Consider the following 72,089-nt stretch of genomic DNA (forward strand, 5'->3'; position numbering starts at 1 on the left):
TGCAATGACACTTTGTGCTCTGGACGACTGTGACAAGTACACAATGACAGAGGGATATGCTTTGTTCATATTTCATGTCACCCACTTTGGGTTATAAATCTTACCTTCTGTAACACCTTCATGGCGAAAATCTTGCCAGAATTGGAACCAATCACCTTCCTCACCTGAAACACCTGCAAAGAAGGTGACAACATCTTTAGAACAAATAAACGTATGGGTATCCTGCTATGAGCATCTGTCAAAAATAAAAAAGGAATATAACAGTTGAGTCCACAGCATCTTACAGTTGGCAGAAGTCCATACTGCACTTCACAGGTGCAGCAACCAGTGTTCAATAGAACAATAATGACTAGGATAGGAGCAAGAGACAGCTTTTTCCAGCAGATGAGACATGCAAACTGTACCTCCTAACAATTTTTCCACTTGATAGGTTAGTTATAGTTGACATATAAAAAGGCATTTCTCTGATTGGATGAGATAGAGACAATTTGGTGCCTCTTTACCTTGTCCTAATAGAAAATGATTTGAGAAAATGCATAGCGTTCTCTGAATGGCCCTGTGCTATGTGAGCGGCCGCCACTCAGCATAGAACCCAGAAGAAAGTGGCTACAGTAATTCCCCACTTCCACAGGGAATCAGCCAGGTATGGAATATGCGTACTTACATGTGGGAACAATCAGCAGGGTCAGTGTTTCCACTAGGCAAACTAGGCAGCCGCCTAGGGCGCATTGCCACTTAGGGGCGCAGCCACGAGTCGGCACTCTCTCTCCATCATGAATGATTATTGTGAGCTGAGGGGAGGGGGTGGTGGTGGGGGAGGAAGAAGGGACAGAGGAAGATGCCAGGTGTCTTGGGCAGTGGCGGAACTACCAGGTCCTGGCTTTCCACCACTGGTAGAGAGGCCCGAAGAGGCAGGAATGGAGCCCACCAGAGTGCTGCCTGCATGATGATCCTCTTTGGCTGAAGCTGAGCGGCCTTAACCCCAGGCAGGAAGAAACACTCTGCACTAAGTTGGTAGGCAGCCGTTCATTTCCCTGGGTCAGTATTAAGCAGGGAGCAGAGGAAAGCTGAACCTGAGCTTGGCACTGTAGGGTGGAACCTTTACTGGGGCAGAAGCGACAAGGCCCCGGACTGGTCTGAGGAGGATGGTGATGAAGGACATGCGGAGCGCTCTGACTGCTGCTTTTCCCTCCACCAGGAGCCGGTTGGAGCTGTGGTGAGCACTTTGGTCCAGGAGAGGAGCGTCCTAGGAGAAGGAATCAGCAGGATCACAGTGAGGGAGGGCAGAGTGCGGGCCACTCTCTTCATACCGTCCAGTGAGTGTCCCCAGAACAGGGGATCAGGGCCCCTGGGTGTTACATGGAGCATCCCTGGTATGAAAGGGAATCGGGGTCACCAGGTGTGCCATGGGGAATCGGAGTCACCAGGTGTGACAGGGGTTCGGGGGTCACCAGGTGTGCCATGAGGAATTGGGGACACTGGGTGTGCCATGGGGGATTGGGTCCCCAAGTGTGACACGGAGGAAAATCAGGGTCCCCAGGTGTGACATGGAGGAACATCAGGGTTCCCAAGTGTGACATGGAAAAACATCAGGGTCTGACATAGAGAAACATTGGGGTCACTGGGTATGACAGCATGACATTGAGGAACACGGGGGTCCCTCGGTGTGACATGGAGGAACATCAGGGTCAGTGGGTATGACAGCATTACATAGAGGAATATTGAGGTCCCAGGGTGTGACATGGAAAAACATCAAAGTCCCTGGGTGTGACATGGAGGAATAGGAGGGTCACTGGGTATGACAGCATAACATGGAGGAACCATCAGATCAGGGTTACTAGGTATGACAGAGGAGTTTTTAACCCCTTCCCTTTTTTGGGGGGGCGCAAGTAGCTGGTCTTGCCTAGGGCGTAAAATAGTCTAGCACCGGCCCTGACAATCAGGTTACAGTACAACATCCACCTTGCCCTGTCCAGACCTACAGAGGATCATTTCAAACATGCAGAGAAGATGGAGGAGTTTCAGGGGAGGAAAGACAGATTAGCTGTACTGATCCCACAAAGCAACTAGAGCACCCACTGATATATGCTACTGCTGTGGCGTTGTCTGACTGCAACCGGAACAAATGACCCCCCAGACATGACATCCAGCATTGCAGGGACAACCAAATCCCCTGAAGCTCCAGAACAATAATCGAAAGATGAAATTCCTCCAAAGTCCAAGCCTTCTGCACCAAAAGGGTGTCTAGGATTCCTCCCCAGCCTGATAGGCTGCCTGGCATCTGTTGTAAGGATCAAAAGAACATTGGAAGGAAGGACGCCCAACGGCCCATAACTCCAGAACTGGATTTCTGAGCCACCAGGGTAAGGACAACCTGGTCTTTAGGGACAGGTGAATCAGCGTTTCCAACTTGTTCCACAATAACAGGATGTTAGGCTGTTAGGGTTTAGAGTGGAGCTGGAAAATGAGGCTGACTCAAAGGAGGCCACCATCTGTCAGTAAACTTGTGCAGAAGTAAAGGTAGGGCAAGTCCTTGACTGAAAAATCCAAGTCTGGGAATAGAGAGCTTAAAGTTTCTACTAAGAAAAACTGTGGCTTGAACCATCTAAGATTGAACCCAGATACTTCCAAGGAAGAAGGAGTTGGTCTCCGAAGGTTCGGGACCCAAGATCTGGATAGATTAAACCACACTGTCAGAACCTGTGCGGAATACTCCCTCTTAAAAAATAATGAAATATAAAAGACCTCTACTTATGCCACCCCAAGGGGGTGGGACTTTATGGGCAAGTGATCATGTACAAGGTTTATACATAAAATAAAAATACAATTTATTGAAGAAATAAGTTTTAAACATAGATTCAAAAAACACATACAAGTATTGTGTTGGTAGGTGTTGGGTTATAGACAGTGGTGGGATTCAAAAATTTTAGTAACCAGTTCCGACTTTCCCAGCAGAATGACCAGCGTGCCCCCTTTAAATGCACAGAGACCAGCGTGCCCCCCTTTCAATGCAGAGAGACCAGCATGCCCCCTTTCAATGCACATTGCCCCCAATGACTGCAGAGTGCCAGCCACAGCATTGCCCCCAATGACTGCAGAGTGCCAGAACACAGCATTGCCCCCAATGATTGCAGAGTGCCAGAACACAGCATTGCCCCCAATGATTGCAGAGTGCCAGAACACAGCATTGCCCCCAATGATTGCAGAGTGCCAGCCACACATTGCCCCCAATGATTGCAGAGTGCCAGCGACCCCCCCGCACTTACCTCTCTCGCAGCTTCTCTTCAGTCCGCGGCTCCCCGCATCTCCGAGTCTTCAGTCCTCCCGCGGCGCCTCCTCCTCGTCCAATGGCACGGTGTTTGCCTTTCGGCCAATCAGGAAGCGGGAGGACCCGCTCCCCGATTGGCCAGGAGGAGGATCCGTGTGACAATAGCGAATTCTCATTCGCTATTGTCACAGAATGGGCGGGTTGGGGCACACTGCTCCGCTCCTTGGCCGCCACGTCTGCGGCTGCGCGGTCCGAGCGCGGGACATTCAATTGTACTGCGCTCGGACGCACAGAGGGATTCAGCCGGTTCTGCGAACTGGCAGAACGTTAGTAACCGGTTCTATGGAACCGGTGCGAAACGGCTGAATCCCACCACTGGTTATAGACCCAAAAGTTAGTAGGTGAAGAGAAAGTTTTCGAAAAATTCAGTGACAGGTGTGAATATGGTGACTTTATAGGGATGTTATCTTTGTTTTTCCATGCTTGGAGGCTTGGAAAGGTATTCACAGAGATTTCCAATGCGTATCCGAAGTGTTTCGGCTATCTTATAGCCTTTTTCAAGGATTTGTCACCAGGTCTGTAGGAGTAGCAAATAATAAATAAATTATTAGCTGTGGTTACCACGGTCATTTGAACAATATGCCGATGGTATTAAATAGTCATATGTATATACATACATTTGTTTGCCTGTTCATGTGCGATTCCTTTTGTCCCTTAATCGCAACAGGAACCAATGGATCATTGTGAATGCATCATTGTGAGTGCTACATTGCAGCACAAACCTGTGAGTTCTCCAAAAATCATTTACCGTATGTATACTTACAACTGATGAATCAATAATATAATGCATATATACTCTTACAGGCCACATCCATTGGTTTCTCAGACCTGGTGATAAATCCTTGAAAAAGGCTATAAGATAGCCGAAAACGCATTGGATACACATTGGGAATCTGTGAATACCTTTCCAAGCCTCCAAGCATGGAAAAACAGAGATAACATCCCTATAAAGTCACATTTACAACTGTCACGGAATTTTCCGAAACCTTTCTCTTCACCTATTCACTTTTGGGTCTATAACCCAACACCTACCAACACAATACTTACATGTGTTTTTTGAATCTATGTTTAAAACTTATTTCTTCAATAAATTGTATTTTTATTTTATGTATAAACCTTGTACATGATCGCTTGCCCATAAAGTCCCACCCCCTTGGTTTGAGGCACCAAAGCAATCCCGTGTATATAATATGGGACGGAGGCAACCCATATTGCTTTAGCTACCTAGAGATCAACCCCCCCCTCCCCCATCATTCCAAATAGTATTAGAACAAAAAAGGTGCAGAACCCGGTTCTGCCAAAAAGGTGGCCTACACTGGCATTAGTATGAGACCAACACACTTCTAATATAAAAGTATCAAACATTTTATTTTAACATGTAATAAAACAGGATGTTAGCATGACATCCGAAAACACAACAAAGATACAATAAAATCAGTGGGAAAACATTGAAATATAGGATGAGGCCCTAGTACAGCACCACCCTAGCTCACACATCTTTGGTGTCAGTTCCCAAAGTGTTTCATGTACTGGGTCACCCCGCTGGTCAATGCGTTTCGCTACAATGCATAGCTTTCTCAAGACCAATTCAGGAGGAAATCCTAGTCTGATAAACACAATGAATATATGTTACATATGAATACAATTCCATCGGTTCCTTTATATACAAACATAGATTTCATATCAACATCAGTGAGTTGACAATTCCCAAGAACAGAAGACTCACAGCAGGGTCAGCTGGATCCGCAACAGGTCATAATATGCCTGTGTTTTGGGCCGACACAGGGACCACAAAGTATCCCATCTATGGATGCACCATTGCAAACAGGTAACTTACAAGTTCCAAAATCACCATAGCTAGTATAGAAGGGACAGAAAAAAAAAAAAAAAAAAAAAGGAGAAAAGAAAATATTCTGTAAGAGGACCCTTCAGAGGAACCTGCAACTGCTATACATTTACCTTCTTATATTATCTATTATGTTAGGCTCATACCCGTCTCTAAAAATGTGATATCTGCCCTTCAGGTATCAGATAAGAGTGTATACCATGACAACTAATCCTTTCTGGGGATGGTGCAAGGCAACGAAATGTTGATCCAATGCTTAAAGCCTTGTATCCGGGTAATGGGGACACATTCACCCCGTCTTGGTTGAGCCCTCTGGCCCGTGTCCTAGAAAAGGATCCCCCAGCTGGAAACAAAAAGGGTCACAGCATCAGCTCTATCATTCATCTGTAAATCATAGACCCATTCTTAATCCAGGTTGTGACGTCATGACCTCGCCTGTGTTCCCCCCGCCGCGCATGTGTACCTGACTGGCAGAAAGCCCCACCCTAGTAAAAAAAGAGGACAAACCAGGGGAGGGAAGAGAGAAAGGGGAGGAACAAACCACCCAAGGCAGAACAACGGCGTCCACCAGACACAGTCCAAGGACGGCCATGCAGAATGCATATGCCCGCCCAAGAAACAGCAACCAAGCAAGATTCGCCAGAAATCCATCCCAGGGGTTACAGCACAAGTCAACTACACCTCCAAACATTTAATAAATCAAAAGTACCATATCTCATACATAGAAGAAAGCATTTCCATTTGGAAGATAAAGGGTTTGATTTTCAAATATCCACGGACAGAATTCACAGGACCCACATTTCCAGGTGCCCCTAATCTGCTGCCCTAAATTCGACTCTAAAGTGTTTACAAAATTATTTTTGGTCACTATATATCTTTTACTGATATAGCTCTCCGATATGTTTTCTCTGGATTGTCCCTGATGTATTTTTTTAAAACAGAATTGGTTAGAAGATACTAATGTTTCTGAAGATCTCTTGGACATGGCCCTGCTGTCTATTAAATGTTGTAATCAGTCTGATCCTCGGGGGTGGACTTTTAACTTTATTGAAGGCCTTTTTGAGGCAACTCCGAGAGTAGCCTAATCGTAGGAGTCTATCCCTCAAAGTCTACTGGCCCTGAAGAATCACGTGACCAGTGACGTAACGCATAGGAGGAGCCAGTGACTTCAGACCTGTTAATACTAAGAGTATCAGTCAGCCCGGGGAGCTGAAGCCACTCACGGCAATAGAAGGGATTAATCTTATTGGATGCCATGCGATCATTAGCCTCTCTAAATGTGAGTGTATGAAGTTGTTTTTTTAACTAATAAATGTGTTTTTATAACATACTGCACTATGAAATCACTTGGTTTCATCCACATACAGGGTGGAGTTTACCACTCTGAATAGAGGAGGATTCAAGGGAAGCTACTGGACTCCCACTGGTGGATTAGAAATTTGTAAACTGCATGATACCATTGTGCTGCAGATGAATGTGCATTGCATTTAAAGGTGGATAGCAGGTTGATGGATTTTGCACATTGAGCACTGAAGAATTTTATTTAAGAACCACTGCATGCATGAGTTTTTCATGGATATATGATCATTGATCGCTGAATAAAACATTTCTTTGTTATTTTTCACATCTTTATATATTTTTAAACGAGAATATTTTTTCACATTGCTGTTATTTTTTTTATTTTTATTATTATTTATTTATTATTTTATTATTATTTTTTGCACAAATCTTTTTTGAACGGAACATTTTCTATGTTTATTATAGATTTCTTTATGGACTTTTCCGTTGGATGTATAATTGTTTATTAGTTTTAACACGATCATGGGTTTTTGATAATTATACACGGTTTTATTTATAGAACGGCGCACCACACCTACACAAATAATAGTCATCACAAAGACTTGTAATGTGGGGAGATAAAGAGTGGGTGTGCCCGACTAGGACAATTAGCAACTGATATAGCTATAACCGAAAAGTGGAGGATATAAAAATACTTTTTCTTTTTAAATATCTGTTTCCGTGACCTCAATCAGAAAGTGACTTTTTTTTTTTTTTAATATGAAAAAAAAAAAAAATTTATTTTTATTATATATATATATATATATATATATATATATATAATTTGGACTGCTTTTAAATTGGCCCAGTAGGTTAAAATACACGGCTCCGTTTTTAAAGTATTTCTTATTGTAATTGCTATATCTGTAGGACATTTGGAGCCTATAGAAAAACCCTTATGGTTAGCATTCCCCATCCTGGCTAGTTGTTAGGGTGTGGCGTATGTTGAGCGCTCGCCCCCCCAGCATCACAAAAGTGCATACTTCATGAGCTGCGCCTGCAGTCAGTGCCATCTTAAGAGCATTAAAGGGCCCCGGGCAATGCAGTGCACTGGGGCCCCGCCTACACAATCACCCACGAGAATAAAAAAGCAAAATTATCGATAAGGCGATATTTATTCAATGACCGCTTCCTAGTTCGGCAGCTGGGTCCGGTGAACACACACACGGAAGGGAGTCAGACTGTCAGACTCGACTGTCCTGTGTGCGCCTATTCCTGTGGAGGCGGACAGGCATTCCTTCAGTTGTGGACTTCCCCTCCACGGCCCAAGTGGCCTGACAGCAGCGCAGGGCCGACAGGTGCTTGCCACCTGCTAAGTTCAGCGGCGGGATGCACACGGGAATCAGGACTGTTTGGCTGGGCTGGGTTGCTGGGCAGTTGGGGCCCCCCCAGGCAAGTGGGGCCCCCGGGCATCTGCCCAGCGTGCCCATTCGGAAAGATGGCCCTGTGCACAGTCTGGTGTCTCTCACTCTGTAGCAGCAGGGACTGAGCTCAACATTGCGCTAATGCGAAGTCTTTAAAAACCCTACTAGGAAATATTGTCCCGAGGAGTCTCAAATTGCTACTTTTAAACCCAAGCCAGGCACCCAGTTTATTCACAAACCTTGGGTTTCTAAATCCCCCAAACCCACCAATAAATCTGCATGAAGGGAAATCCCTACTTTCCAAATCTTTTGCGGACATCTGAAAGTCATATGGTGATGAGAGAACACCAGACTATAATTGGGCTTTGGGTCCAAGTATCATATTAAAAGGTGTATGCTATATTATTATTATTATTATTATTATTATTATATTAAAAGCTATCATGATCAGAAGACTTTTTTTTTTTTTTTTTTATTGCCCATCATCAATGTATAATTGTGCTTTAAAAAAAATCAAAAAATCAATATAAATCAAATTGTGTTGCAAGCGGTAATGTAAATCTGGTAGCTCAAGTTTGCAGCCCTTTGCAGAATAAGCTCATATGTGTTACACACTCACCTTTCCATAGCTGCCACATCCAAGTACTCGCAATATGTGAAAGCACTGGGGAGACAGCGTCTCTTGTCCTGGGCACATTCTGCTATCTGACAGGTCATACTCGGTACATGGAGAACTAGGCCTGGGAAGCAAATAGATTTATTTATGTTAAATTAAGCACATGTAGGTTTTACATTCAGTGTTTTTTCCAGTGTTGTGTGAACTTCTATTCTCTCATCACTTTTATTACACAGCTTGAATCAGGTTTTGTGCTTACAGATAACAAAAGAGAATACTTGTTACAAGTTACTGCTATACAGTCTGTTTTTCAGTGCAATGCAGAGATGAACTGCTAACTCTTTAGGCCCCGTTCACACTGGGGCGATCTGACTTGCCGGGGCGACCTCACAGGTCGCGGCGCGAAGCTCGCACCGCGACCTCAGAGCGGCCGGCACGGACTTCATAACATTGAAGTCAATGCAAGTCGGTCCGAGGTCGCCCCAAAGAAGCTCCGGACCCTTTTTCTAAGTCGGAGCGACTTGGGTAGCTCCTATTAGAATGGGTCCACAGCTTCTCTATGGCAGGCGACCTACGGCGACCAGGTCGCCTGACAGGTCGCCCCAGTGTTAACGGGGTCTAAGTCTCATTTAACCCCAACATCTACGTCAGAGAACACAACTACTGGATGTGTATCTACATTTAATGCCTAAAGCCTCGTACACACACAAACGAATTTCCACTGACCGGTCGTCCGTCTTTTGTCCAGAGTGGTGTCTGTTGGTTGGAATGTGCTCTAGACTGCACACAAATTTTCCCGTATGACAGAATTCTACTTCAGAAGTGATGTCATGTGTTGGATTGCTTTCTATGTGTTCTTTCTTCTCTGGGCATGCCTAGTCTTGCTCATAAGATTTTTCCCCGTCGAAATCTGTACTAATGAGACGAAAATCGGACGTGTGTTGACGGTCGACAAAAATTATATAGCCTGCACACCAGGATTTTTTTTGGCCGAAAAGTCGGAGTCGGTTGTCGGATGCACCATACTAACAAGCGGAAAATCGGAAGATCGGTCGTTGGACGAATTGTCCCGGCCGAATTTCTACTCGTGTGTACGAGGCTTAAGTGTACCTATCCTATAGTGACACACACTTTAAAATCTGGATTGCACAATTTGTGTGCAAACTACTTTAGCTCTACCAACATCTACAGAATGTAGTTGGCAGATCTCAAGATGGAAAATTTACCAACTACATAGTACACAAACTAAACAAACAAACAGTTAAATGTGCTGTACAGTATCTCACAAAAGTGAGTACACCCCTCACATTTTTGTAAATATTTTATTATATCTTTTCATGTAACAACACTGAAGAAATGACACTTTGCTACAGTAAAGTAGTGAGTGTACAGCTTGTATAACCGTGTAAATTTGCTGTCCCCTAAAAATAACTCACACAGCCATTAATGTCTAAACCGTTGGCAACAAAAGTGAGTACACCCCTAAGTAAAATTTTCAAAAAATTGGGTTCAAAGTGTCAATATTTTGTGTGGCCGCCATTATTTTCCAGCAGTGCCTTAATGCTCTTGGGCATGGAGTTCACCAGAGCTTCAAAGGTTACCACTGGATTCTTCTTCCACTCCTCCATGATGACATCACAAAGCTGGTGGATGTTAGAGACCTTGCGCTCCTCCACCTTCCATTTGAAGATGCCCCACAGATGCTCAATAGGGTTTAGGTCTGGAGACATGCTTGGCCAGTCCATAAACTTTACCCTCAGCTTCTTTAGCAAGACAGTGGTCATCTTGGAGGTGCGTTTGGGGTCGTTATGTTGGAATACTGCCCTGCGGCCCAGTCTCCGAAGGGAGGGAATCATGCTCTGCTTCAGTATGTCACAGTACATGTTGGCATTCATGGTTCCCTCAATGAACTGTAGCTCCCCAGTGCTGGCAGCACTCATGCAGCCCCAGACCATGCCACTCTCACCACCATGCTTGACTGTAGGGCTGAAACAACTAATCGACTAAATAGATAATAATCGATAATGACAATCGTTGTCAACGATTGTCATTATCGATTAGTTGCGCTGCGTTCTTGACTTTCCGACTGTCAGCGAGCTCCGTCTACTCTGTGAAGCTGCAGTGTGCACTCACTGTCTCTCACAGCTTGGCACTTCCGTGACCTCCCCCTTACTCCTTTTTCCTCTCCGCCTTCTTTCTGACATCAGTGAGGGAGTGAGTCAGATCGAGGTGAGGGAGAAAAGAGAGGACAGAAGCAGCAAAACGTGAGTGCCGAGCTTAGTATAACAGTGTCCTAGGAGTCCATGCAAGGCAACCCGTCAAAAAAAAAGAATAAAAGCTTATCCAGATAAGAGTTAATATTCCTTATAAAGTGCAATATTATAATAGAAAAATAAGTGATTAAAAACGTCCATATAGCACATATAGGTGGTCTTTCTTTGCTCCCTATTTCATATCTATGGCTGACATGGACGTTTTTATTCACTTATTTTTCTATTATAATATTGCACCTTATAAGGAATATTAACGCTTTTTTATCTAGATAAGCATTTATTATATTATTTACAGTATATAGCAGCTTAATTAAAAAAAAAAAAAAAAAGTTTTGGTATAAGTGCCGGTTCACACTTGTGCGGTTTGTGAGATCGCATGTAATTCGGAGCGCACTGCTCCTAAATTACATGCGATCTCATGTGCGGATGCGAGTTCAGCCATACACTTTGTATGGCTGAATTCGCAGCACATCCGCAGCAAACTCGCACATGAGGCTTTTTTGAGCCGCCTCAGAATCGGATCGCACAGTGGTTCACATTTGTGCGATCCGATTCTGTGCGAACTTGCAGATCGCACTGCAATATGCGATTGCAACTGGGGTGTCGTTAACTTTAAATGACACCCCCTGCGTATCGCATATGGCAGTGTGAACTGCCAGATGTGTGGATGCGATGGCCTTAGGCTCGGTTCACATTTGTGCGATGCGGGAATGCTGCGAATATGCAGCATGTTCCTGCATCGCATCCGCACATCTGTAATGCTAACGAGTCACATGACACCGGGGAGGGAAAATGGCTAATTGGGCCCAATTTGGACATTTTCACATAGGGGTGTAATCACTTTTGTTGCCAGCAGTTTAGACATTAATGGCTGTGTGTTGAGTTATTTTGAGGGGACAGCAAATTTACACTGTTATACAAGCTGTACACTCACTACTTTACATTGTAGCAAAGTGTAATTTCTTCAGTGTTGTCACATGAAAAGATATAATAAAAGGTTTACAAAAATGTGAGGGGTGTACTCACTTATGTGAGATACTGTATATCCAATAAGGCAAGCTCTCAAACTACATAGGTCTTGGCAAATATAAAAAGACTGTACAATTAGACTGCAATGTGTGTTACATGCTTAAATGTCAGTGAGCATTAACAAACTCACAGCTGAAACATGCCTAAGCTTGGATTTCAACACTTCTACACGCCAAAAGCTAGAATGATCTGGCATGCAAGGAAAGTCAAACGAGCCACTAGCAACAACTTATTATACTATATACTGTATCTAAACCAAGGGAAAAAAAAGTAATGTATTGCAGCGTATCAGTCCTTAGACAAGGTGTTTGCATTATTTTCTTTTTTACAATTTTTTTTCTTTACTTCAACCTGGTAATCAGTAACACATTTCCTGTTCTAAGGTGACTACACTTAAGCCTCGTACACACGCGTCGAAATTCGGCCGGGAATTTTCGTCCGACGACCGATCTGCCGATTTTCGGCTTGTTCGTATGATGCTTCCGACAACCGACTCCGACTTTTCGGCCGAAAAAATCCTGGTGTGCAGGCTATAAAATTTTTGTCCTCCGTCAAAACACGTCCGATTTTCCGTCAGTCAGTACAGATTTCGACAGGAAAAAATCTTATGAGCAAGACTGGGCATGTTTAGAGATGAAAGAACACAAAGAAAGCAAACCAACACATGACATCACTTCTGAAGTAGAATTCTGTCGTGCGGGAAAATTCGTGTGCAGTCTAGAGCACATTCCAACCAACAAAAACACCACTCTGGCCAAAAGATGGACGACCGGTCGGCGGAAATTCGTTGCGTGTGTACTAGGCTTTACTCGCTATACTGCATCTATGGAGGACGACCAGTGTAGTCGCCCTAAAGCTAGCCATAGATAGATCTTTTTTATTGTCTAGCCAGCAGATAGATTAAAGAAAAAGAAGCAGATTCTCCCTTCCACACAATTGAGGAGGCTGGGGAAATTCTCCCTGTTGTATTTTGACATCAGGACTCCTCCACTGTCAGAATACACCGATTAAGGCTGCAGTGTTGATTTGAACACAAATTTTCCAACAAGCCTATTCAAAAAGTTGAATCCTCCCTGCAGTTTTATTTTAATTCTGATAGCGGGACTGCTCTGCTGTCAGAATACACTGATCCGCGCTGTAGCTGATTGGCTGCAGACGCTGGGTGAACGAAAATATGCCAACCGCCCCATTCAAGCGGACTTCTCTAACGGGAACGGCCATAGATGGAATGAAATTCAGCCAGGCCCTGCTGGACCAGCTGAATTTTGATCCATCTACAGTGCCTTGCGAAAGTATTCGGCCCCCTTGAACTTTGCGAACTTTTGCCACATTTCAGGCTTCAAACAAAGATATAAAAACTGTAATTTTTTGTGAAGAATCAACAACAAGTGGGACACAATCATGAAGTGGAATGAAATGTATTGGATATTTCAAACTTTGTTAACAAATAAAAAAAACTGAAAAAATGGGCGTGCAAAATTATTCAGCCCCTTTACTTTCAGTGCAGCAAACTCTCTCCAGAAGTTCAGTGAGGATCTCTGAATGATCCAATGTTGACCTAAATGACTAATGATGATAAATAGAATCCACCTGTGTGTAATCAAGTCTCCGTATAAATGCACCTGCACTGTGATAGTCTTAGAGGTCAGTTTAAAGCGCAGAGAGCATCATGAAGAACAAGGAACACACCAGGCAGGTCCGAGATACTGTTGTGGAGAAGTTTAAAGCTGGATTTGGATACAAAAATATTTCCCAAGCTTTAAACATCCCAAGGAGCACTGTGCAAGCGATAATATTGAAATGGAAGGAGTATCAGACCACTGCAAATCTACGAAGACCTGGCCGTCCCGCTAAACTTTCAGCTCATACAAGGAGAAGACTGATATGAGATGCAGCCAAGAGGCCCATGATCACTCTGGATGAACTGCAGAGATCTACAGCTGAGGTGGGAGACTCTGTCCATAGGACAACAATCAGTCGTATACTGCACAAATCTGGCCTTTATGGAAGAGTGGCAAGAAGAAAGCCATTTCCTAAAGATATCCATAAAAAGTGTCATTTAAAGTTTGCCACAACCCACCTGGGAGACACACCAAACATGTGGAAGAAGGTGCTCTGGTCAGATGAATGTTATGTTTGGCGTAAAAGCAACACAGCTCATCACCCTGAACACACCATCCCCACTGTCAAACATGGTGGTGGCAGCATCATGGTTTGGGCCTGCTTTTCTTCAGTAGGGACAGGGAAGATGGTTAAAATTGATGGGAAGATGGATGGAGCCAAATACAGGACCATTCTGGAAGAAAACCTGATGGAGTCTGCAAAAGACCTGAGACTTGGACGGAGATTTGTCTTCCAACAAGACAATGATCCAAAACATAAAGCAAAATCTACAATGGAATGGTTCACAAATAAACATATCCAGGTGTTAGAATGGCCAAGTCAAAGTCCAGACCTGAATCCAATTGAGAATCTGTGGAAAGAACTGAAAACTGCTGTTCACAAACGCTCTCCATCCAACCTCACTGAGCTTGAGCTGTTTTGCAAGGAGTAATGGGCAGAAATTTCAGTCTCTCGATGTGCAAAACTGATAGAGACATACCCCAAGCGACTTACAGCTGTAATCGCAGCAAAAGGTGGCGCTACAAAGTATTAACTTAAGGGGGCCGAATAATTTTGCACACCCAATTTTTCAGTTTTTTATTTGTTAAAGTTTGAAATATCCAATAAATTTCGTTCCACTTCATGATTGTGTCCCACTTGTTGATTCTTCACAAAAAATTACAGTTTTATATCTTTATGTTTGAAGCCTAAAATGTGGCAAAAGGTCGAAAAGTTCAAGGGGGCCGAATACTTTCGCAAGGCACTGTACAGCCTAATTATGGGTTTTAGGGCAAAAAACCCAACTTTCCATCCCTATGGGTACAGTAGTGATGTTAGGTCAGCAGGGGCATTTGGGGCCTTTAGAGGTAAGTTGCTTAGACATCTCAATGGAGGAAAAAGTGCATAGGGAACATGTTCACAGTCCAAGCGGCAGGAAAGCACCACAGAAAGCAGCAAATCTTCATGGGTAAATAGTGACATCACCTTGCACGGGTGTGTGAATCAAGATACAAAGTGCAAACACTTGGGCAGGTAAAACAGCTAAGTGATAAGCCAAGCTTACTTTTAGTGCAAACTCAACTTCAAGCAGTTTTAAGCTGTTTGTTACCTTAACTATTGTAAAACTTTAGTTAATAAACTGTAACACAAGATCATTAGTTATACTTACACATCGCAATACACAATGCCTTCTGTGTCATCATCCTGGAACAAAAGAAAAGATTTAGTGAGTATAATCTATATAACAGTGGTAAGGGAACAGAAGTAACCAGGTGTGTGCCAATAGTCCTGTAGGAGGTCCTTAGGTAGGTGTATTATTTTAGGACCTCTCTAAAGGCCATGCCTCACACTGGTGCGAGATACGCTATGACTTTGGGAGCACGTCACATGACGTGTACAAATCAATGCTTCCCTAGGAGAGCCGTCTTAACTGGTGCAACAAAATTCGGTCCGACTTTGAAAAAGGTTCCTGCACTACTTTGGTCTGACTTCAGCCCATTCAATATCATTAAAGTCAGATCCTCATCCTAACTTTCCGACTTGTGACATCCGACATGGTGATTACAGCAGCAGGAAAAGGAATTTATGTCACACTGGGATTGGTTTGATTGGTGAAAGGACAAGTTGGACCATCTTAAATTTGGAGAAAAATCGTATCTTGATCATTGGAGTTGGATGGAAGTAGGACTGATGTACTGTAGCAGGGCAAAGTCGGATTGACAGTTGTACAACAGTCATGTCGTACCAGTGTAAACCTGGCATAAAGGCTCTCTGCTGCATTAGAGCTGGGGGGGGGGGGGGGAGAAGCATATTCCATCTGCTCTCTGCTGCATTAGAGCTGGGGGGGGGGGAGAAGCATATTCCATCTGCTCTCTGCTGCATTAGAGCTGGGGGGGGGGGAGAAGCATATTCCATCTGCTCTCTGCTGCATTAGAGCTGGGGGGGGGGGGAGAAGCATATTCCATCTGCTCTCTGCTGCATTAGAGCTGGGGGGGGGGAGAAGCATATTCCATCTGCTCTCTGCTGCATTAGAGCTGGGGGGGGGGGAGAAGCATATTCCATCTGCTCTCTGCTGCATTAGAGCTGGGGGGGGGGGGAGAAGCATATTCCATCTGCTCTCTGCTGCATTAGAGCTGGGGGGGGGGAGAAGCATATTCCATCTGCTCTCTGCTGCATTAGAGCTGGGGGGGGAAGCATATTCCATCTGCTCTCTGCTGCATTAGAGCTGGGGGGGGAAGCATATTCCATCTGCTCTCTGCTGCATTAGAGCTGGGGGGAAGCATATTCCATCTGCTCTCTGCTGCATTAGAGCTGGGGGGGGGGAGGAGAAGCATATTCCACCTGCTCTCTGCTGCATTAGAGCTGGGGGGGGGGAGGAGAAGCATATTCCATCTGCTCTCTGCTGCATTAGAGCTGGGGGGGGGGGAGAAGCATATTCCATCTGCTCTCTGCTGCATTAGAGCTGGGGGGGGGGGGAGAAGCATATTCCATCTGCTCTCTGCTGCATTAGAGCTGGGGGGGGGGGGGGAGAAGCATATTCCATCTGCTCTCTGCTGCATTAGAGCTGGGGGGAGGAGAAGCAGCAGCACACTGAGCTTGCCAGCGAATGGCTGTGCAGCGGGGGTATGTCAGGACAAGTCTGATCATAGGAGGAGAGAACATGGAGTTCCCAGCATTGCTAGAGAACGGACCACAGTGTGTTCTCTGCTTAGTGTGGTCAGTTTTTAATAGGAAAGCAGAGCGATGGGAAGGAACACCAAGGATTTCACACAAAGGACGCAATATAAGGAGAACAGGATACTTTCTCATACAAGTATATGGTACAGCTGCCACATATCAGGAATATGAAACGTTGGGTCAACAAACACGTTAAAGAATTCCAGTCAACCTGCAGCTCAGCCGCCTTTTTTTTTTTTACCATCCCCCGACAACAAATGTCAACCAATCGTTAGATGTCATTTATTTTTAGATCGCTGATTCTCAAATATTGTTCGGAGAGTTCAGCTTCCACAATTACATTTCTCATGATGGATAATAATGATAATAACCACCTTTACAAAGCCAGGATCTGCCTGCATTGGCCACACATTCCAAGCCATTGAGTCAGAATAAAGCAGCACCCAGTGCAGTCAGAATAAAGCAGCACCCAGTGCAGTCAGAATAAAGCAGCACCCAGTGCAGCACCCAGTGCAGTCAGAATAAAGCAGCACCCAGTACAGCACCCAGTGCAGTCAGATCTCCATTCCTGGATGAGGATTTCCTGACCCTCAGCCCAGGACATTGTAGGACATTGTGTGCTGATGTGAGGACAGACCAGGAACAGTAAATATGTGATAAGGATTTCCTCTTATACAGAGGATCAGCAGGACAGTCATGAAATGTCATTAGGTAAACAGTTTGACATTAAACCACGCCCACATACACACCAAGCCAACCCACCAGATGCTGAGCCATTCAGCCTTGAGTATGCTCCTTAGCCCCTCCCCACTGTATCCCCGCCTTCTCCCTGTGAGACCCTCCGCGCCCCCCTTCATCCCCAGCAAAGTTCGGCTCCCCCATGGTCCTCACCAACTCATTCTCCTCACTCCTCTCCTCCGTTTCCAGGTCCAGATCAAAGACCCCTGCCATCACGAGGCAGGACCGGAACAAAAAGGACTCCTGGTTTCCGAGATCCGGCAAATATCTCTGTAGCCACGTCAGGTTTAATCAGCTGTTCGTCTTCACTTCCTGTCTTCGGGAACGGAGGTGTTGCATTGCGTATATTCCTATGACACTTGGTCTCCGGTATCATGGCGTCCCGAATAGACTCCGCTCACACGAGTTGGGGACACTTTTAGTTTTCACTCAGCTGGTTTAGATGCTTTTAATGAATGACGTGTGTACTGCTGCCCTCTAGTGGAAATGTGGAGACGTGCAGGAGCTAGCTATGGACACTTGCTAATAGGTAAAACAGAGGTAGTTTGCCTTGTAAAATAAAATCTATGAAAAGCCTTATAATAACTTGAGATTGTAATAAAGTATACACATTAACCTATTTCTGACACTTGCTGTTTATAAGTTAAAATCATTTTTTTTTTTTTTTTGCAAAAAAATTACTTAGAACCCTTAAACATTATATATTTTTTCTTCTAGCAGAGACCCTAGAGAATAAAATGGAGATCCTTGCAATATTTTTTATCACACCGTAATTGCACAGCGGTCTTCAAAAAGCAATTTTTTTTGGAAAAAATTACTTTTTTTAATAAAAAAATAAGAAACCAGTAAAGTTAGTCCAATTTTTTTCTATAGTGTGAACGATAATGTTACGCCGAGTAAATAGATACCCAACATGCCATGCTTCAAAATTGCGCACGCTCATGGAATGGCAACAAACTATATAGACTATATACGGCGGCGGTCAGCCCCTCCCAGGCAAAGTGACGTACCGGTACGTCGCTAGCCTGGGAGCCAATAGGGGGCGAGCGCGCGCCGCCGGAGGCACGCTCCAGCCCCCGCTCGTTCACTAGGCAGCCCACGCGTGTGACCAGCGGATCCGATGTCTGCCGGTCACTCGCGATCGCCGGTTACACCGGGAGAAAGGCAGGCGGCTTATGTAAACAAAGCCGCCTGTCATTCTCCCCTGTGTAACAGCACTGATCATACGGTCCTGCTATGTAGGACCGTTGATCTCTGTTGTTACACACACAGCCACATCCAATCACAGTTAGAAGCACGCCCCTAGGGACACACTTAACGCCTCCCTCTCCAATAAAGTTAACCCCTTCCATCCCAGTGTCATTTTTACAGTAACAGTGCATATGTATAGCACTGATTACTGCAGTAATGTCACTGGTACCCCCAAAAGTGTCAAAAATGTCAGTCAAGGGTCCGATCTGTCCGCCGTAATGTCGCAGTCCCACAAAAAAAACGCAGATCGCCGCCATTACTAGTTAAAAGAAAAACAATAAAAATGACAGAAATCTTTCCCTTTGTTAGTAAACGCGATAACTTTTGCGGAAACCAATCAAAACACGCTTATTGCGATTTTTTTTTAACCAAAAATATGTAGCAGAAAACAAATTGGCCTAAAATGTTAAAAAATTTAGATTTTTACCTTTTTTTTAGGGGGGGAATTTCATATAAAAAAATTTGAAAAATATTGTTATTTTTTCAAAATTGTCGCTGTTTTTTTGTTTATAGCGCAAAAAGTAAAAATCGCACAGGGGATCAAATACCACCAAAATAAAGCTCTGTCTGTGGGAAAAAAAGGACGTAAATTTAATTTGGGTACGGCATCGCACGACTGCGCAATTGTCCGTTAAAATAACGCAGTGCCGAATCACAAAATATGGCCTGGTCAGGAATGGGGTAAAATCTTCCAGTCTTAAAGCGGTTAAAAATACGCTCATTGAGATTTTTTTTGTCAAAGACATGTAGCTAAATACATTTTGGCCTAAATATATGACAAAAATTGAATATATTGGATATTTTTTTAACTGTCAAAGTAGAAAAATATTGTTATTTTTTCAAAATTGTCACATTTTTTTATTAATATTGCAAAAAATGAAAATCGCACAGGTGATCAAATACCACCAAAAGAAAGCTCTGTTTGTGGGAAAAAAAGGATGTAAATTTCGTTTGGGTACGGCGTTGCACGACCGCGCAATTGTCAGTTAAAGTCGCACAGTGCCGAATCGCAAAAAGTGGCCTGGACGTAAGACAGCAAAATCCTCCGGTGGTAAAGTGGTTAAAGAGGAAGTAAACCCTCCTCTGACACTTTTACCTATAGGTAAACCTATGATAAGACTTACCTATAGGTGCTGTAAATATCTCCTAAACATGTACCATTTAGGAGATATTTACCTTAAATTCAACCAGTGACATCACTGGCGCATGCGCTCTCAAGGAACGGCCGCTGGTGCCGTTCCTTCAGAGCCCCGTGCCGTGACCATCGGTTCCCGTGCGTATGAGTGGGAGTGACGTCATCGCGGCTCCGGCCAATCAGATGGCCAGATGCCGCGAACCCGGAAGAAGGGTGACAGAACATGTCACCCATGAAAGAGGTGAGCGGTCGGGGCTTTGTTCTAAGGTAAGTATTTCATAATGAGCTAGTATGTGATGTATACTAGCTCATTATGTGTTTGTCTTTCAGGTGTACTTTAAAAAAAAGAAAAAACCCATAGGCAACAATTTCTACAGGCTACCAGCTTAGAGTAACAGAGGAGGTTTAGGGCTCAAATAATTGCACTCGCTCTAACGATTGCGGCGATATCTCACATGTGTGGTTTGAACACTGTTTACATATGTGGGCGGGACTTGCGTATGCGTTCGCTTCTGCGTGCGAGCTAACGGGGACAGGGCGCTGTCATTTTTTTTTTCCTATTTATTTTTATCTATTGTTTGTATTTATCTATTATTTTTTTCTTTTTACATAGTTTTTTAACCACTTTACCACCGAAAGATTTTCCTGCTTTACGTCTCGGCCACTTTTTGCAACTTGGCACTGCGTGACTTTAACGGACAATTGCGCGGTCATGCAACGCCGTACCCAAATGAAATTTACGTCCTTTTTTTCACACAAACAGAGCTTCCTTTTGGTGGTATTTGATCACCTCTGCGGTTTTTATTTTTTGCGATAATAAAAAAAAAAAAAAAAAAAAAAATTTTGCGAAAAAATTTACATTTTCTACTTTGACAGCTAAAAAATATCCAATATATTCAGTTTTTGTCATATATTTAGGCCAAAATGTATTTTGCTACACGTCTTTGACAAAAAAATCCTCAATGAGTGTATTTTTAACTGCTTTAAGACCGCAAGATTTTACCCCATTCCTTTATTCCATTATTTTGCGATTCGGCACTGCGTTAATTTAATGGACAATTGCGCGGTCGTGCGACACTGTACACAAATTTAATTTATGTCTTTTTTTCCCCCACAAATAGAGCTTTCTTTTGGTGGTATTTGATCACCTCTGCGCTTTTTATTTTTTGCGATATTAATAAAAAAAGCGAATATTACTGTAAAAATGACACTGGCAGGGAAGGGGTTAACTTTATTGGAGAGGGAGGGGTTAATGTATGCCTGGTGCTTACTGACGTGTGTGGGGGGAGGTGACTGAGTGACACAGGGACAGATCGCAGGTTCAGCTATGCTGAACCCTGCAATCTGTCCCTGAATGTCACTTAGTAGATCCGCCCGCTTTGTTTACACACAAGCAGGCGGATCTCCACACTCGATCCCTGACGATCCGGGAAGAGCGGCGGTGATCACTGCCGCACCTCCCCTGGCCCGACTCCCGCTGTGACTGAATACAGTGGGAGCGAGCCTCTGGCGGCACGCGCGTGCTGCCCACAAGGGGAGGAGTCCATCGACGTAGGTCTACGTTGCTGGACGATATCGAGCCACTTTGCCGCAGTAGGGTCAATGTGTATGCCTGGTGCTTACTAACGTGTGTGGGGGGGAGGGGATCGTGTGACACAGGCACAGATCACAGGTTGAGCTATGCTGAACCCTGCAATCTGACCCTGCCTGTCACTTAGGAGATCCGCCCGCTTTGTTTACACAAGTGGGCGGATTTCCACACTCGATCCCCGACGATTGGGGAAGAGCTGCGGTGATCACCGCCGCTCCTTCCCTGGCCCGACTCCCGCTGTGACTGAATACAGTAGGAGCGAGCCTCCGGCTCCGGTACGTCAGTAGACTTTGCAGTGTTATACCGGGTTGATGCCTCTAGCTAGAGGCACCATCCCTGTACCGTGGTTTACAGCCGACGGTCGGCTTTCCATCGGTAAGGACCGATGCGGCACGGGAGCCGCTCGAACGTTACCTGGGTGAGCGGTAGGGGACGTCGTCCCCCCCTCCTGCCGCCTTCCGCGACTTTGCTCGGGGCTCCCGTCCCACCGGGAGCCCCGAGCACCCAGCCGGTGCGTCCGCCGGCTGGATGGAGTCCCGATGAATGCCGGAAACGGCTTCGATCGGCTCTCCGATGACGTAACCCGGAGGTGGCGTCCATGGCGTCACTTCCGGGTTACTGTGCTGCAAAAGGCTGCAAATTTAAAAAACGTCTGCATGCAAAAACGCCGTTTTCGGCGTTTTGCATACATGGAAGTGTAGTGGAGGGGTCTGGGGTCTTTTAGACCCTCGATCCCTCCATAAATAGTACCTGTCACTGCATTTTTAAAAAAAACTGTAATAAAGTTAAAAAAAAATTTAATAAATAGGAAAAAAAAAAAAATTTTAGCTGCCCCCCTCACCGTTAGCTAGCGCACGAAAAAACGTATACGGAAGTCGAGCCGCTAATGAAATCGCTGTTCAAACCACACATGTGAGGAATCGCCGCGATCGCCAGAGCGTGAGCAATAATTTAAAAAAAAGAGCTACACTCTAACTCTAAACTGGTAACCGTTAAAAAAATTTAAAGCGTCGCATATTGAGATCTCTATTGACCGTAGTTTGTCGCCATCCCACGGGTGTGCGCAATTTTAAACCGTAACATGTTGGGTATCTATCTACTCGGCGTGACATCATCTTTCACAATATACAAAAAAAATGGGCTAACTTTATTGTTTATTATTTTTTAAATGCAGTGAAATGTGATTTTTCAAAAATTTTCCCCAAAAATTGAATTTTAAAGACCACTGCACAAATACCGCGTGACAAAAAATATTGCAATGACCGACATTTTATTCTCCAGAGTCTTTGCTAATATATATATATATATATATATATATATATATATATACATATATATATATATATATATAATGTTTGGGAGTTCTAAGTAGTTTTCTAGGAAAAAATACTGATTTTAACTTGTAAACAAAAAGTGGTTAAGCGCAGCAATACCTTCATATATAGCCTCTATTATAACACACTATACACGGCTGCCGAATAAGCAGCAGCCTTACAGTATATAGTATGGGGCGTGGACTTAGCACCTGAGCCACGATTGGCTAAAGGCACCCTGCCTTTGGCCAATCATGGCTCTGACAGGACTGTGACAGGACAGAAATGTGCTGTGATTGGCCAAAGCATACAGGTCAGGTGCATGCTTTGGCCAATCATCAGCAATCAATGCACTGCAACAGCGCAGTGCATTATGTGGTGCTCATCGGTGGGCGAACTTCCCGCTGAGCGCCCCATTTGTTCGTGTGTTCAGCAAACACATAAACAGCTGATGTTCAAGTCGAACTTACTTTTGACTCGAACATAGAGCCCATCCCCAAGACCCACCACCAAACCGGTCATGCTAAATGATCTTACAGGCAGAAGAACGTTCTTCACGGCTTCTCCAGGCCCTTTCATGTCTGTCACATGTGCTCAGGGTGAACCTGCTCTTATCTGTGAAAAGCACAGGGTGCCAGTGGTGGACCTGCCAATTCTGGTGTTTAACCACTTGCCAACCGCTCACATTGGTGCTACTGCGGCACAGTGGCTCTATTCCGTCCAGCGACATAGACCTACGTCGCTGGACTCCTACCCTTGTGGGCGGCACGCGCGCGCCGCCGGAGGCTCGCTCCCGCTGTATTCAGTCACATCGGGAGTCGGGCCAGGGGAGGAGCGGGGGTGATCACTGCCGCTCTTCCCCGATCGTCGGGGAATCGAGTGTGGAGATCCGCCTGCTTGTGTAAACAAAGCGGGTGGATCTCCTAAGTGACAGACAGTGACAGATTGCAGGATTCAGCATAGCTGAACCCTCGATCTGTCCCTGTGTCACTCAATCCCCTCCCCCCACACACGTCAGTAAGCACCAGGCATACATTAACCCCTCCCTCTCCAATAAAAATTAACCCCTTCCCTCCCAGTGTCATTTTTACAGTAACAGTGCATATATATAGCACTGATTACTGTAGTAATGTCACTGGTACCCCCAAAAGTGTCAAAAATGTCAGTCAAGGGTCCGATCTGTCCGCCGCAATGTTGCAGTCCCGCAAAAAAAAAATCGCAGATCGCCGCCATTACTCGTTAAAAAAGAAACACCAAAAATGACAGAAATCTTTCCCTTAGTTAGTAAACGCAATAACTTTTGAGCAAACCAATCAAAATACGCTTATTGTGATTTTTTTTACCAAAAATATGTAGCAGAAAACAAATTGGCCTAAAATGATAAAAAATATAGATTTTTACATTTTTTGGGGGGGGGGAATTTCATATAAAAAAATGTGAAAAATATTGTTATTTTTTCAAAATTGTCGCTCTTTTTTTGTTTATAGTGCAAAAAGTAAAAAGCGCAGAGGTGATCAAATACCACCAAAAGAAAGCTCTGTTTGTGGGAAAAAAAGGACGTAAATTTAGTTTGGGTACAGCGTTGCACAGTGCCGAATCGCAAAAAGTGGCCTGGACGTAAGACAGCAAAATCCTCCGACGGTAAAGTGGTTAATGGCAAATGCCAATCAAGCTCCTCGGTGCCGGGCAGTGAGCACAGGGCCCACTGGAGGACGTCGGGCCCTCAGGTCACCCTCAGCAAGTCTGTTTCTGATTGTTTGGTCAGATGCACAGATACCCGTCCTGGGTTAAGGACCTTATATGACCCTGTCCAGCTCTCCTAGAGTAACTGCCTGTCTCCTTTAGTCTCCATTCACACTACCGCGACTTGACAGGCGACTGGTCAGCCTGACAAGTCGCGGTCCATGCAGTGCTACAGGAGCCGTTCTAATAGGAGCGACACAAGTCGCTCCGACTTAGAAAAAGGGTCCTGTACTACTTCGGGGCGACCTCGGAGCGACTTGCATAGACATTCATTATATGAAGTCCGTGCAAGTCGCGCCGAAGTCGCGGTGTACGGGACTTCACAGGCCGCCGCCGAAGTCGGAGCGACCTAGTGTGAACCGGCACTTAATCTCTCCTCCATGCTCCTGAGACTGTTCTAGGAGACACAGCAAACCTTCTGGCAATGTCACGTATTGATGGGCCATCCTGGAGGAGTTGGACTGCCTGTGCAACCTCTATAGGGTCCAGGTATCCCCCTCATGCTACCAGTAGTGACACTGACCCTAGCCAAATGCAAAACTTGTGAAAAACAGTTGGAAAAGACGAGTAGAGAAAAAAAAAAATGCCAGTGGCCTCCACCTGTAAAACCATTCCTGTTTTGGAGGTTGTCTCAATGTTGCCCATCTAGTGCACCTGTGGCTAATTTCATTAACACCAAAGCAGCTGAAACTGATTAACAACCCCCTCTGCTACTTAACCGATCAGATCAATATCCCAGGAGTTCAATTGAATAAAAACCATTCCTTTAATTTGTTCGGGCATTGTATGTTGATTTGAACCTTTATGTTGCACATGTTGATGGCATTGGTATTAGCGTTGTATTTAGGGTTCATTTAGCTCTAACACTATGAACAATTCCTGCAGCGCTCACACACAAATCCTTTGCGCAAAAATGAACATAAAGTAATAAATGATACATATAACAATAAGACGCTCACTCTATATTGCCAGCTGCATGTTGCTTCTGAGCTGTGTGGCTACAATTTTGCTAAGGCAGTGCAACCAGTTAGTCTGGTTGAAAAAAGACACAAATCCATCAAGTCCAACCAATAAAAGGGAAGAAAAAAGTTTTGTGCAAGAGTGCAAGCATGTGTGTGTGCCTAATGACAGGTACAATAGGAGCAGAGCTAGGAAGAGGAGCATTAATCAACTTACCACACAGAGGGGGGACCCTGGCCACCGACTACCAGCATGTATGCAATAGTAAAAAACTCTGATGGCAGCAATGCCCTGTACTGGTGACGTCACCTTCTGCCTACACCCACATGTTTCCAGTGGAGACAGCAAATCTTTTTCAACATATTGGATTATTTTTATTCATTTTACCGAAGACATATAGCAAAATACAATTTGGTCTAAATTTTTGAACAAATTAGATTTTTTTATAATTTTATCGGATATGTTTTATAACAGAATGTAGAAAATATGTTTCTTTTTCCTATTTTCTACATATTTCCTTTTTTTTCTTTTTCTACTTTCTGTTATAAAACATATCCAATAAAAATATAAAAAAAATCAAATGTGTTTATTTAAAAACTAAAAAAATAATAAACCCAGTGGTGTTCAAATACCCCCAAAAGAAAGCTCTATTTGTGTGAAAAATATATATATAAATTTAATTTGGGTACAGTGTTGCATGATTGAGCAATTGCGAGTTAAAGTAGTGCAGTGCTGACAAGCAAGACATGCCCTGGTCATGAAGGGAGTAAAACCTTCTGGATCTCATGGAGTAATGACTGCATGACCCATGGAATGAAGTACGGGCATTATAGGCTTGTGCACAGGGGCTCAGTATGACATGTTTGTTATTTTTTTTTAATGAGATTTTACAATCAGCTTACCTGAAGCATAGTAAACTATGTTTACTGCAGGCTGCAGAGAAAGGGACTTACCTCCTCTGTTCAGTTGGTTTTGCACAGAGCAGCCCAGAGCCTCTTTGGATTTTACTAATAAATAATTACTGTGCAATGAGTTTCTTTTCTGCTTATCCTTCCATATATCTATCATGAGAGTCTATACATGGTGGTATAGGCCGTTTTATGGAAAATCCTTGCTGCCCTAGCAGTGGAGAGTTGGAGTGAGATAGCCCTAAGCTTTATTGACTACTCTTTCACAAGTAGCCCATCTTTTGGGGTAAGGGTCAGTGTGAACTCTTTCCTCCGGTGGCGGATTCTTCTCAACACTTCTCCTGCATGCATTTTTTGCACATTTATGGACTCTTTTCTGGAATATTGTTTTTCATTTGCATATTGGGCTTTTTAACCGCTTGCCGACCGCGCACAACTATTTACTGCGGCGGTCAGCCCCTCACAGGCAAAGGGACGTAGGACTACGTCGCTAGCCTGTGAGGCTCTAGGGAGCAAGCGCGCGCCACCGGAGGCGCGCTCCCGCGCGGTCACGGACCCCCCGCACGTGTGCCCGGCGGACCCGATGTCCGCCGGGCACTCGCGATCGTCCGTTACACCGGAAGAAAGGCAGGCGGCTAATGTAAACAAAGCCGCCTGTCATTCTTCCCTGTGTAAGAATGGAGATCACACGGTTCTACTATGTAGGACCGTTGATCTCTGCTCTTACACTAGTAGCCACAGCCAATCACAGTTAGAAACACGTCCCTAAGGACACACTTAACCCCTCCCTCTTCCCTCTCCAATAAAGTTAACTCCTTCACTGCCAGTGTCATTTTTACAGTAACAGTGCATATGTATAGCACTGATTACTGCAGTAATGTCACTGGTAACCCCAAAAGTGTCAAAAATGTCAGTCAAGGGTCCGATCTGTCCGCCGCAATGTCGCAGTCCCGCAAAAAAATCGCAGATCGCCGCTATTACTAGTTAAAAAAAAAACAACAAAAATTACAAAAATCTTTCCCTTAGTTAGTAAACGCAATAACTTTTGCGCAAACCAATCAAAATACGCGTTTTGTGATTTTTTTTTACCAAACATAGGTAGCATAAAACAAATTGGCCTAAAATGTTAAAAATTTTTGATTTTTACTTTTTTTGGGGGGGAATTTCATATAAAAAAATTAGAAAAATATTGTTATTTTTGCAGAATTGACGCTCTTTTTTTGTTTATAGCGCATGATCAAAAAATCGCACAGGTGATCAAATACCACCAAAAGAAAGCTCTGTTTGTGGGGGAAAAAGGACATCAAATTCGGTTAGGTACAGCGTCGCACGACCGCGCAATTGTCCGTTAAAGTCACGCAGTGCCGAATCTCAAAATAGGCCCTGGTCAGGAAGGGGGTAAAATCTTCCCGGGCTTAAGTGGTTAAGAGGTCTTAAATGCTGCATTTGTGTGTTAATATTTTGATATACTCTGGATTTTTTTATCTTGATTGGGTAAAGTGGAGGATCGATCCGGATAAGTGCGGTTGATGGATCCAACTGAAAGCTGATAAGTGATTACCTTCTCTGGAAAGTTCTCTAAGGACTATATTTCCTCCAACTACAATAGGATCATCATATCAAAAAGAAGAAAACAGTGTCTGTGACATTTTTATTTTTTATTAGACATTTAGCATTTAGCCAAATGATAATCCACATCAGATTAATTCTTTTTCATGATATTATTTTTAATATTTTGACAAATCCATCCTTGATAATTATTGGCCTTGCACATTTTCACTAGATTCTGGAGATATATGGGTACTCCTGGGAGATCTCTTTTTACTTCTTTCTTCATAATTTCCCATCCATTTTCCTCTTCATCTGCATTTCTCCTGGGAGAAGACACAGTTATTATTAAATAAAGCGACACTGATCATTACATAAAAACTATATTTCGCATATTTGACTGGTAACTAAAATTAGTATTTTTAGGACACATTGACTACTATTCTATGACCACATTAACATGCTAAAGGAATATCACACAGTGGGATGTCACAAAGTTGATCCCCTTATTGAATATCCAGCAGGAGCATTCTGATGTGTTCCATGCTATGGCTCAGAGCTTTCTCATCAGTAAGTGGACACGGCCAGTGCTTTAAGTGGGCCGGTATGCACTCATCAGTACGCCACTTCCAAATATGGCTCTTGAGCATACGACCACCTCTCCGTGCGCCTTAGCTTACCAGTACGCTCATTTTGGACATCTGTGCCCTCAATTGCCCCCCCCCCCCCAAGAATATTTCCCACTCCAGAGCCAGACCAGTCACCACCAGTGAGTCCCCCTGCTCCGGAGTCCCTGCCCAGGCCAGGGGGGGGGGGGGTGCTCTGTGGGGACCCTGATGTGGGGGGGGGGGAGGGGCTCCTCTTGTGGCTCCCCCTGCAGTGCAGCCGGCTCTCCTCCTCTCCTTCTGGCTGCGCTGCAGGGCAATTTATCCTAGTATCTGTGCTGGCTAAGAGGGGGTATCCCTAATGGGTGAAATGTGTGATCTTACACAACTCAGCCCATATACTGTAGATTCCTGCTGGCAGAGCAAGCCTGAGCTCTTTGCTTCTCTCCCACCCGCTTCCTCTTCTTTGCAGTCATTGGTTGCTAGGCATCCTAGCAACCAGTGATACTTTACAACGGGTACAGCACCTCCTCCCAACAATACCCCCCAACTCCAGCTCTTGCTATCCATACACAGTGGCTCCCACTCAGTAGGGTGAGGGGACTCACAGAGCTCAGATGAGGGAGGAGTAGGTTAGGCAGGAGTGGCACCAGTGTTTTCATCAGGAGAGGTGGGAGGCCTTGTCTGTCCTGCTTACCGCCACTGCCAACACAGCACATTGCGGGGTGATTTAATGTAGGACACAGCCGGAAGCTGACCTGGGCAAGATAACAGCACAGCCAGCTTCTCCCCCCTCTCCCTCCCACTGGCTTCACTGCAGGGGATCCAGTATCTGTACCCAGCGCCCACACTGACTTTCTGATTACTGAAACCCCCCCCCCCCCCCTGCTCCGATCCCCTGTGTGCCCTCACAATGTTGCCGACTCCCCTCCTCTCTCTTGCCACAGAGGGGGGTTGGTTCCAGTTGTGCCACTCCCCTTTACCTTCTGACCCACCCTCCCTGCAGGCTGCAGCTCAGATTCCCCATACAGTATGCCTCCCCATACAGTGCTGCCGGCTTCCCTCCTGTGCTCTTCCACTGGCTGGAAAATTATCTGTTAGTAAACAAGTCATATACAAATATTCAATGTGTTTTGGAACACCACCACCTCCCCAATTATCTGGGCTCTAGACAGAATAAACCTTGGATGGACTCAAAGAAAATAGCGACCTCACAGATCTATATTAGAACCAATATTAGACTCCCCTCATGGAGTAACAATGTGCTCAGCAAGAGTCATGCCGAAGTCCATCCAATACTGGGGACCATCCAAGGTTTATCCTTTGTTGAGCCCTAAGGAAGGTGGAGTGGTTTTACCCCAAACCTGTTGGCTGCTTTCTTATATGACCTATTTACCAGCAATTAAAATTCTCTTGGACTTTTTATCCGGTTTTGGTCTTACACTCCTTTTTTGTATTTTTAGGATTAGAAACTCCGCCAGGTTTTTATTGTTGTCCCAGTCAAAGAGACCCCCCCACCCCTTCCTGTCCCAATAATTTAAATGTGTTTTTAACCAATTCCCACCCAAGGCTGTAGTATGACAATGTGGACTTTGAGTGGAGATATCTGAATTATGGGTGCAGCTGCTGGCATCATTCAGATATCATTCTTCTCTGCCGATGATTCCCTGCCCATTAAAAACAATCACAGCGGCTGTTCAGCCACTTGGTTGTATTTACAGGCAGTGTGGGGGGGGGGGGTGACTTTCGCTGGACAGTACATTCTAAACCCTTATTGGCTAAAGCAATGCACCTGACCGCTGGTCAGATGCAAGACTTTGCTCAATCAGGGCACAGTGAATAGTAAAGATGGGCGAGCAGTTTGTACCAAGTATAAGTTCGGCTCAAACATCGCCCTTTCGGCAACACCAAAATTTGCGGGTCGTTCGATGGATGTTTGCCCGCTGAGCGCCCCATAATGCACTGCGCACTACACAGTACATTCTACACCCTCATTGGCTGAAGCAATGCACCTGACCTGCCCAATCAGGTCACAGTGAATAGTAGAGATGGGCCAACAGTTCGGGCCGAGCAGAAGTTAAGCCGGTTCATCACATGTTCGCTCGTTCGGCAAACACCTGAATTTGCAGGTCGCGCGGTGGAATGTTCACCCGCCAAGCGCCCCACAATGCACTGCATGCTGCACAGTGCATTTTAAGCTCTGATTAAGCTTTGTCCAATCAGAAAACAGTGAATAGCTGGTTGTTAAAGAGCGGGCCAGGAAGCCAGCTGTGGCGTCCTTAACAATGGATGAGTCATCAGCTGTCAACGGGCTTCCCTGCTGACAGCTAAATGAAAAAAAAAAAAAAAAACATTGCCGGCAATAGAAAAAAGTGAAAAAACAAACAGCATGGGGGTCCTCCCAATCTATACCAGGCCCTTTGGGGGAATTTTTCATTTTTATTGTTTCACTTTAAGCATCAATAAAATCACCTGTACGTGATTTCTTTCAAGGGCTCTGGGGCGCACTGCCAGAGCCCCTGCTCCCACTGTGATTGGACACAGCGGGAGGCAATCAGGACCCAATGTCCACCAGAAACCTGGCAATCGATCGGGGAGAGGCAGAACGGCAGTCTGCCTATGTACACAAGGCCGATTGCCATTCCTCTAGTAAGAAAGACAGAGATCTTGTGTTTATGCTAAGCAGGGACACAGATCTCTGTCCTCCCCAGTTAAGCCCCCCCCCCCCACACACACACACATACAGTTGGAAAACACTCCCAGGGAGCACAGTTAACCCTTTGATTTCCCCTGATGTTAACCTCTTCCCTGCCATTGTCATTAGTACAGTGAGAGTGCATATTTTTAGCACTGATCACGGTACTGGTGTCACTGGTCCCCAAAAAGTGTCACTTGGTGTCAGATTTGTCCGCCGCAATGTCGATGTCCCGCTTAAATCGCCGCCATTACTAGTAAAAAAATTAAATAAAACGAAAAGTCCTAAGCTAAATCTATCCCATAGTTTGTAGACGCGATAACTTTTGCGCAAACCAATCAATACATGCCTATTGGGATTTTTTTTACAAAAAAAACATGTAGCAGAACACATATTGGTCTAAATTGATGAAGAAATAAGATTTATAATTTTTTTTTTACTGGGTATGTTTTATAGCAGAAAATAAAAAATATTTTTTTTTTTCAAATTTGTGTTTTTTTTTTTTTGTTTATAGAGCAAATAATAAAAACCGCAGAGGTGATCAAATACCACCAAAAGAAAGCTCTATTAATAAGAAACAAAAACCTCAATTATATTTGGGTACAGTGTTTCACAACTGCGAAATTGGGAATTAAAGCAAGGCAGTGCCGTATCGCAAAAAATGGCCTAGTCAGAAATAGGGGTAAATCTTTCCGGAACTGAAGTGGGTAAAAACGATCTTTTAAAAAATATTTGTATTGATATGTATCCCCCAGGGCAGTACCTGGGCCCCATGCCCTCTTTATGGGCAATAACTTGCATATATGCTTTCAAAATGGGGACTTTTGATTTTTCAAATTTGGGTCCCATAGATTTTAATAGGCTCGGGTCCAAAACTTTTTCCATGTTCTGGAGTTCTGGTGCGAACCGAACGCGGGGGGGGATGTTCAGCCCATCACTAGTGAGAAACCTTCAAAAGATCCATGGTGAGCTGGCTCTAATGGCATGATCTCCTCATTGCAGGGGGCTCACCTAGTCACAGAGATTAAGCCGTTGGAGTTAGCTCACCTAAAAGAAAACTTGGATGGCTGCACACCAAACTGAGAGCCAAATGCCTTTATTCGCATAGAACCATGAAGAACATGAAGAGCACAAAGCACAATTCATGTGTGAAACATGTAAGCCGGTCCTCCCTTGCTTCTACATGTAGTGCTCTTCATGTTCTTCATGGTTTTATGCGAATAAAGGTATTTGGATCTCAGTTTGGTGTGCCGCCATCCAAAATTTCCTTTCATTTATCAGGATTCTTGCCAGCATTTAGAATCAAAATAAAACAGAGGAGTCATGTAAACTTTACCTGGAATAACAAGGATTCTTTCCTTATAAATAGGGTTGAGCGAACCCGGACTGTATTGTTCGGGATCGTACCGGGCTTTTGGGTGTTCGGTACCCGGACACTGACCCAAACATTTCACCGTATGTTCGGAATACAGTCCGTTGTTCTGTAATTTTATTTCATGTTTTTGCGCGGTTTTAATGTTTTGCGCTTTTTTTAATGGAGCGGTTTCAGCAGCTGCAGGGGAGCCAATCAACAAGTGTTTAACTAGTGTGCCCTTAGAAGCCATCACAGCCATGCCTACTAATAGCATGGCTGTGATTGGCCAGTGCAGCATGTGACCCAGCCTCTATATAAGCTGGAGTCACGAAGCGCCGCACGTCACTCTGCTCTAACTACTGTAGGGAAAGGTTCCTGCTGCTGCTGAGGGAGAGACAGGAGATTATTGTAGGGTCAGGCTGGAGATTGCTTTCAGGGAAAGAATAGGAAGAATCTTCTTTAACCTCCCTGGGGGTATGATTCTTTTGGATTTTAGGTGCTGAAAGCGGTACCATTATTTTGCATGTAATTCTTGTGAATGAGCAGCCCAAACCAACTGTATACATTTATTATATTTATATATATATATATATATATATATATATATATATATATATTGTGGGGATTCAGCTCGGTGGTAGGCGCGGGTGACCCCTTGGGGGGGTGCGTTTACACAGTAAGATAGCCGACAAAAGGGTTGCAAACAACAGTTTGATTTATTCATGCCATTTTCTTCACAAGACTGCAAGCGTCAAAACCAGCAAAATAAAATAAAAGACAAAATAAATCCTTGCCTCTGTGGGCGGCTACCTTCTCACACTGGAACCTACCTAAGAGTCTGTCTCCAACCTACTGTTGGAGCAAACTTTGCTGATCCCACAGCAGACACTAAATAGTCCATTTTTATCTTCACATAACAAATGTCCATTCAACATGTCCCTTTTCCTTTTCACATTGAACATGTCCCTTTTCCTCTTCACATGGCAAACATTCCTTTTCCTCTTCACATTGAACATGTCCCTTTTATTTCTTCCACATAGAAATAGTTTGTTTTCTCACCTTTGAGAAGTCTTCACACTTTGTACCCTCCTTAGTACTCATCACTTCAGGGGGTCTTCTCCCATGCTCACGCAGCTTGTCGGGAGGCACACATCCGACTGGCCTCCTCTCCCAGCCCACACGGCGACAGGAGGCAGCGGTCCTTCTCCCAGGCTTCCTCAGCGTCGGGAGGCACACATCTGTCTGTCCTCCTCTCCCAGCCCACACGGCGACAGGAGACAGCAATCCATAGACTTCCTCTGGACAAATTATAGAGGCCTTCATTTCCTCATTCCGAACAGCTGAAGGCCTTTCAACTTCTTTACACCTTCCTGCTGCCTTTGGCAGCTGACACCCTATAGTAATTGGTGAACTTTTCAAAGCAGGTGGGAATGTGTCTCCTCTCTGTGACTACATCCCCAGATTTACCTGACTTCCTGTCACAATATATATACATATATTTTATATATATATATATATATATATATATATATATATATATATATATATGTATATATACGTATATATATATATATATATATATATATATATATATATATATATATATATAAAATACATGATACATGTATACAGTTGGTTTGGGCTGCTCATTCACAAGAATTACATATATATATATATATATATACATACACGTATATATATGTATATATATATATATATATATATATATATATATATATATATATATATATATACATATATATACAGTATATATATATATATATATATATATATATATATATATATATACATAAAAAGTACAGTAAAACTGCAGGAAAGGGCACTGGGGGGCAAACTAATATGATTTTCTTTTATTTTGAATAGTATCAGTGTGTTTGGTGTGTTTTTACATTTGAATTTGCCGCCGGTTCCACCCCCCTGCGAACGTCACGTCGCAGGAGACGGAAGCCGAGGCACGGAGACGATTGGGAGGAAGATCCACCGCGAGACACCGCCGGGACACATCGCTGGAATCCCGGTGACAAGGTAAGTAACCCTGCTTACAGGATCCAGCGATGCTTCTGGCGGTTACCGCTTTTGGCTCTGAAATTTAACCCCGAGCCACACTTAATCAAGGTTAATCAAACAGCGATCTACATTGAATGTATTGTGTGGGGGTGCAGTGCACACTCTTTTTGCCCTGACCTGAGCCCAGTGAAGAGGAGAAAGACATTTTTTTTTTTTTATAAGTCTGTTAGGTGGGCAGCGTGCGGCGAGTAGCAGCCATGTAATGCAAGCTCAGTGCATATGTGTCTGCCTAATCTGGATTAAAAAAAAAAAAAGTTTTTCCTTCATATTTTACAGTGACATACAATGTTTAGACACATCTGTTTTAATCTGCTATTCAAAAGCACCAATTCAAGGGGAAAATAATTATTTTTCAGTTTTTAGGGAAAAATCATTATTTTTCAGTTTTTCATTCAAATGTGTTTTTATTCAATAGCGGAATAGAAAATCAACAGTATCGAATCTGTTAGGTGGGCGGCGTGCGTCGTGTAGCGTCCGGCCATGTAATGCAAGCTCAGTGCATATGTGTCTGCCTAATCTGGATTTAAAAAAAAAAAAAACGTTTTTTCCTTCATATTTTTTAGTGACATACAGCATTTAGACACTGCTGTTCTAATCTGCTATTCAAAAATCACCAATTTAAAGGGAATTTTTTTTTAATTTTTTCCTTTATATGTTACTGTGAGATAAAGCCTTTAGACACTGCTGTGTTCTAATCTGCTCTTCAAAAATCACCAATTAAAGAGAAAAATAAAAAAATTTCATTCATACGTTACTGTGAGATACACCCTTTAGATACTGTTGTTCTATTCCGCTATTCAATAAACACCCATTTAGGGGGAAGAAAAAATTGCGGCCTAGTCTGCATATTTTACTGTGAGATACACCCGTTGGATACTCTTGTTCCATTCCGCTATTCAATAAACACCCATTTAAGGAAAAACATTAAATTGCGGCTGTTTTTTTTTTTTTTTTTTTTTTTTAAGCCCGTGGTGTGTGAACACACTCAGACTATCACCCGGTGGGTGCATAAAAAAGTGCACACCAAAAAAGTGAAACACAAAAAGTGCACAGGGTGTACACATGGCCCCTGACCCTGATCCCCCGGGGAGCATGGCTCCTGACAGGGACTGGGGAACTTACACTGGCTAACCTGGCCGAAACCAGGCAGCCCCGTTCTTTAGGAGGTCTGCTGAAACAGACCACCCCAAGTACTAGGTGGGGCTCTCCCGAAGAGAGACCCCATGATAGAGGGCGAACCAAGCCAGAAGGCCATATCCACCCCCTCCCAAGACTTTCTGTCATGGTCTTACCTTCTTGCTGTTCTCCTTCGTTTGACATGTGCTGGCGGCCATCTTGGTTTCTGGGTTTCTTGTAGCCTCCCACCCTGCGGCTCCTCCTTCCCACTGGGAGGAGCTGGATGCCTAGCTCATATATATAGGAGGTCTGTGGCTTCAGTTCCCTGCTTGGTCCTCCTGTGTTCACATGCTACTAAGACTGCTGCTACTTCTGGTTCCTGTTCCTGGCTTCGTCTGACTACCCTGCTGGTTCCTGATCCTGGCTTCGTCTGACTACCCTGCTGGTTCCTGATCCTGGCTTCGTCTGACTACCCTGCTGGTTCCTGACCCCTGGCTTCGCAAAGACTCTGCATCGGTTTCGCCATCCGTTTGGACTTTTGCTTTATAGCTTGTTTTTCAATAAAGCTTTCTTATTTTCACTTATCTGTTGTTGTACGTCTGGTTCATGGTTCCGTGACATTAGGACCAAGCCATGAATTCTGACGGTACAGGGCCATCCTCGCTACCCACGCTGGTTGCCAGACTTGATCAGCAGGATCACCTGTTGGGTCGGTTCGCCGTGGCGTTGCAAACCCTGCTTGAACGCACGGTACCACAGGCCACGAATTCTGACGGTACAGGGCCATCCTCACTACCCACGCTGGTTGCCAGACTTGATCAGCAGGATCACCTGTTGGGTCAGTTCGCCGTGGCGTTGCAAACCCTGCTTGAACGCACGGTTCATTTCGCTCCCGTTGCCGATGGGTCGGTTGTCGCTCCTGGGCCCGCTCCTACTGCCGCTCCGGTTGTTGCGCCAGAGTCTACCCCGACACCTGTTGTTGCGCCTGCGGTGTTTCGGGGTATGTCTGGTTCTGCCCCCCTTCCACAGCGCTTTGGGGGAGAGCCAACTCAGTGCCGAGGTTTCCTTAACCAGGTGGGCATTTATTTCGAGTTGCTGCCACATGCCTTTCCTACTGAGAGATCAAAGGTGGGCTTCTTAATCTCGCTGCTCTCGGACAAGGCCTTGGCCTGGGCCAGCCCTTTATGGGAGAACAACAATCCGGTGGTTGCCGAGTTTTCCGGTTTTGTTGCTTCTCTTCGGAAGGTATTCGATGTGCCGGCTCGTGCTGCCTCTGCTGCGAAGCTCCTTATGTCCATCAGACAGGGTTCACGATCCGTAGCTGAATACGCCATTGAGTTTCGTACCCTGGCAGCAGAGGTGGGCTGGAATAATGAGGCTCTGGTCGCTGCTTTCTCTCATGGTCTCTCGGATGCCTTGAAGGATGAGGTTGCAGCTAAGGACCTACCAGTGGAGCTCGAGTCTCTTATTTCTTTCCTGATTTTGATTGACACCAGACTCAGGGAGAGACCTTCCTTTAAGGAGAGTCTGCGGAGGCCTCCTAACAGATTGGCGCCTACCTTTGTTGTCCCACCCGTGCCTCCCTCTCCTCCCACGCCTCCTGGGGATGACTTGTCTGGGGGTGAACCCATGCAGCTGGGGTTTGCTCGCCTGTCCGAGGGGGAGAGGGTACTCCGGAGACGCGAGGGCCGATGCATGTACTGTGGTCTCGGTGGGCATTTTCGGTTGGCATGTCCGAACCGTCCAGGGGAACGCTCGCACCTGAGATCCTGTCGGGGGCAGATCTTGGGTGGAGTCTCCTCGTCCCCGGTTTCCCGTGTTGACAAACCACTGATCACTGTTGTCCTTTCCTGGGTCGGGGGCTCGGTGACGACCCAGGCGTTGGTGGACTCTGGTGCTGGTGGTTTGTTCATTGATAGTGTGTTCGCTGCCGCCAATTCCATTCCTCTGCAGGCTCGAGGTTCTCCTCTGGCTCTTGAGGCGATAGACGGCAGACCCCTTTTGCCGCCACACGTGACTCATGAGACCCTTCCAGTGGGGTTAGCCATTGGTGCCGTTCACAGAGAGTCGGTCTGCTTCCAGGTTATTTCGTCTCCACACTACTCGGTGGTCTTGGGGTACCCCTGGCTCCAGAAGCATAATCCGATTTTCGATTGGAGATCGGCCGAGATCCTCTCGTGGTCACCGCAGTGTGGGGCTAGTTGCATCCATGGGCCTGTCAAGTTGCTGTGTACTTCCTCTGACTCTCTGTTGCCCCCTGAATACGAGGAGTACCGGGATGTATTCGATAAGGTGCGCGCGGTTGCCCTACCTCCGCACCGCCCATACGATTGTGCCATCGAGTTACAATCTGGTGCCGTTCCTCCTCGTGGCAAAGTCTATCCACTGTCGGTAGCGGAGAATGAGGCCATGGAGGAGTACGTGAGGGAGGCGCTTTCACGTGGACACATTCGCAAATCCTCGTCCCCGGCAGGGGCTGGATTTTTCTTTGTGAAAAAGAAGGGCGGTGAGTTGAGGCCTTGCATCGATTACAGGGGTCTCAATCGCATCACGATCAAGAACGCTTACCCGATACCCTTGATTTCCGAGCTGTTCGATCGCCTTAAAGGGGCCACGGTCTTTACCAAACTCGACCTGAGGGCGGCATATAACCTCGTAAGGATCAAGGCGGGCGATGAGTGGAAGACCGCGTTTAACACCAGGACCGGTCATTATGAATCCTTGGTTATGCCCTTTGGGCTGTGCAATGCGCCCGCAGTCTTTCAGGAATTCATCAACGATGTTTTCCATGACCTGTTGCAGCAGTGTGTGGTGGTCTACCTGGATGACATATTGGTATATTCTGAGTCCATGGAGACCCACATTCTGGATGTCAAACGAGTGTTGCAACGGTTACGAGAGAACAAGCTGTTCGGTAAGCTTGAGAAATGCGAATTTCACCGATCCCAGGTAACCTTCTTAGGTTACATCATTTCCGCTGAGGGGTTCTCCATGGATCCTGAGAAGGTTTCGGCTGTCTTACAGTGGCCCCAGCCCAGTGGTCTTCGCTCCCTGCAGCGCTTTTTGGGCTTCGCCAATTATTATCGGAAGTTCATCAGGGACTTTTCCATGCTAGCCAAGCCTCTCACGGATCTGACCAGGAAGGGCAGTAATTCCCAGGTCTGGCCGCCCGAGGCCATCCGAGCTTTTGAGGCTCTAAAGTCCGCCTTTGTGTCGGCTCCGATTCTGTCGCATCCCAACCCTGGGTTGCCCTTTGTCCTCGAGGTGGACGCGTCTGAGACGGGAGTAGGCGCCCTTCTGTCTCAGCGTAGAACACCAGAAGGTCCTCTGCTTCCTTGTGGGTTTTACTCGCGGAAACTGTCTTCCGCGGAGTGCAACTACCAGATTGGTGACAGGGAGTTATTGGCCATCGTGCAGGCTCTTAAAGAATGGAGGCACTTGCTCGAGGGTTCGGTGGTTCCGGTCCTCATCCTGACGGATCACAAGAATCTGACCTACCTCTCTGAGGCCAAGAGATTGACACCACGTCAGGCCAGATGGGCTCTGTTCTTGTCACGTTTTAATTACGTGGTCTCCTACCTACCCGGTTCCAAGAACATCAGGGCTGATGCCTTATCACGGCAGTACTCCGACCTGTCCAGGGAGGAGTCGATTCCGACTTCGGTCATACCTCCGAATCAGATCCTGGCTGCCATTCGCACCAGCCTGACCTCTCCCCTGGGTGAGCAGATTTTGGCGGCTCAATCTGGTGCTCCCTCTGGGAGACCCAACGGCAGATGTTTTGTGCCTGAGGAGTTGCGCACTCGGTTGTTGCGAACCTACCATAACTCCAAGACCGCGGGGCATCCTGGAAAGAATCAGCTGTCCTGGGCTGTTTCACGTCTGTTCTGGTGGCCTTCCCTACGTTCCGACATCGCCGCATATGTAGCGGCATGCTCCGTTTGTGCCCAGAGTAAGTCCCCTCGGCACCTTCCGTTGGGCCTTCTGCAACCCTTAGCCACCGGGGAGCGCCCATGGTCACACCTGGGGATGGATTTCATTGTGGACCTCCCTGCATCCCGAGGCCATACGGTCATTCTCATGATTGTGGATCGGTTTTCCAAAATGTGTCACTGTGTTCCTCTCAAGAAGTTACCCTCTGCACAGGAGTTGGCCACGATTTTTGCCAGGGAGGTCTTCCGGTTGCACGGTTTGCCCAAGGAGATTGTGTCGGATCGGGGGAGTCAGTTTGTGTCCAGGTTCTGGCGCGCCTTTTGCTCCCAGTTGGGGATTCATCTCTCCTTCTCCTCGGCCTACCACCCTCAGTCCAATGGGGCCGCAGAACGATCCAATCAGGCCTTGGAGCAATTCCTTCGTTGCTATGTCTCCGATCACCAAGACAATTGGGTTGACCTCCTGCCTTGGGCTGAGTTTGCCAGGAACACGGCGGTGAACTCTTCCTCTGGGACGTCTCCCTTCATGGCCAACTATGGGTTCCAACCTGCCGTGTTACCGGAGGTATTCTCTCCCCAGGATATTCCGGCTGTGGAGGATCACCTTTCCGTCCTACGTGCTTCTTGGGTACAGATCCAGAAGTCCCTTGAGGTCTCTGCGCAGCGCCAGAGACTCCAGGCTGATCGCAGACGAGCGCCTGCTCCTTCCTACCAGGCCGGAGACCGTGTATGGTTGTCCACCCGCAACCTCAACCTTCGTGTGCCCACTCCCAAGCTGGCGCCTCGCTTTGTTGGTCCCTTCCGAGTGCTTCGCAGGGTAAACCCGGTAGCCTATGCCCTTGCGCTTCCTCCTGGCATGCGGATCTCCAACGTGTTTCATGTCTCCCTGTTGAAGCCTCTGGTGTGTAATCGTTTCACTTCCTCGGTTCCTCGGCCTCGTCCGGTCCGAGTGGGCAATCGTGAGGAGTATGAGGTGAGCAATATCCTGGACTCACGCCTGGTCCGCGGTCGGGTGCAGTTTTTGGTTCATTGGCGTGGTTATGGTCCAGAGGAGCGTTCCTGGGTTCCCTCCGCAGATGTCCATGCTCCTGCCTTGCTCCGAGCCTTCCACGCACGCTTCCCTCAGAAACCGTTCTTTACTCCGCGGAGGAGGGGCCCTTGAGGGGGAGGTACTGTCATGGTCTTACCTTCTTGCTGTTCTCCTTCGTTTGACATGTGCTGGCGGCCATCTTGGTTTCTGGGTTTCTTGTAGCCTCCCACCCTGCGGCTCCTCCTTCCCACTGGGAGGAGCTGGATGCCTAGCTCATATATATAGGAGGTCTGTGGCTTCAGTTCCCTGCTTGGTCCTCCTGTGTTCACATGCTACTAAGACTGCTGCTACTTCTGGTTCCTGTTCCTGGCTTCGTCTGACTACCCTGCTGGTTCCTGATCCTGGCTTCGTCTGACTACCCTGCTGGTTCCTGATCCTGGCTTCGTCTGACTACCCTGCTGGTTCCTGACCCCTGGCTTCGCAAAGACTCTGCATCGGTTTCGCCATCCGTTTGGACTTTTGCTTTATAGCTTGTTTTTCAATAAAGCTTTCTTATTTTCACTTATCTGTTGTTGTACGTCTGGTTCATGGTTCCGTGACACTTTCAGGGACAGGCCCAAGGACCTACACCCTACTAATCACGCTGTGCAAAATAAAGTGTACCGCCACAATAAAAAACACAAAACATGAGACACACAACACATAAAAGTGGGGAAAGGGATAGTGGAGAAGTGCAAGGTTAGTGCCACATTGCAATACTATGGCAGGCCCTTTTGGCCAGGAATAAAAAATTCCTCTGGTCCTGACTCCTGACCAAAAGGCCCGGCCCTAGAGACAGGTGTGAAAAAAGTGTGTAGGAAGTGCAGTGTCCTTGGTGCCATACTCATAGTGTTGCCATCCAACATGAATTATGGCACCCCTGGACTGCCATTCCAGGGGCACATACACCACAGGCTTTTCAGAATCCCGGTCCCTGGCAAGACCAGTGCAGCCCCGTCCCTACCAGAAGGCCTCAGAACTTAGGCAGCTTTGGGAGAGCCCGGCCCACAACCAGGGACACATACCTTTTCCAAGGCCAGACTCAACCCAGAAGGGGGAAAAAAGCCCCCCCGCCGCCATCACCGTTCCTTACCATACACCATACATCATATACAGTTCCTTACCGTTCCTTACATACTATACAGGTACTGAATGACGGGTCTGCCCCCTTCAACTTCTGGGTCTCCAAATTGGGCACATGGCCTGAGCTTGCCCTTTACGCCTTGGAGGTGCTGGCCTGCCCTGCAGCCAGTGTATTATCTGAACGTGTATTTAGCATGGCTGGGGGCGTTATCACAGACAACCGCATGCCGCCTGTCCAGAGCCAATGTGGACAAGCTAGCATTCATTAAAATGTACCAGGCATGGATCCCACAGGACTTGTCTGTCCATACCTTGTGCAGAATAGACATTGTTGTTTTTTTGATCTTTCTCACTCTTTTGGGGTGTACCCTAATTTAAAAAGAAATAAAATTAAAAACAAAAACCAGTGTTGGCTACCTTGTCCTCCTCCACCGCCGCTTCCACTGTTGTTTGGTTTATTAATGCAATTTTCTTCACCAGACTGCAAGCGTCAAAAACAGCAAAATAAAATAAAACACCAAAATAAATCCTTGCCTCTGTGGGCGGCTACCTTCTCACACTGGAACCTACCTAAGAGTCTGTCTCCAACCTACTGTTGGGCAGACTTTCTTATCCTACAGTGGATACTCAATAGTCCATGTTTTATCTTCCCACAACAACTGTCCATTGAACATGTCCCTGTACTCTTTACACTGAGAATGTCTCTTTGCTTGTCTCTTCACATGGCAAACATTCCTTTTATTTCTTCCACATAGAAATAGTTCGTTTTCTCACCTTGAGAAGTCTTCACAACTGGTTAATTTCCCCTTCACACAGGAAATGTCCATTGGTTTCTTTTCACAGAGAAACGATCCAAGACCTCACACTTGAGTAGTCTTCCCACTTGTTACCCTCCTCAGCTTCACATCGCTTCCGGAGGTCTTCCCCATGCTCACACAGCTTTCAGGGGGCACACGTCTGTCTGTCCTCCTCTCCCAGCCCACACGGCGACAGGAGGCAGCAGTCCTTCTCCCATGCCCACACGGCGTCGGGAGGCACACGTCTGTCTGTCCTCCTCTTCCCAGCTCACACAGCGACAGGAGGCAGCAATCCTTAGACTTCCTTTGGACAAATTATAGAGGCCTTCATTTCCTCATTCTGAACAGCTGAAGTCTGTTCAACGTCCTGCTGGCTAGCTCTGCAGCCGACACCCTATAGTAATTGGTGAACTTTCCAATCCAGGTGGAAATGTATCTCCTGTCTGTGACTACATTCACAGATTTACCTGACTTCCTGTCACAATATATATATATATATATATTTTTTTTTTTATATGTTTTATTTTATATTTGTGTCTCTAATTTTTGATTACCAATATCCAACCATTTTTATATTTATTCACATATCTTTTTGTGTATTTATTTATTTACACCTCCTTCAAGCCACTAGAGTCACTATTATATGTGTTTGCACCTTATGCCACTGGATCACTTTACTGAGAGTTATTTTACCAGGTTATGTCACTAAGCACTTGCTATATTTATTTATATCATATTTATGTCAGGAATTCCTTGGATGTATATATCTTTTCAATTGTAGTATTTTTTTATATATCTTTTTCTATTGCATTATTTATTGGTTTAGTGCACATTTTCTTAAACTAATATATTTGTGGGCATATAGCAGATTATTTCTATATTATTTATATACCATCCTCTGGATATACTAGAGTCCATTTGCTTTACTACCCATTACCTATCTGGCAGTGCCATATTCCCTACCCCTATCTACTTACACTCTTGATATAGTCTTTGGCTATATTCCAGGGAGGCTGCCGCCTTTTTCCCCCTTCCCCTGATTTCCATAGCGCGGGATCTTCCTACACATTTATCCTTACACATATCTATCATGAGAGTCTATACATGGTGGTATAGGCCTTTTTATTGAAGATTCTTGATGCCATAGCAGTGGAGAGTTGGAGTGAGATAGGCCTAAGCTTTATTGACTACTCTTGCACAAGTAGTCCATCTTTTGGGGTAAGGGTCAGTGTGAACTCTTTCCTCCGGTAGCGGATTTTTCTCAACACTTCTCCTGCATGCATTTTTGCACATTTATGGACTCTTTTTCTGGAATATTGTTTTTCTTTTGTATATTGGACTTTTTAAGCGCTGTATTTGTGTGTTAAAATTTTGATATACTCTGTATGCTTTTATCTTGGTTGGGTAAAGTGGAGGATCTAGCCGCATCAGTGGGGGTTGATGGAGCCAACTGAAAGCTGATAAGTGATTACATTCCCTGGAAAGTTCTCTAAGGACTGATTTTTTTCCTCCAACTACAATAGGATCATCATATAGATGTAGCCAAGCTGGGACTACTACATATGCATATATGTCATAAATACCTATATTCAAGTTATCGTTATGATGTAACCAGAGTGTTCCTTTAAGGTTCTTTACAAGAAGGATCGGCTTTCCCCGGAAATGGACGAATTGGATTGTGAGGGATGTATTTTGGAACTCAAGGCAGACTGTTGCGTGGATGGCAGGAGGGACTATACTCACAGGGAGCCACAGGAGAGTGAAGGATCAGGGGGGATATACCTCTCTGCGGGCCAAGCATGCACTCTCTTGCTTCCCGGACTCGTGGAGGACAGATCGGTCAGAGAGGTGCCAGAGGACACTGTTGGTGATGGAGGCCAGAGAGTGCAGCCTAGAGAGAGCGGAGCCTGTCCTCAGCGGTGCGGATGCTGGTAGTCACCGGGCGGTAATAGATCCAATGGAGCGGAGTACAAAGCGGGTGAAGCTGAACTGACTGACCGGAGCAGCGAGAGCCGAACATCCCCTCTGACGCAGGAGCGCCAAGGGGAGATACTTCGCCTGGGTGACCGGATAATCACAAGTGGCCAGTGGCCAGCGGGTTGGATACTTCTCAGAGTCAGGTGAGTGCAGAGGAACTTCCACTAACCAGCAGCCCTCTAGGGGGTCGTGCTACATAAAAAAGAAGAACCATGCCCCAGCAAAATAACTAATGAATACTATATTTTGTGCATTTATCGTCTATGCTACAGACTCTGTTATGTTGTAATGGAGTCCTCGAGTGATGCGGAGAGTGAGGAGGACTTCCCCCTTCCTCCCCCCCATCCCTCTGCCTCCAGCCCCCCCTTTACCCCCCCCAATCTTTATACTATTATACTATTCCAGTTCTCTACTCTTTTGCTTTTCTCTCTAACTTCTCCTCTCTTCTCTCTCTTCTTCTCTTTTTCTTACTCTCTCCTTTCATGATCCCGTTCAACCCGTAGTGGGTTTTGAACGGGATCATGAAAGGAGAGACCCACTACGAAGGCTTTTACAATCTTAACTAAGAGACAGCAAACCACCTTGTCCATTAGAATAAGTGAAATAAGCCCTTATCTACGCCCTCAAAGTTTGGTAAGCTAGAGAAATAAGCTCCCACTATGGAATTGTGAGGTTGTAAATCAGGTAGAATATCACAAACACTGTAGAGAGCTATCTGCTACCCAATTTGGATGGATACTACATCATAAAACGTTCCTTGAAACTGTTAACTGTTATGTTTCCTAATACGCAAAGCTTTATATGATGTCTTACTACACATTCTGTACTGTTAATTTTTGTGAAACCTTTCTATCTGAAGTTGATGTTACCCTTGTAATATTGATTTCTTATAAATAAAAATGTTCTTGTTGGAAAAAAAAGAAAAAAAATGAAGAAAACAGTGTCTGTGACATTTTTATTTTTTTTATCAGACATTTAGTCAAATGATATTCCACATCAGATTATTTCTTTCTCCAGGGACTATTTTTTAAACCTTCACAAAGAATTCCTTGATAATTATTGGCCTTGCAATAATTCTGTAAAGGTTGGAGTATTCCTGTGAGATCTCTTCTTACTTCTTTCTTTATCATTTCCCCTCCAGTTTCCTCTTCATCGGCATCTCTCCTGGGAGAAGACACAGTTATTATTAAATAAAGCGACACTGATTATTACATAAAAACTATATTTCACTGGTAACTAAAATGTGTATTTTTAGGACACATTGACTACTATTCTATGACCACATTAACATGCTCAAAGAATATCACACAGTGGAATGTCACAAAGTTGAACCCCTTACTGAATATCCAGCAGGAGCATTTTGACGTGTTCCATGCCATGGCTCAGAGCTTTCTCATCAGTAAATGTACACGGCTAAAGCTGCCCATACACCACTAGAATTTTGTTTATGTGGAAATTCTGAAAAATCATTCAACAGAACATTGGACCTTGCCATTGTTGAATCAGCTAATTTTCTTCAAAAGCCCTTTAATTTTCTTCTAGACCTGGTAATTGGATAGAATTTTTACAAGAAAATATATTTTTATGAATTTGAATGCACAAAAACACAATATAATACTCATTTGTTTGGTAAAATATAAAAGGTGATGTTACGCTGAGTCAATAGGTATCAAACATGTCACGCATTAAAATTGAACATGCCCGTGCAACGACATAAATTTTATTATCGAAGAAAGAAAGAAAATTCCCCTTGGTGTTGGGACTTTTAAAGCATTGTATATTGGATCATCATGACAAATAAAAAAAAAAATGTAAATAAAACTAATGTTTATTAATCCATAGAAAAAAAATTATTATAAAATGCTTACACGTGCAAGTGAAGATACAAAAAATGCATAAGATACATAACAGTATAGATACAGCCTGATAGATAGCCAGATAGATCCTGGACTTCCAACAGATGACACCGCATTTTTTGGGACTTCCAGGGACAGAGTCCTTTTGGGTCTCAGTGATACCTATTTTCCTAAATTGTGGCTTTTCCACAGCACAGAAAATCCAAGGAACATTATAATATCATAAATTTATACCATTGTCTTCCTTCTTAACGATCCTCTATACAGCCTGTCATATATTGGTTGGACAGGCAGGAATACCAGAACTTGTTTTTATGAAGATACAAACAACATCCACATGTCTTTGTGATTGACTGTAAGTTGTTATTCAAATGTTCAACATGTTATAGAGAATTCTACAATTCACATAGATAAATCTGTTTTGATGAAGGAGAGGTCTTTCTCTGAAACGCGTTGAGTGGAGGAAGTCACAATTTCATCACTGCACCCTCCACAGTCTTGCATTTTCAGTTCATTGCTATTGTGCTGTATCTATACTGTTACTGTATGTATCTTATGCATTTATTGTATCTTCACTTGCATGTGTAACCATTTTATAATCGTTTTTATATTTTTCTATGGATTAATAAACATTAGTATTATTTACATTTTTTTTATCATTTGTCATGATCCAATATACAATGCCTTAAAAGTCCAAACATCAAGGGGAATTTTCTTTCTTCTATAGTATACAAGAGATGTGGCATAGGCAGAGTCTAACCACCAGCATTTCTGATCAATTTTATTATCTATAGGTTTAAAAGAATTTACAGGGTCCTACTTTAGATCTACACAGAAAGTCTGCTGCTAGAATTACTGCCCTTAATCTGACATTCGCAATGATACCTCACATGTGTGAGGCGATCGCTGTTTGCACGCGTTCAAGACCGACACGTGCTTTTGCTTTTGAGCACGAGCATGGGGGGGTAGGATGCTTTGATTTTTTTTTTTTTTTACACTATTTTTACACTGTCACTTTACTTTTATTTATTTTTTTTTTATTTTTTTTTTACTTTTATTGTTATCACAGGGAATATAATATCCCGCTGGAATTGAAATAGGCAGTGGCAGGTACTCTTTTGTTTTTTTTTAGAGGGACCCTAGATCCCTTGTAGCCCTAAAAGCTTCAGATCGTACCAAGATCAGTGTGATCCAATAATTTTTTTCAAACCCATAAGGATTTGTTTACAACTGGGAAACTGAAAGGGATGCAATCCTCCTTCACCTCCTGTTTCCTTTAACACAGATGATTGTTGCTCTTCCAATCTCCACTTTGCTCTATGAATGACGGCTACAGAATGGGCTTACTTTGCCGTGATCGCACTGCTCATGAACCCCCTGCAGGCACGCGGGAGGCACGCTCTGTGATTGCTGAGTCCTTCAGACTCAATTGATCACAGATCGGGGTAAAGGGCCAATCACAGTGGCTCTTTACCACGTGATCAGCTGTGTTTAATCATGTGAATGTAAGTAAAAAACATAAAAATTCCTTTAAATATAGTGCCTGGGAGGTCCCCTTAGTCTGCCTATAAAGTGGGGCATCTGTAGCACGTATAGAACCTGCTGCAGCAAAAATGACATTTCTAAAGAAAAGAAAATAAGTAAAATTATATTTAAATTGATTCAGGGTTGAAATTGGCAGTCCGGCTATTTAAACAAATATAAAGAAAAAAAAAACACTTTGTACAATTCCCCCCCCCCCCCCCCCCGCAGTCCAAATCAAGCCCTTTGGGTCCGGTATGGATTTTAAAGGGGAGCCTTTAATTTAATTTTAATTGCCAAAATTTAAAAATAAAAAATGTGGTGTGGATTTAGAGGGAACCCCATGCCAAAGAAAATAAAAAAAAAGTGGGGTCCCCCCAAAATTTATACCAGACCCTTATCCAAACACGCAGCCTGGCAGGCCAGGAAAGGGGGGGGGAGTGAGCACCCCCCTCCTGAACCATACAAAGGCCACATGCCCTCAACATGGAGGGGTGGGTGCTTTGGGGCAGGGGCCCAAAGCACTTTGTCCTCATGACAAGGGCCTCTTCTCCACAACCCTGGCCATTGGTTGTGGGGGTCTGCAGGCAAGGGGCTTATCAGAATCTGAAAGCCCCCTTTAACAAGAGGGCCCCCAGATCCCAGCCCCATTCCCTATATGAATGAGTATGGGGTACATTGTACCCCAATTCATTAATTTAAAAAACAAATAAAACATGGGTTTTTGACATGTCCTTTATTAGAAAAAAAATAATTATGTCCCCTGATGTGGATCCAAAGTCAGTCAAGACGCCCGGCGCACCGCTGGATCTGAAGAAAAAAACTCTTCGCACTTGTTGATGGCTGACGTCCGAATGCCTCCTCTGCCGGGTGACAGTTTGTAAATAGGAAAGGGGTAGGGCCACCTAGTGATGTCACCTGGTGGCACCGCCTCTTCTTGATGTCACTGACCCAGCATGCACAGGTTGGTGATGTCACAAGAAGTGGCGCCACCGAGTGCCCCCCGCTCCTTACCTATTTAAGCACTGTCTCCCGGCAGAGTTATGATTGACAATGGATCTACTTCGGGGGACATTGTTTTTTATTTTAAGACATTTTTTTTTTAATAAAGGACTTGTCAAAAACCCTTATAGTGTTGTTTTAATTTATTTTTGACAGTTTTTTTGGTGAATGAGTAGAGGTACAATGTAACCTTACTCATTCACATGGGGGCCTCCTTGTTAAAGGGGGCTTTCAGATTCCAGTAAGCCCCCTGCCTGCAGACCACAACAACCACCGGCCAGGGTTGTGGGGAAGAGGCCCTTGTCCCCATCGACATTGGGACAAGGTGCTTTAGCACCCACCCCCCAAATTGAGGGCATATGGCCTGGTATGGTTCAGGAGTGGGGGTCTGTCATGGATGGGGGGGGTGTCCCCATGCCATTTTTTTCTTAAGGCCTGTTTTGCCGTCTCCATTCTAATTAATTCCAAAGGTGTTCTATTGGGTTGAAGTCAGGACTCTGCAGGCCAGTCAAGTTTTTCCACCCCAAACTTGCTCATCATGTCTTTATGGACCTTGCTTTGTGCACTGGTTCAGAGTCATGTTGGAACACGAAGCGGCCATTCCCAAACTGTTCCCACAAAGTTGGGAGCATAAAATTGTCCAAAATGTCTTGGTATGCTGACGCCTTAAGATTTCCCTTCACTGGAACTAAGGGACCAAGCCTAACCCCTGAAAAACAACTCCACACTATAACCCCCCCTCCACTAAATGATTTGGGCCAGTGCACAAAGACCAAGGTCCATAAAGACATGGATGAGCGAGTTTGGGGTGGAGGAACTTGACTGGCCTGACCTCAACTCCTTTAGACCCCACATCTCTCCATAAAGAGGACCTGTCATGCTCCATTCTTTATACAAGGGTTGTTTACATTCCTTGTAATTGGAATTAAAGTGATCAATAAAATAAAAAAAAATTTAAGGTAAAGTGTAAAAATAAAAAAATAACAATAAAATAAACAATAATTAAAAAATTAAAGCGCCCCTGTCCCCTCACACAGAAGCACACGCCTCGCCTACATATGTAAACGGCGTTCAAACCACACATGTGAGTTATCACCATGAATGTTAGAGTGAGAGCAATAATTCTAGCACAAGACCTCCTCTGTAACTCTAAACTGGCAACTTGTAAAAAAATTTTAAGTGTCACCTATGGAGATTTTTAAGTACCGAAGTTTGGCACCATTAGTGTGTGCAATTTTTTCACTAGTGTGTGTAATTTTAAAGCGTGACATTTTAGGTATCTATTTACTCAGCGTAACATCTTCTTATACATTGCACAAAAAATTGGGCTAATCTTAGTGTTTTGTTCTTTTTTTTAATCCATGAAACTGTTTCTTTTTCCAAAAAAAAAAAAAAAAACGCATTTGAAAAGTTGCTGCGCAAATACCGTGTAACATAAAAAGTAGTAAGGACCGCCATTTTATTTCCTGGGGTCTCTGCTAAAAAAAACATTTATAATGTTTGTGGGATTCTGAGTAATTTTCTAGCAAAGAAAATGATGATTTTTACATGTAGGAGAGGAGTGGCAGAAAAGGCTCGCTATGGAAGTGGGTAAAATGAAAGTCATTGATGAGATGGCCACAAGGCCTGTGCTGTGTGGCAAAGCTGTTCAAACTGACATAAAAATGATTTGGTAAATTATTTGGTAGATAAAATAACACTTCTATATGTATTTCACCTTTGTTTAGCTGTTTGCCCAGATTTAAGTTTTAAAAGTCTATACGTTCATTTTAAAAAAGTCTTATACATACTTACTTTTCCACACAGAGAGATAAGGAGATGATCCCAAGAAAGAAAAGGAGTAACAGGGTTTTCTTCATGGTGAACATATTTGGGCTCTGTGGATAATTTGGATTCATGGAAAGAAAAAGAAGGCAAAATTGGAAATATGACTCAAAAATAACATGAGGTCCTCTAATGTTAGGTATACATAAAATGGTTGCTCCGATACAATAAAAGGTCCAATGTTTGTTTGCTCTAAACCATCACAGAAGATAACGTACACCTGGCACCCAATATGGGCAGGTTAAGTATTTTTAATGTCACGAATTTACTTGATGCCTTCCAGACCTTACTGAATCTGATTACCCATGGATAAAACAATGATTAAGGTGTCTTGATCTATCTTGTTCCTCAATCCCACAAAAGGAAGAGTTTAGAAGGTTCTTAGATGGCATTGGAGCTGGTTCACAAAAACTGAAGTTCCAATCTTCATCGTCTATGGCAGGGGTCTTCAAACTATGGCCCTCCAGTTGTTCAGGAACTACAACTCCCATCATGTCTAGTCATGTCTGGGAATGTCAGAGTATAACAATGCCTCATGGGATGTGTAGTTCCGCAACAGCTGGATGGCCGTAGTTTTTTGGATCCCTGGTCTCTTGAGGCATTGTAAAACTCTGACATTCAAAGATATGACTAGGCATGATGGGAATTCCTGAACAACTGGAGGGCCATAGTTTTAAGACCCCTGGTCTATGGTTTCCAGGGCTTTTTATTCTAAATGGAATGCCGTTTGCCTCACCTTGGCTTCCCACTTTGGTCCTCAATCAGAATTAAAGAATGTTTGATTGAAAATCAAATTATAGTTATCTGCTTTACTAACTGAACTAATGGTTTCTAGAGGATTTTTCTTGTATGAATGAGAAGACTCTCCAGATAATGGTCTCTGGGATTTAATAATTTCCCCTTGGGATCAATAAAGTATTCTATATCTGAGTTCTAAATCTATAATTTGTTCCAGGTTTGGAGAGAAGGAGAATGAGAATATTGAGATTATGTGAAAATAATTCATTTTTATAAGGAATATAATTTATGAATGTTAGCTTTTTATTGTACTATTTCCTAATAAGGGCAACATATTCAGGAATTAGAGTATAATAAAATGTTCATCAAAATTGTAAAAAGCAAAAAATTTCCATTCAGGACAGAAAAATGAAACATTATCTGATCCACATGTAATATGCTTACATTTAAGATTGTAAAACATGTACAATAGCTGGTTTAATTCTAGGTTGGCCAATTGTGATATTTTCGCTGCACAGTACATTCTACACTCTGATTGGCTGAAGCAATGCACCTGATCCAATTGGGCCAATTGTGATATTTTCGCTGGTCAGATGCAAGAATTCGCTCAATCAGGGCACAGTGAATAGTAAAGATGGGTGAGCAGTTCGGGCCGAGTATAAATTCGGCCCAAACATCTCCCTTTCGGCAACACCAAAATTTGCGGGTCATTCGACGGATGTTCGCCCGCTAAGCGCCCCATAATGCACTGCGCACTGCACAGTACATTCTACACCCTCATTGGCTGAAGCAATGCACCTGACCAGCACTTTGCCCAATCAATTCACAGTGAATAGTAGAGATGGGCCAACAGTTCGGGCCGAGCAGAAGTTAAGCCGGGTCATCACCTGTTAGCTCGTTCGGCAAACACCTGAATTTGCAGGTCGCTCGGTGGAATGTTCACCCGCCAAGCACCCCACAATGCACTGCATGCTGCACAGTGCAATTTAAGCCCCTGCTCCCACTGTCATTGGACACAGCGGGAGGCAATCAGGACCCAATGTCCACCAGAAAAATGGCGATCGATTAGGGAGAGGCAGAACGGCAGTCTGCCTATGTACACAAGGCAGATTGCCATTCTTCTAGTAAGAAAGACAGAGATCTTGTGTTTCTGCTAAGCATGTTTTAGAGAGTTGGGGAAGATGCCAGTGGAGAGGGAGAGGTTGAAGATATGAGTTAAAGAGTGTAGGATAGAGTCAGAGGGTTACCGTAGTACAGTAGTTGAGAAGGAACAGGGTCCAGGGGGCAGGAAGTTAGGTGGGCATTAGAAAACATTTTAGTGACTTCCTCTACAGTAGTTGGGTTAAACAAGGGAAGTATTGATTGTGCAGGAGGACAAGGTGTGTAAGGTGAGGGAGATATCTGTAGTAAATTGTATCAATCTTATTTTTAAAGTGATTGGCAATCTCTTGGGCAGTGAGTAAGTTGGTGGGTGGAAGTAATGGAGGACGAAGTAGAGCGTTGAAGGTAGAAAAGAGTTGACGGGGACTGTGTGAGAGGGTGTTAATGAGAGTGATAAAGTAGGTCTGTTTGGCAGTGTGGAGGCAGGAACTGTATTTTTGGAGGGCAGATTTATATTGGCTGAAATCTTGCTGTGTCTTAGTCTTACGCCACAGACGCTCAAGAGCGCGACTACGTTTTTTGAGGCTTCTGGTATTGTCTGTCTGCCAGGGTTGTAGCGGTCGGGGCCTGATTCTGTGTGTAGTGAGGGGGGCCAAAGCATCCAGGGTAGATGACAGTGAACTGTTGTAGACAGAAATGGCCATGTTGGGGCAGGAAAGGGATGAGATTGTGTTGAAGAGACAATCTGTAGCAGAAAAAAGAAGTGAAGGGTTAAGATGGCGAAGGTTTCTATGGGTAATTGTTCGGTAGTTGGAAGGTAAGGAGGAGGACAAGGAGAGACTGAAACTAATGAGGTGGTGATCAGAGATAGGGAATGGAATGTTGGAGAGGTTGCGAGGAGTGCATAGGTAGGAGAACATGAGGTCAAGGCTGTTGCCATTACAGTGTGTAGAAGCATGTGTCCATTGTTTAGGTCAAAAGAGGAGGTTAGGCTCAAAAGTTTAGAAGTAGCAGGAGTGTTAAGATTAACAGGGATGTTGAAGTCTCCAAGAAATGATTGTGGGAATTTCAGAAGAGAGAAAGTAGGGTAGCCAGGCAGAATAGCAAGGATTCTTTTCTTATTAACCACTTGCCGACCTCCGCAAGTAGATATACTGCGGCGGTCAGCCCCGGCCAAGCAAAGTGACCTTTATATGTACGTCACTAGCCTGTGACCGGCTTGTTTGCCAATAGCGGGCGCGCGCGCGCCCGCCCTGGCTCGTTCACTGAGGAGTCCGTGTGTGTGACCGGCGGACCCGATGTCCGCCGGTCACACTGCGATCGTCGGTAGAGAGGGAGAAAGGCAGGCGGCTAATGTAAACAAGTCGCCTGTCATTCTCCCCTGTGTAAAAATGGAGATCAGACGGTTCTACTATGTAGGACCGTTGATCTCTGTTTTTACAGTAGTAGCCATGTCCCATCACAGTTAGAAGCATGCCCCTAGGACACACTTAACCCCTCCCTCTCCAATACAGTTAACCCCTTCCCTGCCAGTGTCATTTTTACAGTAACAGTGCATATGTATAGCACTGATTACTTCAGTGTCAAAAATGTCAGTCAAGGGTCCGATCTGTCCGCCGCAATGTCGCAGTCCCGCAAAAAAAAAATCGCAGATCTCCGCCATTACTTGTTAAAAAAAAAAACACCAAAAATGACAAAAATCTTTCCCTTTGTTAGTAAACGCGATAACTTTTGCCCAAACCAATCAAAATACGCTTTTTGCGATTTTTTTTTACCAAACATATGTAGCATAAAACAAATTGGCCGAAAATGTTAAAAAATTTTGATTTTTACATTTTTTTGGGGGAATTTCATATAAAAAAATGTGAAAAATATTGTTATTTTTGCAAAATTTACGCTCTTTTTTTGTTTATAGCGCATGATCAAAAAATCGCACAGGTGATCAAATACCACCAAAAGAAAGTTCTGTTTGTGGGAAAAAAAGGACGTGAAATTCGCTTAGGTACAGCATCGCACGACCGCGCAATTGTCTGTTAAAATCAGGCAGTAAAAAATCGCAAAAAACCCCCTGGTCAGGAAGGGGGTAAAATCTTCCGGGGCTTCAGTGGTTAATAATTATAATAGGAATAATAATATAATAACAATATTTCAGCATATGCTTACCGGGTAGTTCAGTTGGTGCTGAGAATGTAGACAGCTGCAAGACTTCAGGAGGTCTACTCTACAGAGAACGAGGTTGGCTTATATAGCAGAAGAAAAACAAGATAATTACTAAAAAATTAAAAAACTATTTGTGGTAAAAGTCACATCGTTTTTAGGAACACGTAACATATCCCGCATGTAATTAGTAAAATATTAACTACTAGCCTCCAGGTAGGACAAAGAACTACATTCAGTATCTCCTGATCTGCTAGTTAGACAGGTTGAAATCTAAAATCAATTTTTGGTGAAATTCCAGCCCAAACTTGTATTTTATTTTATAGCATGGAGTCAATTGGGGCAGTTATTTACTCCGGTCTAAGTGTCAGTTTTGCCTAAAGAGAGTGACCAGACATTCAATTCTGTCCCCAGCAATGGTGGTACCACTTCGTATCCGGGCCAATTCTGACACTTCGCTCCTACATGAAAAAAATCTACTACTTTTCTTTTAGCTAGAAAATTACTTAGAACCCCCAAACATTATATAAATATTTTTTTAGCAGAGGCCCTCTAAAATCAAATGATGAGCATTGCAATTAATTTTTTTTTTTTTGCGCAGCGGTTTTTCAAGCGCAATTGTTTGGGGAAAAAAATATATTTTAATGAGTTCATTAAAAAAAATAATAAAAAAATAAAATGTTTACACCAAAAAAGGTACAGAACCCCGTTCCCAAATATTATTAGAACAAACAGGTGCAGAACCCGTGTTGTGCCAAAGATGGACTTTACTGGCATTGGCATGAGACCAACACACTTATAGTAAAAAAGTATCAAATATTTTATTTTAACATGTAATAATAAAACAGGATGTTAGCATGACATCCAAAAACACAACAACAATGTCATGCTATCATCCTGTTTTATTATTACATGTTAAAAAATATATATTTAATACTTTTATACTATAAGCGTGTTTGTCTCATGCTAATGCCAATAAAGTCCATCTTTGGCAGAACGGGGTTCTGCGCCTTTTTATTCTAATAATATTTGGGATGTGGCATAAGAGGAGGCCTCTTTATAAGTGAAAAAATAATAAAGTAAGGAGCTGTAAGAGTGATAATATATGATAAATGTGATACATTTACATATATGTGAAAAATGAATTATAATAAGACTCTATAGTGATATAAAGACTGTGGGACCAAGTAAGATACAATGTAATAATCAAATCTGCTACAAGTATATATTGGTAATACAGTCCATAAAACGATAGCAGTGTTGGGAAGGTTACTTTGGAAATGTAATAGGTTACAGATTACAAATTACCCTATTTAGCCACTTAAGCCCCGGAAGATTTTACCCCCTTCCTGACCAGGGCCTATTTTGCGATTCGGCACTGCGTGACTTTAACGGACAATTGCGCGGTCGTGCAACGCTGTACCCAAATGAAATTGATGTCCTTTTTTTCCCACAAACACAGCTTTCTTTTGGTGGTATTTGATCACCTGTGCGATATTTTGATCATGCGCTATAAACAAAAAAAGAGCGACAATTTTGCAAAATCTCCATCTGAGAGTATCGTCTGTGGAGCTTGGTTTGGAGCACAGAGCCTGGATTTTGGATTACACACATGCGCTTTCATTGTGTGTTTGAGGTAAGCGGCCACTACACACTATACAGCACCGAGATTGGACCGACATTTTATTGTATCTTCACTTCACCAATGATCGATTTTGACAGTTCTTTGAAGATTGGTTCACGCACATAGGACTTTAAGTTTTAGCTCAGTTATTTTGGACATTTATTTCACCCTGAATCTGCATATTACATGGATTGACTTTGGTCATTTATTTTGTAAGCAACATTGGTTCACGATTTTTTGGACATTGAGCATATTTGTAGTTATTTTTATTGTTGGGGCCCTTTCACACGGGTGCTCCGTATGTCCGCAAATCATCCTATTTTTTTGCGGAGGATTTGCGGACATAATGTAAGTCTATGGCATTGCGGATGTCAGCAGAATACCATCCGCTGACATCCGATTTTCTGCCTGTCAGTTCTGTTCCGTTTTTTGGAACGGAACAGAACCCTATTTTTGTTCCGTTCAAAAAACGGAAAGGAAGGAAAATCGGATGTCAGCGGTGTCATCCGCTGACATCTGCAATCCCCATAGACTTACATTATGTCCGCATATCATCCGCAAACGGATGGGATGATATGCGGGCACACGGAGCGGATGATGGAAATGTCATCCGCTCCGTGAAAAAAAAAAAAAAGTCCCGCAGCGGAGCTCTCACACGGAGCGGCCGTGTGAAAGAGCCCTTGCACATTTTTATTTATTCACAGCATCATTGTTTTGAGGTATCATCGTTATATTGTGTTTGATTTAACACAGATTTATATATACACTTGATTCTATTTTTTGAATTAGCACCAATCTTGTTCACCATTCACAATTTTGCAAAAATAACAATATTTTTCAAATTTTTTCACATGAAATTCCCCAAAAAAAAATTTAAAAATCAAAATTTTTCAACATTTTAGGCCAATTTGTTTTATGCTACATATGTTTGGTAAAAAAAAAATCGCAATAAGCGTATGTTGCTTGGTTTGTGCAAATGTTATTGCGTTTACTAACTAAGGGAAAGATTTTTGTCATTTTTGTTTTTTATTTTTTTAACGAGTAATGGCGGCGATCTGCGATTTTTTTTTTGCGGGACTGCGACATTGCGGCGGACAGATCGGACCCTTGACTGACATTTTTTACACTTTTGGGGGTACCAGTGACAATTCTACAGTAATCAGTGCTATACATATGCACTGTTACAGTAAAAATGACACTGGCAGGGAAGGGGTTAACTTTATTGGAGAAGGAGGGGTTAAGTGTGTCCCTAGGGGCGTGCTTCTAACTGTAAAGGGGCGTGGCTTTTCATGTACATAGCAGGACCGTATGATCTCTGCTGTTACACAAGGGAGAATGACAGGCGGCTTTGTTTACATTAGCCGCCTGCCTTTCTCCCTCTGTAACCGACGATCGCGAGTGACCGGCGGACATCGGGTCCGCCGGTCAAACGCGCGGGGATCCCAGTGAGCGAGCGGGGGCAGGAGCGCGCCTCCGGCGCCGCGCACTCGCCCCCTATTGGCTCGCAGGCGAGTGACGTACTGGTACGTCACTTTGCCTGCACGGGGCTGACCGCCGCAGTATATGTACTTGCGGCGGTCGGCAAGTGGTTAAAATGTAATAAGTAGTGTAACTTTTCAATTACTTTATAAAAGTAAAGGAACTGATTACATTTGATTACTTTTTAATTACTTTAAGTTTCTAATAGATATTTTCAACTAAACTATTTTCAAACAATTATAACAGGTTGGGTTAATGTTATAGTAGTACTCAACTCTGTTTACTGTTAGAATTTCAAAAAAAAAAAACTTAAAGCATATACATAAACCCAAAAAGGCAATAAAACAGCTATTAAAACAGTTAATAAAAGAAAAAAACACTGGTGTCTCATAGCCATCAATGCAATTAGGGAAATAAATTATTTCAATCTGAGGGTCAGTGTGTTTGTGTGTGCTCTTTATCCTCCAAAAATCAAACTGGGCAATAGAGCGACAGATAAAGTGTCCACACCACACATCAGTCATCTTCGGCTAGGTCAGTGGGACAGTGCTGTTTGTTGTAACGAAGCAGTAAGACCCGTTCCATGTGGTCATCACTCATTCTGTTTCGAGAGGTCAAAAGATTGCCTCCATTACTAAAAAGACGCTCCACTGGAGCACTAGGAGCACTAGAAGGCAATGTGGTGTTGTACTTGATAAAAAGTCTCTTAAAGCGGAGTTCCACCCTGGAATTTTTTTTTTTTTAAAAATACCCCCGGGACAGTCAGGGCTAGTGCATTCCACAATGGCTAGCCCCTGATCTGTCCCGGGTTGCACTTACCTGTTAGGACAAATACTTGAAAATAAATAAAAAGTATACACCGGGCCTTGAGTCTGTGGTGTCTGTATATACTTGACACACTCCGTCTGGAGACTCATCAGTATATCAGATAGCCTCTACTAGGTCGTGGGGAGCCACCGCAGCCAAATAGCAATAACAAAGTAAAAGAGGATGGGGGCTATAGAACAGCTCCGTAGAACGGCTGCATTAAGGGATGCTCACACCAACTGTGTTAGTTTGAAAAAATCTTTATTGAAGAGCAAAAAGACACATTGTCTAAAATGCCCCCTATGGGGGAACAGTATACAAGGTATTAAGGTATCAATGGTGAAAATGAACAACAAACACGACAATCAACATGAAACAATGACTCACACACACAAGGCCGGCCACACATTCACTCCAGAGGTTCTGACCAATAGAATAACATACAGGCTGCATACGTTCCTTAACGGAATCTATGGATGCTGCTCTGTTATGAGTCTGTTGGTCGGCATGCCACAATAGCAAAAATTGCACCACAAAGTTATAACTTAGTCACTTCAACTAGAGGTGTCATTACAGTGTAGTACACATATTGCATATAATATATGCCTAATTGGTCAGCAGGCTGCTTATAAACCAAGTCCCTGAATATGATTGGAGTTCTGAAAGTCAAAATTCAAAAAAGGATGAAAAAATAGGATAAACCAATAAATTTTAAATCAAAAGCAATGCATGTCATTCTTGAACTCATATGGATTGTAATAATTTTTGGAACTCTGCAACTTCAATTGAAGTCCTCAAAGACTGGAATGCAGTTGGAGGAATATCTGTGTGTCACTGCTGACGGGCTGGATGTAATATCAGTTCATTTAACTGAATAGTGATAAATGACTCCTAGTGGGTGACAAAGAAAGTCCACTTTGATTTTAGGGATAACGGGGTCAGGCCAACATGATCACCCTGCCACAATGAAAGTCTCTCCTTGTTTAGAACCAAATACGGGAGCTGGGGAGAGACGCAGTATTGCTTGCTAACTGCGCAGGCTCACACCACTTCAGGGCTATGTCTGGTATGGAAACATAGTGATTGACACTTAGTCGGCCTCAAAGATATGAGTATCAACTGGATATTTAGCCCAGACCTGCCGGTGTTCACTGCCCTTTCTCTATCCCCTATTTCCAAATAAACTGTAGCTCACCGTAAGTTCTCCAGGCTGAAAAAGCTGCTCAAAGACGGGAGACCGCTGTGACCCCTCCGTGGGTGAGGTGAGCATGAAGGCCCAAAGTTTGCGTTCCGCTATCGGCGTGCCACGAGGAGGCAGCATGTACCATACGTCGCGGACTTGTTACGCCATAAACAGGAGCTGGAATGCATCGGTGGCTCTTCCGGGTGTTGTGCGGCCGGCGTGTGACGTCAACGCGTTTCGCGTGCGTGACGCACGCTTCTTCAGGACGTCATTGGTTAGTACGGAAGATCAATATAAAGGGGTAGCCTGATTGGTAAGTGCAGACAGGTGACAGCACAACAGACATTCCTCAAGTACTGCTTCCTATGTAATTAAAAGACCGGATGGTGTAACACCATCTTGTGGTTAAAAACCGGTAATGCTAGTTATTTCATATTCACTGGCTAGTTTTGGTGTGGCTCAAGGGCTTGATTCAGCATAAATATTTAAGCAGGATCAACAAAGGTATAGCGATATGGTGGAATTACTTTAAGTTAATTACATCACTTAATGCAAATTTTGCTGCTATAGTTCGGCTTCATTTACTAGGTGACACAACGACTATTCCCAAAATTGACTCAAATAAACATGCTAAAACGTACTTGAAGTTAAAAAAGTCTTCATAAGGGATTCATGAATCGAAATGAAGTTCAGGCCAAACCGTAGCCTGGCATTTTTAGCATATACAAAAAGATGATTTAACCATATCATTTAGGTTAATTTATAGAAAGTAACTATATAGGTGGAGTTCACTCATCAATCCATGGAGGGGAGAAAATAATTAATAATGCTATTGTAAGCATCACCAAATGCTATTGTGAGAACCTACAAAATTATTTTCTTAAATGGAGGGAATTAATGCCAATAATGGTATGAAATAGGGAAAATCGACCAAGGCAGTTATAGCATAATATCCCAGTGAGAAGAAAAGGGCCCGCATAAAGTGAAAAATATAGTACATAGCCCAACCTGGTTCACGGGCAACAGGAATGATGTCACGTGAAGAAGTCAATAATCAAGTGGTCATATTCCCTATTTTATCTATACCATATTGGGGCTCTATTCTCCCATAATTAGATTTTCCCAAACAGATCTTTCCACCTATAAAGTACCTATTTCTCTAAACAAGCCTAGTCCACCAACCCTTCAACAGTACCTAGATATTATGGTTCCAGAAAGATACGAAGACTCATCTCTGTATTCAGGCCTAGAGGGACTAAAGTCTGGAGTCTGAATATCCAGGCCTTCTCCTCTTTTAACAGGACTTTATCAAAGTCTCCTCTCCTAGAGGATATCTTAAGGGCCCAGAAGCCTATTACCTTCAGACCTAAAGGGTCACTATTATGCTTCTCGGCAAAGTGTTTGCCGATGGGAGTATCTTCCTTGAGACGCACACTTTTGAGGTGTTCTCGTATTCTAATGCGTAGTTGCCTTTTGGTCTTTCCTACGTACATTTTGTGGCATGGGCACGTGATGATATACAGTACCCTGGAGGTGGAACAGTTTATGAAGGACTCAATGCCATAGATGACCTTTGCTGTAGAATCAGTATAGACTTGTGTTTTAGTTACATGGCCACAGATCTGACAGTGACCACATGGGTGCATCCCCTTTAAGGGTTTCAATTCGGTAAGCCAGTTGGTTTTAGGGGTACGTGTGAACTCGGAGCGTACCAGGTGGTCATTGAGATTTGTGGCCCTTTTGGCCGTCAGAAGTGGTCGCGGACCCACTATGTTTTTCAGTTGTTCATTTTTCTGCAGTATATGCCAATGTGATTGAAGTATATGTTTCACTTTATCCCAATGACAACCGTATTTGGTAATCAAACGCGGTAGATTAGGATTTTCCGACTTTGATTTTTTTTGGGTCAGTAAACTATCTCTATCCTTGACCGCAGCTTTTTTCCTGGCCCTCCTGATCACTCGGTGTGAATATCCTCGCTCACGGAACCTCGCATATAGCTCTTTAGATTCACAGATATAGTCTTCACCGAGTGAGCAATTACGTTTGATACAAGTAAATTGTCCCACTGGGATCCCCATTTTTAGGCTGGCTGGATGGTGACTGTCAGCCCTGAGAAGGGTATTAGCAGCCGTTGGTTTTCGATATGTAGTGGTGACTAGTTTGCCTTCCCTGAACTCAACCTTTAGATCCAGGAAGGAGATTGTTTTCCTGTCCGCAATATGGCTCAATCGGATATTGCGTGAATTGGCATTGAGTTCTGACATAAACTGCTCCAGCTGGAGTGGTGTACCATCCCAAATCATGAGCACATCGTCTATGTACCTCAGCCAGGTAAGGGCATGGCTGAGGTACATAGACGAGGTGTACACCACTTCCTCCTCCCACATTCCCAAATGTAGGCAGGCATAGGAAGGAGCCCATGGGGCTCCCATGGCCGTGCCTCTAATTTGTTGATAAAAGTGGTTAGAAAACTGGAAGACATTGTTCAGTAACGAAAATTCGAGTAATTCCAGAAGGAACTCGTTCTGTGGACCTTTTAGGGGAAATTGTTGTTCCAAAAAGTGATAAACTGAGAGTAGTCCCCAGGGGTGGGGGATAGAGGTGTAGAGAGACTCCACATCTATACCTACAAGTAGGATGTCCGTGGTAAACTCAAGATCCTTGATCTTGCCCAAGACGTCCCCCGTATCTCTCACATACGAGGGAAGGTCAAGAACAAGATCCTTGATCAATGAGTCGAGGTATTTACCAATCCTATCCAGTGGACCCCCACAGGCAGACACAATGGGTCTGCCCGGGGGGTCCACCGGATTTTTGTGTATTTTTGGTATGATATAGAATGTGGGTATGTTATACTCCTCCACCTGCAAGTATTTTTTCTCCCTCGTACTAATCAATCCTGCTTCATGGGCGAACCCTAATTTTTCATTGATATTAAGAACCAATTCTGGTAGCGGATTGGAAGGAAGTTTTTTGTAGGTGGCTTTGTCTGATAGAAGACGTAAAGCTTCTCTTTCATAGTTATCAACTGTAAGCAACACCACATTTCCCCCTTTGTCACTTTTTTTAATAATCAAATCGCATGCCTTTTTAAGGTCACGTAAAGCTGTTCTTTCATCGCGTGTTAGGTTATCGGAGGAGAGTGAGTCCCAATCAACTAATTTGAGGTCTTCTTCCACAAGTATTAAGAAAGAGTTTAGCCACTTGTTGGTACAAAATTTAGGCATGGTAGTGGAACGTATACTGATATTGCTCTTTCTCAACTTGTCAACGTCTTGAGGGACCTCATCCTCCTCCGAGAACTCACCCGCTTCATCTAATAGTGACTCTAAGGCTGACAGGGCTTCCTCTTCTTTTGTATTTAGTTGTAATTCATGTGAAGTCACAGCACTTCCATCATGCACTAGTCTGTAATAAACCTTTCTGAGGTAAAGACACAAGTCTTTATATACCTCGAAGTGATCCATGCATGAGGTTGGTGAAAAAGAGAGGCCCTTAGTGAGGACGGAGATATGGAATTCATTTAGTGCAAAATTGGACAGGTTAATAATTTTTGAGTCAAGGGAACTGACAGTTAGGGGAAGGGAAACCTCTTCCTGATTAATAGGCTGATTGGAACTACTCGTTATCGACGGTTCCGTGGTCTGGTTCGTTGTTCCCAGACATTCCCTTGATCTCCTAGTTTGTCTCTTTCTTTTTCTTTGCCTCCTTTGCCCTTTTTGGGGCCCTTCTTTAAAATTCCTTTGGGAGTAGTAGGCGAAGTGACATCCTCCGCCATACCTTCCCTTAAAAAAGTGACCGATCGATCATCATCATCACTTCCTGAGGGCATGGATTCATAGCTAGAATTATTCCTATAGCTCCCTCCTCTTCTTCTCGACCTATTCCGTCTATTTTTGGAAGCTAGGTCGAAGATTTCCCCCCAGGCCCAATCGTCTAAATCTCGTTGGAATTTGGACTACTTAACACTTTTTAGATTTTTTTGGGTTCTCTCTATTTCTTTTTTGAGGAAATCATTTAACTTCTGGAATTCTTCCAGTTCTTTATGTGGTTCTAGTTTTTCTAATATATTTTTCGTTTCTTCCTGAAATTCTTCCAGTTGTATTTTTTCTTCTTCCACTATTAACGCCATGACCCTAATACCATGGGCAATGCACTCTGCTTTCCACTTATCCAAAAAGCGTTCTGTGTGTAAGTGCCTGGCTGGAATGACTCTTTCACGCAAACCTCTTGGTATAATACTTTGTGTTATGTACGATTCCAAGGACAATACATCCCATTTTCTGTTAAGGGACCTAACAAGTAACTTCTTGTGGTCCCTAAACAGATTTTTTAGGTCCCCATAGGGTTCCGTATCTTTAGTATTGTCAAAGGTAGCCCTGATTTCCGCATCTAGGGAGTCTCCTAGCATAAATGCCATACTTTGAGTTGTTCAAAGCTGGAACTAGACTGTGATACTGTTCGACGATCAATGAAAAAAATCACCACTATTGCCTGCCCTAGAGCCACACCAAATAATCTACATATAACCAATGATACTCTGTTAGTAAAAAGAAGCATTAACCAAGAAAGCCATGCATGGTCAATTATCACCAAAATGAACCCCAAATCATTCATCTACATTTCATGAAAATAAATTGACAGTGTGTCTAATTTGCTCTATCAATCTAGATGGTATCTCTAAAGGGCAGGTGTATAAAAAGAAGATCCTTAATAGATCAAAATGCAATTGAAAATAAATAAAAAGTATACACCGGGCCTTGAGTCTGTGGTGTCTGTATATACTTGACACACTCCGTCTGGAGACTCATCAGTATATCAGATAGCCTCTACTAGGTCGTGGGGAGCCACCGCAGCCAAATAGCAATAACAAAGTTCCGCTACCAGAATTGGTTCTTAATATCAATGAAAAATTAGGGTTCGCCCATGAAGCAGGATTGATTAGTACGAGGGAGAAAAAATACTTGCAGGTGGAGGAGTATAACATACCCACATTCTATATCATACCAAAAATACACAAAAATCCGGTGGACCCCCCGGGCAGACCCATTGTGTCTGCCTGTGGGGGTCCACTGGGTAGGATTGGTAAATACCTCGACTCATTGATCAAGGATCTTGTTCTGGACCTTCCCTCGTATGTGAGAGATACGGGGGACGTCTTGGGCAAGATCAAGGATCTTGAGTTTACCACGGACATCCTACTTGTAGGTATAGATGTGGAGTCTCTCTACACCTCTATCCCCCACCCCTGGGGACTACTCTCAGTTTATCACTTTTTGGAACAACAATTTCCCCTAAAAGGTCCACAGAACGAGTTCCTTCTGGAATTACTCGAATTTTCGTTACTGAACAATGTCTTCCAGTTTTCTAATCATTTTATCAACAAATTAGAGGCACGGCCATGGGAGCCCCATGGGCTCCTTCCTATGCCTGCCTACATTTGGGAATGTGGGAGGAGGAAGTGGTGTACACCTCGTCTATGTACCTCAGCCATGCCCTCACCTGGCTGAGGTACATAGACGATGTGCTCATGATTTGGGATGGTACACCACTCCAGCTGGAGCAGTTTATGTCAGAACTCAATGCCAATTCACGCAATATCCGATTGAGCCATATTGCGGACAGGAAAACAATCTCCTTCCTGGATCTAAAGGTTGAGTTCAGGGAAGGCAAACTAGTCACCACTACATATCGAAAACCAATGGCTGCTAATACCCTTCTCAGGGCTGACAGTCACCATCCAGCCAGCCTAAAAATGGGGATCCCAGTGGGACAATTTACTCGTATCAAACGTAATTGCTCACTCGGTGAAGACTATATCCGTGAATCTAAAGAGCTATATGCGAGGTTCCGTGAGCGAGGATATTCACACCGAGTGATCAGGAGGGCCAGGAAAAAGCTGCGGTCAAGGATAGAGATAGTTTACTGACCCAAAAAAAATCAAAGTCGGAAAATCCTAATCTACCACGTTTGATTACCAAATACGGTTGTCATTGGGATAAAGTGAAACATATACTTCAATCACATTGGCATATACTGCAGAAAAATGAACAACTGAAAAACATAGTGGGTCCACGACCACTTCTGACGGCCAAAAGGGCCACAAATCTCAATGACCACCTGGTACGCTCCGAGTTCACACGTACCCCTAAAACCAACTGGCTTACCGAATTGAAACCCTTAAAGGGGATGCACCCATGTGGTCACTGTCAGATCTGTGGCCATGTAACTAAAACACAAGTCTATACTGATTCTACAGCAAAGGTCATCTATGGCATTGAGTCCTTCATAAACTGTTCCACCTCCAGGGTACTGTATATCATCACGTGCCCATGCCACAAAATTTACGTAGGAAAGACCAAAAGGCAACTACGCATTAGAATACGAGAACACCTCAAAAGTGTGCGTCTCAAGGAAGATACTCCCATCGGCAAACACTTTGCCGAGAAGCATAATAGTGACCCTTTAGGTCTGAAGGTAATAGGCTTCTGGGCCCTTAAGATATCCTCTAGGAGAGGAGACTTTGATAAAGTCCTGTTAAAAGAGGAGAAGGCCTGGATATTCAGACTCCAGACTTTAGTTCCTCTAGGCCTGAATACAGAGATGAGTCTTCGTATCTTTCTGGAACCATAATATCTAGGTACTGTTGAAGGGTTGGTGGACTAGGCTTGTTTAGAGAAATAGGTACTTTATAGGTGGAAATATCTGTTTGGGAAAATCTAATTATGGGAGAATAGAGCCACAATATGGTATAGATAAAATAGGGAATATGACCACTTGATTATTGACTTCTTCACGTGACATCATTCCTGTTGCCCGTGAACCAGGTTGGACTATGTACTATATTTTTCACTTTATGCGGGCCCTTTTCTTCTCACTGGGATATTATGCTATAACTGCCTTGGTCGATTTTCCCTATTTCATACCATTATTGGCATTAATTCCCTCCATTTAAGAAAATAATTTTGTAGGTTCTCACAATAGCATTTGGTGATGCTTACAATAGCATTATTAATTATTTTCTCCCCTCCATGGATTGATGAGTGAACTCCACCTATATAGTTACTTTCTATAAATTAACCTAAATGATATGGTTAAATCATCTTTTTGTATATGCTAAAAATGCCAGGCTACGGTTTGGCCCGAACTTCATTTCGATTCATGAATCCCTTATGAAGACTTTTTTAACTTCAAGTACGTTTTAGCATGTTTATTTGAGTCAATTTTGGGAATAGTCGTTGTGTCACCTAGTAAATGAAGCCGAACTATAGCAGCAAAATTTGCATTAAGTGATGTAATTAACTTAAAGTAATTCCACCATATCGCTATACCTTTGTTGATCCTGCTTAAATATTTATGCTGAATCAAGCCCTTGAGCCACACCAAAACTAGCCAGTGAATATGAAATAACTAGCATTACCGGTTTTTAACCACAAGATGGTGTTACACCATCCGGTCTTTTAATTACATAGGAAGCAGTACTTGAGGAATGTCTGTTGTGCTGTCACCTGTCTGCACTTACCAATCAGGCTACCCCTTTATATTGATCTTCCGTACTAACCAATGACGTCCTGAAGAAGCGTGCGTCACGCACGCGAAACGCGTTGACGTCACACGCCGGCCGCACAACACCCAGAAGAGCCACCGATGCGTTCCAGCTCCTGTTTATGGCGTAACAAGTCCGCGACGTATGGTACATGCTGCCTCCTCGTGGCACACCGATAGCGGAACGCAAACTTTGGGCCTTCATGCTCACCTCACCCACGGAGGGGTCACAGCGGTCTCCCGTCTTTGAGCAGCTTTTTCAGCCTGGAGAACTTACGGTGAGCTACAGTTTATTTGGAAATAGGGGATAGAGAAAGGGCAGTGAACACCGGCAGGTCTGGGCTAAATATCCAGTTGATACTCATATCTTTGAGGCCGACTAAGTGTCAATCACTATGTTTCCATACCAGACATAGCCCTGAAGTGGTGTGAGCCTGCGCAGTTAGCAAGCAATACTGCGTCTCTCCCCAGCTCCCGTATTTGGTTCTAAACAAGGAGAGACTTTCATTGTGGCAGGGTGATCATGTTGGCCTGACCCCGTTATCCCTAAAATCAAAGTGGACTTTCTTTGTCACCCACTAGGAGTCATTTATCACTATTCAGTTAAATGAACTGATATTACATCCAGCCCGTCAGCAGTGACACACAGATATTCCTCCAACTGCATTCCAGTCTTTGAGGACTTCAATTGAAGTTGCAGAGTTCCAAAAATTATTACAATCCATATGAGTTCAAGAATGACATGCATTGCTTTTGATTTAAAATTTATTGGTTTATCCTATTTTTTCATCCTTTTTTGAATTTTGACTTTCAGAACTCCAATCATATTCAGGGACTTGGTTTATAAGCAGCCTGCTGACCAATTAGGCATATATTATATGCAATATGTGTACTACACTGTGATGACACCTCTAGTTTAAGTGACTAAGTTATAACTTTGTGGTGCAATTTTTGCTATTGTGGCATGCCGACCAACAGACTCATAACAGAGCAGCATCCATAGATTCCGTTAAGGAACGTATGCAGCCTGTATGTTATTCTGTTGGTCAGAACCTCCGGAGTGAATGTGTGGCCGGCCTTGTGTGTGTGAGTCATTGTTTCATGTTGATTGTCGTGTTTGTTGTTCATTTTCACCATTGATACCTTAATACCTTGTATACTGTTCCCCCATAGGGGGCATTTTAGACAATGTGTCTTTTTGCTCTTCAATAAAGATTTTTTCAAACTAACACAGTTGGTGTGAGCATCCCTTAATGCAGCCGTTCTACGGAGCTGTTCTATAGCCCCCATCCTCTTTTACTTTGTTAGGACAAATACTTACCTTGAAAATGTCTTGTCCAGCGCTGCCATCTCAGATGTGGGCAGCTTGAAGCCAGCGAGATCCTCTTCGGGGTCCTCTTCCGCCTTCTTCGGTCCCACGATGCCCTGCGCCGGCCCCGACGTCACTTCCGGGTCGCGCGCGTCATCCCTCCACAGCTTCTGGGCATGCCCAGAAGCTGTTTAGAAGGGGATGACGCGCGCGCCCTGGAACTGACGTCGGGGCCGGTGCAAGCGCAATGATTCCTGGGAGCTATGAAGTTCAGCTCCCAGGAATCATTGCAGAGCCAGGAAGTGACGACGGGCCGCGGCCGAAGAAGGAGGAAGAAGGAAGTAAGGTAAGTATATTTTCTTCGCTACGAGGTAAGTAAAAAGAAAAAAAAAATGCGATTATCCATTTCTTTTTCAGGTGACCCGGAGCGAGAAGATGGAGGTAAGTATAAAATGAGGGTGGAACTCCACTTTAACTATGGGAAATGCCTTAAGAGATGTCAGGTTGTTGTTATCAGAATCTTCTAAGTACTTTCTGACCTCGTCATGAGTTATGCTGTCAGATGCTGATTTGGCATTATTAACCACTTGCCGACTGCTCACTAGAGCTGTACTGCGGCAAAGTGGCTCTTGTAGGTCTGGCGACGTAGACCTACGTCGGCAGACACTCCCCTTTCTCGGCGGCTCGCTCCCGCTGTATTCAGTCACTGCTCGCCGCTGCTCTTCCCCGATCGTCGGGGAATCGAGTCTGGAGATCCGCCCACTTGTGTAAACAAAGCGGGCGGATCTCCTAAGTGACAGGCAGGGTCAGATTGCAGGGTTCAGCATAGCTGAACCTGCAATCTGTCCTTGTGTCACTCAGTCACCTCCCCCCACACACGTTAGTAGGCACCAGGCATACATTAACCCCTCCCTCTCCAATAAAATTAACCCCTTCCCTGCCAGTGTCATTTTTACAGTAACAGTGCATATTTATAGCACTGATTACTGTAGAAATGTCACTGGTGCCCCCAAAAGTGTCAGTCAAGGGTCCGATCTGTCCGCCGCAATGTCGCAGTCCCACAAAAAAAATCGCAGATCACGGCCATTACTCGTTAAAAAAAAGAAAAACACCAAAAATTACAGAAATCTTTCCCTTAGTTAGTAAACGCAATAACTTTTGCGCAAAACAATCAAAATACGCTTATTGTGATTTTTTTTTTTTACCAAACATAGGTAGCAGAAAACAAATTGGCCAAAAATTTAAAAAAAATTTGATTTTTACATTTTTTTTGGGGGGGAATTTCATATAAAAAATTTTGAAAAATATTGTTATTTTTTCAAAATTTACGCTTTTTTTTTGTTTATAGCGCAAAAAGTAAAAATCGCACAGGTGATCAAATACCACCAAAAGAAAGATCTGTTTGTTGGAAAAAAAGGATGTAAATTTCGTTTGGGTACAGAGTCGTACGACCGCGCAATTGTCAGTTAAATTCGCACAGTGCCGAATCGCAAAAAGTGGCCCAGACGTAAGACAGCAAAATCCTCCGGTGGTAAAGTGGTTAAAGACAAAAAGGTTTTCCTCTGACTCATCAGATTTCACAGAGTTGTCATCTCTCAGTGCAGCTGGACTGTGCAGTGGTTCTAGAGCAATAGCTTCCTAAAGTAAGGTTCTCCTCATGTCTTCTCTCTTCTCAGGGCTAAGCCAGCTTAAGCAGAACTTTGGCAGGGTTGTGGTCGCCATCTTTGTTTCATGGCTGGTTAACACTGATCCAAAGCGCTGTTTTATGGCCTCACTGATACTGGTGACAGTGTATGCATTATAGAGCAAATGAGGCATCTTTTCAAATAGCTTTGTCTTGAGAGTAAGAATTAAAAATCCTAGGTAACATTTTATTTCACCCTGGAGAATGTCAATGGCAACAGCTAGAGGTTTCAGAACCTCTGTGCACTATTTAAGACTCTTGTGGATACGAACACAAAAAAAGTCCAGGCGCTAATCCTATATGCAGATGTCTACAAGGTTGTGAACCCCAATGCTGCCATGTTATGGCTGTAGTAAGATGTAATCAATAGCACCTGGGCTGCCAAATCCTTAACATGGGATGAAAATCAAGACTAACAGTAAAAAGAAAGAAGGATGGCGCTCAATGGTGCATATGGAAGAAATCAATATGTGGAAGATGGACAAAAACTGTCTCAAGTTGAGCCATAAAGGTTTAATAATAAAAAAATAGACATAATATTGATAATAAATCATCCAAACCAGTCTAGGAGCCTCCGAATCTCCCTGAGATGCTGTGGGGATCCCTGATGGTGTTTAGTGGAATCCGATCATGTCAGGTGGTGCCAGATGAAGAGGGGATATGCTAGGTAGCACAGACCAACACCGCGATGGTAAGCGGCCGCTACACAGACCCCGAGCTGGCTTGTCCTCCGTTGCCGGTTCTCCGTGGTGACCGGAAGTGGCGTCATTCACTACCTGACATGATCGGATTCCACTAAACACCATCAGGGATCCCCACAGCATCTCAGGGAGATTCGGAGGCCCCTAGACTGGTTTGGATGATTTATTATCAATTTTATGTCTATTTTTTTCATTATTAAACCTTTATGGCTCAACTTGAGACAGTTGTTGTCCATCTTCCACATATTGATTTCTTCTATATGCATCATTGAGCGCCATTCTTCTTTCTTTTTACTGTTAGACTCTTGTGGATGAAGCTTTGGCACATCAAGTTTATCACAGATCTCCCTCAGCTTTTCTTCTGGGAGCCCTACAAGTTTTGTGATAGCCCTGAACTCTGAGTTCCATCTTGTGACTGATGGGACAGTAAAATGCTTATTGGCAAACTCCTGAATCACTGCTGTGGCCAATGAAGATCTATGTGCTTTATTCCAGATAGATGATCATTTAGCCATGGCACTTCTGTATATCTTACGTGATATCTAACTTCCGGGTGCGGCGCCTCCCTGTGTGAGGCCGGCGGTTCATGATGCTACGCCCGCCGGTGCCGACAAACGTCCTTGTGTCAACTGGTAGTTGAAGAGAGCAGTAGAAGGTCTCTCTGATCCCCCAATCTGGCTCTCTCATCTGACCGTGAGTAGGCTGGGCTTGTCATATGAGGAGCATACAGGGTATGACTTCCTCTCTCTTCTCCTTCTCCCCACATCCTCTGTTATTATTCAACATATCCTAGGTTTTTAAAGAAAATATTCAGGTGTAACCCTATTTGTAATCTTTAACATTTTCACGAGTAACTGTAATTTAATTACACATTTTTTCTCAGTAACTGTAACAAATTACTGTTACATTTATTTTGTAATTAAATTAGTTACATGTAACTAGTTACTCCCTAACACTGAACGATAGTAGTATATGGTAGTATAGTAGTAAATGGTGCTCTTCACTCAGTGACCATAACCAATATCATACATATAGAGCTATCTTTATATTTGAACAATATTTACACCATTTTTTTTTTT

General features: G+C 43.9%; 1 protein-coding gene and 1 long non-coding RNA gene across 2 annotated transcripts in view; both read right to left on the reverse strand.

Annotated features, from left to right (window-relative positions):
- The window catches only part of RPS6KB2 (ribosomal protein S6 kinase B2), a gene marked incomplete at its 5' end in the record, with an annotated part of 95,447 nt that extends 77,760 nt beyond the window's left edge, over positions 1-17,687 (reverse strand). The window contains 6 exon segments of the mRNA XM_082269357.1: positions 105-173; positions 8,496-8,616; positions 15,066-15,100; positions 17,465-17,526; positions 17,529-17,594; positions 17,597-17,687. Coding sequence (XP_082125483.1) covers positions 105-173; positions 8,496-8,616; positions 15,066-15,100; positions 17,465-17,526; positions 17,529-17,594; positions 17,597-17,687 — 444 coding nt within the window.
- A 10,338-nt stretch (positions 17,688-28,025) lies between these two features.
- On the reverse strand, positions 28,026-54,729 carry LOC309562480. The gene is made up of 3 exons (XR_014225634.1): positions 54,682-54,729; positions 50,650-50,732; positions 28,026-28,086 (listed from the first exon to the last, which is right to left on the reverse strand). It is a non-coding gene; the product is annotated as an uncharacterized lncRNA (long non-coding RNA).
- Between the last annotated feature and the right edge of the window lie 17,360 nt (positions 54,730-72,089).

Source organism: Pelophylax lessonae (assembly GCF_965119305.1).
Source record: "Pelophylax lessonae genome assembly, chromosome: 9".
In the NCBI taxonomy this organism is placed as follows: domain Eukaryota; kingdom Metazoa; phylum Chordata; class Amphibia; order Anura; family Ranidae; genus Pelophylax; species Pelophylax lessonae.